Below are 58,364 nucleotides of genomic sequence, written 5' to 3' on the forward strand. Positions count from 1 at the left end.
TCGCTCCACTGCGCGCTGACGTCATCACATCAGCGCGCATGCGCATAAAACCTGGAAGAGGCGCACGCGCGCCCTAACAAACCGGCGCCTGCAGAGAAGTAGATTGGTGCGGCAGCGTCCCTGCCGTCCCCCCACTAGACTACTTCTCACAGAGAGTGGCAGTTGGGCCTCATATATGTGAAATGTCCTTGGCCCCCCAAACACACCCCAGACCAGAGCAACTTGTTTCAATAGAGCAGCAATTCCTCTCAATCACTTTCCCAGAGACTCTAAACTTCTTCCTTCCCCTCCAGCCCCTGTGACTGAGGGGGAGCCGCACTTGTCACAAACAATATGATTCCCCCACCCGGTGCCTTATTAGTAACAAATAACCTTTATTTAGAGTGACCCCAAGACTTCCCCAGTCAAAAGGAAGTCAATGTTCTGCCATTGGCAGCGACAACCAACGTAAATATATTGTTCCCAGAGGGTTAATTCTCTGCCTGTGATTGTAAGTGAGGAGATTCCGACTCTCAGGAATATTATCATCACACTAATCATCACTGACATATATTGGTGTTTGTTTACATATATAATACACTACAGTCATGAATATCCTGTAAATTATATCCTTATAAACGGTGAGTAGTGATGTCATCAGTTATAAATGGTGAGTAGTGATGTCATTTTTGTCACACGACTCCTAAAATGTGTTTATTATAATAAACAAAGTTCCCCTTGTTGGATATATGAGGATATTAGAAGTCACCTCGGAGTTCCATGACCTGTATAAAAACACAACCATATATTCAGTAGGGCAATATGGTGAAAGTAGGACAAGATGGAGACAGTAGGGCAAGATGGAGACAGTAGGACAAGATGGAGACAGTAGGGCAAGATGGAGACAGTATGACAAGATGGAGACAGTAGGACAATGATGGAGACAGTTAGGGGGCATCGCATCCCGGAACAGCGCCGCTAGACAAGATGGGGACAAGTAGAAAGATCGGACCAGTCACTCTAGGGGAACCAAAATAAAACAAGATGGAGAAATGTAGGCAGATGGATAGACGTAGGACCAAGAGATGAGACGGGGCAGATAGGTGACAAGATCGGAGACAGCCTAGCGGCAAAGATGGAGACCCAAGATAGTTAGGACAAGATGGCAGACTAGCAGGGCCAAGATCGGAGAGCCAGTAGCGAAAATGCGACGTAGGGCAAAGATCGGAGGACCAAGCCAGACACAGTGGAGACAGTAGACAGATGGGAGACAGTTGAGGACAAGATTGGAGACAGCTTAGGACAAGGATGAGACAGTAGGACCCAAGCATGGAACCAGTAGCAATGATGGAGACCCAGTAGCATATGATGGAGACAGTAGCATATGATGGAGACAGTAGCATCCATTGATGGAGACACGTCGCGCATATGATTGGAGACAGTCTAGCCATCGAATGATGAGACAGTAGCATATGAGAGACAGTAGATATGATAGGATGTGTAGACCAGTACACGTAATGCAAGTTTCAAGTATTCCACTGAACCTACGCACGTCAGGAGGTGGCAACAGGACCCAAAATAAGTTTTCTTATTATTAAGCCTAAAAAACTTAAACAGTGGTGAAACTATTTGCTGTAATTTAGAAATATTTTTAACTTGAATGAGATTAAAGAGTAGGAATACCAGAACACACAGTTGCTGCATTTAGGGGTCCAGTCCTGGACAGTGCTAACAGCCCTACCAAGCGTGCTATTCTATCGCGTCTGTCTCGCTAACTTTATCGCCATGACCACGCTTATTCTAATAGAGCAGGGACTCCAGTGTTGAACAGTTCCACGACATACACAGCGCCTGTCGATCCTCTAGATTGGCAACGCAAGCCCACGTTCAATAATCACAGCTCGCGCGTCGATATCCTTATATATCGTGAGACCTCTGGCCCTTGGACCCCCAATGCTCAGCTTTACCAGAGATCTCAGCTGATATCTCATCGTAGAGTCCTCAGTGATCTCTCAGACGCTCGTCTCACTAGTATAGCTCACACTATACATATATATGCGGAAATAACTCTAGTGTCCCGCGTATCATCGACCTACCACATCCCTCCTACTACCTGTCGTCTCATCGAACATCCTCGCCTCCGCTTTCTACCTCAATCGCTGCCATATGCATTGCTCCCCCACCACATGTACCCCCCCCCCCCGTTTACCAGAAATCGGAACATGAAAAGTGAACTGTAGTATCATTGTGCCTCTCACTTATACTTTGTACAGTTACAATTCAAGTTTAAAGTAAAAAAGAGGTTTCTCACACTCTAAGTCTGGCCTCACTGGAGCTGCTCACTTTTAATTCCAGCTCTCTCTGTCTCTCTCTCTCTCTCTTTCTCTGTCTGTGTGTGTCTCTCTCTCTCTCTCTCTTTCTGTCTCTGTCTGTCTCTCTCTCATATTCTCTCTCTCTGTCTTCTTCTTTCTGTCGCTCGGTCTCTCTTCTCTCGTCCTGTGTCTTCCTCTGCTCGCTCTCTGTCTCATGCTGTGTGTCTCTCTCTTAACTACCTCTCTCCCTCTCTCTTATCTCTCTCTCTCTCTCTCTTTGCTCTCTGCTCTGTTCTCTGACTGTTATTCTCTCTCTCAATCTCGTGCTCTTCTCATTCTCACTCTCTTTCTGAGTGTCTCTCTCTATCTCTCTCTATGTCTCTCTCTATCTCTTATTCTCTTTGTCTGTCTGTTTGTCTGTCTCTCTCTTACTCTCATTTTCTCTCTCTCTCTCTCTCTCTCTCATCTCTCCTGTTTGTTTTTTCCCCTTCGTCTCTCCTCTGCTCGTCCTCTCCTCTCATTCTTCTCTCTCTCTCTCTCTCTTCTCTCCTGCCTGGTCGCTCTGTCTCTTCTTCTGTCTCTCTCTCTGTCTATGTGTGTCCCTCTCTCTGTCTCTGAGAATGTGCCGGCGTTTGCCAGTTCATTTGCCCCAGAAGAAGCCCAATGTGACTCAGATCTAAACTGTAAGTTAAGAGAAGTCATCGGGAAAAGCACCGCCCCCATCTGTCTTACCCGCCCCAGCAAGAACGCAAGTGGGCCCCCAGCAGTTTTCAGCACAGAGAGAGAGATTTAGTGTGAGATCTCATTAGTGGATTTAGTGTGAGATCTCATTACAGAGGCGGCACAAGTTGCTTTGTCACAATCACAATCACAAAGAATAGATGAGATTTTATTTAAAGTGACAGCTGCAGAATAATGTCTGTATTGTGTGATTTGGCCAAAGGCTATGGAAGTGCAATGAGCTTTTCTCTTGGAAGGTCCATGGGACAGTGACACATAATGTGCCTCTATGTTCTGCACTGGGGAAGCTTTTAGTTACTGGGTACAAGGGCCTACCCCCAATTGGGAACCCATCCTCTGTCACACAAATACAGGATCAAGAGCTAGCGAATTTCGGCATCACAGGAACAGAACATGTTCCCCATGCGTCCCCTCAATCTATAATAACACGACGGATACCTATCATAACAGACTTACGCATACACCCGCCTCTCTCCACTCGCCCAATCACCCCTGCCCTACCCTCCTATCACTCTCGATATCGCCCCTGGAGTAGTCATTACGCCACACACGAAGTCACATCGCTATTCATCACGTGTGCCCCACCACTCCGTCATCAAACTCAGAAGCGTGTGAGTGAGATCTCGCCTCCTATCCCCTCCAGCTCTTCTCCATTCTCAAGTGTAACAGCCGATCCTACAGCAAGAGCTCAGTCCCACATCTACTGTCATTGGTCCCTATAGGGTCATGATTGGGGGACACCAGAGGCCCCTGAAAAATATAATGATTTATTCAAAAGCTGCAGGCGTTGGTTAGATTGGTTGGACATGTTGGGTAGGTTCGATAAGTTGGATAGGTTAGACAGGTTGGATAGTTTAGACAGGTTAGACAGGTTGGATAAGCTAAATAGGTTGGGCAGGTACAATAGGATGGATAGGTTAGATAGGTTAAATAAATTGTATTGCTAGGCGAATATGTCCTGTTTCACTTCACCTGAAAAATTTGCAAATTTCCTGTGAAATTTGCGAAACGCGGATTTTGGAATGCCCCCCACTGTCAATCTTGCATGTTGCGTTCCCCAATTGGCGATGCTAGAGTAAAAGTCAAGTAGATGGCAGTCAGCTCCGCAATATGTTGACCGTCGCAATGGTTTTTGACTCGCGTTCCAAAATTTATCGGGCATCAGGTGTAACTCTTAGCAGCAGTCCGATGAAATGAACAATCAGACAACGCATGAAGTGCGAGCGAATTCGCACGCCAAAATTGTGCCTGCCAAATTTGTTTACCCCATCTACTGTACTGCTTAGGTTGGACAGGTTGATATAAAAGCCCACAGGTGAAGATAAGATTGGATACGCAGTGAGGCAGTTAAGAATAGGTTAGATTATGTGCGAGCGTAGAGTCATAGGTTACATAGTTGGTCAGGAGAATCAGGCTTACATAGGGTTGCAGGTGAGTATAGGTAGGATAGCGCTTGGGCAGGTGATAAGAATACGGAGTTACAATTATAGAGTCTGGCGTTAGATAGTAGGTTACACCAGGTTGAGGCAGTGCTATAGGATTACTAGGTTGGACTCTTTGGATACTTAGGGGTCTTGCCCCACCTCTTTCCGTTTGCACATAAAAAAGTTAATTCTGTAACTGCCCGCCTCCCACACAAAATCACGGGTACCTTGTAACGCACACACCAGATTGCTGTACTGAATGACTACACGTCAATTCTGATGCTTGCGTCAATTGCGATGCTAGTAGTAAAGTAATGGGCGTCCGAATAATGTTGACGCGCAATGGTTTTGACTCGCGTCCAAAATTTATGGGCATCGGTGAATCTTAGCAGCAGTTCCATGAAATGAATTCGACAACGATGAAGTGCGGAAATTCGCCGCAAATTTGTGCCTGCCGAATTTGTTTACCCATCACTAGTACTGCTTAGGTTGGACAGGTTGTATAAACTGCACAGGTGAGATAAGATGGATAGGTGAGGCAGGTAGAATAGGTTAGATATGTGGGGTAGGTAGTATAGGTTACATAGGTTGGGCAGGTAGAATAGGTTACATAGGTTGGGCAGGTAGTATAGGTTAGATAGGTTGGGCAGGTAGAATAGGTTACATAGGTTGGGTAGGTAGTATAGGTTACATAGGTTGGGCAGGTAGTATAGGTTACATAGGTTGGATATTTTGGATACTTTAGGGTCTTGCCCCACTCTTTCTGTTGCCATAAAAAGTTAATTCTGTTGCCCTGCCCCCACACAAAATCACGGGTGACCTTGTAACGCACACACAATTGTGTCTGAATGATACAATGGATCTCATGTCAGACACAAAACACACTTACCAGTCAAGAGCAGCCCCAGTGCCGCTGCCATTATTAACCCCTGAGCTGCCTCTTTCTCATTTTACTTTCTAGGAAAGTCTATTGTAGTTACACAAGAAACACGACTTTTGTACAACAGCGACTTTCATGACTTGACACTTTTCGCAGGTTATTATATAAAGAACGTGTCAGAAATTCCAAAAATGTTCAGAGGCGTCACTTTTATTTATGGAACTTGCGGCTCACGTTGTTCCTGAAATGAACCAAACTCCCTGTACCTTTGTCTCGGTCATGTGACCACGGGTGTGATTTACGGTAAAGGTGTTCGCCAAATTCGGTTCCTTTACCTTCTTGATTTACTCAGTGGTGTAACCAGTTCTACTCACACCCCACACGGCTGTCGCTCACTCATTTGGTGCAGGAGGCAAAAATTAAAGGAGTTGTTCACCTTTAAATTAACTGTTAGTATAATATAGAGAGGGATATTCTGAGACAATTTGTACTTGGTTTTCATTTTTTATTATTTGTGGTTTTTCACTTATTTAGATTTTTATTCAGCAGCTCTCCAGTTATCTGGTTTCTAGGGTCCAAATTCCCCTAGCAACCATGTACTGATGTGAATAAGAGACTGGAATGTGAATAGGAGAGACCTGAATAGAAAGATGAGGAATAAAAAGTAGCAATAACAATACATTTGTATCCTTACAGAACATTTGTTTTTTAGATGGGGTCAGTGACCCCCATTTGAAAGCTGGAAAGAGTCAGAAGATAAAGGCAAATATCCCAAAAAGTATAACATAAATAACGAAGACCAACTGCAATGTTGTTAGGAATTAGACAGTCCCTCTCCCAACTGCCCACCCCCTGTTAGACTCCAGCAAGGAATGTGACCAATGAATACAGCTTGTTACTGTGAAGGAGCAAATTGCACCCAGATTATTGTGGGGGGCACACAGGGGACAAGTCTGCACAATTACACACATAATATCCAATAATAATGGGACTGGTTTCAGTCCCAGTCCTCCCAGTAACTGACACAGTCACCACATTTGTCCTTTCTGACCCCCAACTCCTATATCACTGATGATTCTCCTGCTTCTCTGTAGCTGCAACTTCTCCCTGACTTTCTATTCCTCCTGGTTCAGTTCAAAGTCTGAGATGTTCCTGATCCACAACTTGATAAAATTCCTTTGCCCAGAGGAACAGCCACTCACTGAACTGGTTCTAAACTCCCCGACCCACAGCCCCGCCCACAGCCACCGGAGCAGAACCTCCTTCACTTTCTCCCAAATCCAATTCAGACTCTGGTCCCTCGACCCCTAAAGTGTCACCCCCAGGCTCAGACTTTTCCCTTCTCTCCTTCTGTCTCTCATCCCCTCTCCTTTCCTTTTCTCCCTCAACTGTTTGGCCTTACTCTCCCCCATCCCCCCTCTTCTCTCCCCTTCTATATTTCTCCTCTCCCCCATTTGTCTCTCTACTCCCTAACCCCCTTTCCCTTCTCTCCTTCTGTCTCTCATCCCCTCTCCTTTCCTTTTCTCCCCCAACTGTTTGGCCTTACTCTCCCCCATCCTCCCTCTTCTCTCCCCTTCTATATTTCTCCTCTCCCCCATTTGTCTCTCTACTCCCTAACGCTCTTTCCCTTCTCTCCTTCTGTCTCTCATCCCCTCTCCTTTCCTTTTCTCCCCCAACTGTTTGGCCTTACTCTCCCCCATCCCCCCTCTTCTCTCCCCCTTCTATATTTCTCCTCTCCCCATTTGTCTCTCTACTCCCTAACCCCCGTTCCCTTCTCTCCTTCTGTCTCTCATCCCCTCTCCTTTCCTTTTCTCCCCCAACTGTTTGGCCTTACTCTCCCCCATCCCCCCTCTTCTCTCCCCTTCTATATTTCTCCTCTCCCCCATTTGTCTCTCTACTCCCTAACCCCCTTTCCCTTCTCTCCTTCTGTCTCTCATCCCCTCTCCTTTCCTTTCTCCCCCAACTGTTTGGCCTTACTCTCCCCCATCCTCCCTCTTCTCTCCCCTTCTATATTTCCCCTCTCCCCCATTTGTCTCTCTACTCACTAACCCCCTTTTCTTTCTCTCCTTCTGTCTCTCACCCCCTCTCCTTTTCTCCCCCAAACTGTTTGGCCTTACTCTCCCCCATCCTCCCTCTTCTCTCCCCTTCTATATTTCTCCTCTCCCAAATTTGTCTCTCTACTCCCTAACCCGCTTTCCCTTCTCTCCTTCTGTCTCTCATCCCCTTTCCTTTTCTCCCCCAACTGTTTGGCCTTACTCTCCCCCATCCTCCCTCTTCTCTCCCCTTCTATATTTCTCCTCTCCCCCATTTGTCTCTCTACTCACTAACCCCCTTTCCCTTCTCTCCTTCTGTCTCTCATCCCCTCTCCTTTCCTTTCCTCCCCCAACTGTTTGGCCTTACTCTCCCCCATCCTCCCTCTTCTCTCCCCTTCTATATTTCTCCTCTCCCCCATTTGTCTCTCTACTCCCTAACCCCCGTTCCCTTCTCTCCTTCTGTCTCTCATCCCCTCTCCTTTCCTTTTCTCCCCCAACTGTTTGGCCTTACTCTCCCCCATCCTCCCTCTTCTCTCCCCTTCTATATTTCTCCTCTCCCCCATTTGTCTCTCTACTCCCTAACCCCCGTTCCCTTCTCTCCTTCTGTCTCTCATCCCCTCTCCTTTCCTTTTCTCCCCCAACTGTTTGGCCTTACTCTCCCCATCCTCCCTCTTCTCTCCCCTTCTATATTTCTCCTCTCCCCCATTTGTCTCTCTACTCCCTAACCCCCGTTCCCTTCTCTCCTTCTGTCTCTCATCCCCTCTCCTTTCCTTTTCTCCCCCAACTGTTTGGCCTTACTCTCCCCCATCCTCCCTCTTCTCTCCCCTTCTATATTTCTCCTCTCCCCCATTTGTCTCTCTCTACTCCCTAACCCCCTTTCCCTTCTCTCCTTCTGTCTCTCATCCCCTCTCCTTTCCTTTTCTCCCCCAACTGTTTGGCCTTACTCTCCCCCATCCTCCCTCTTCTCTCCCCTTCTATATTTCTCCTCTCCCCCATTTGTCTCTCTACTCCCTAACCCCCTTTCCCTTCTCTCCTTCTGTCTCTCATCCCCTCTCCTTTCCTTTTCTCCCCCAACTGTTTGGCCTTACTCTCCCCCATCCCCCTCTTCTCTCCCCTTCTATATTTCTCCTCTCCCCCATTTGTCTCTCTACTCCCGAACCCCCTTTCCCTTCTCTCCTTCTGTCTCTCATCCCCTCTCCTTTCCTTTTCTCCCCCAACTGTTTGGCCTTACTCTCCCCCATCCTCCCTCTTCTCTCCCCTTCTATATTTCTCCTCTCCCCCATTTTGTCTCTCTACTCCCTAACCCCCTTTCCCTTCTCTCCTTCTGTCTCTCATCCCCTCTCCTTTCCTTTTCTCCCCCAACTGTTTGGCCTTACTCTCCCCCATCCTCCCTCTTCTCTCCCCTTCTATATTTCTCCTCTCCCCCATTTGTCTCTCTACTCCCTAACCCCCTTTCCCTTCTCTCCTTCTGTCTCTCATCCCCTCTCCTTTCCTTTCCTCTCCCAGAACTGTTTGGCCTTACTCTCTCCCATCCTCCCTCTTCTCTCCCCTTCTATATTTCTCCTCTCCCCCATTTGTCTCTCTACTCCCGAACCCCCTTTCCCTTCTCTCCTTCTGTCTCTCATCCCCTCTCCTTTCCTTTACAAATCAAATCAAATCAAATGAGCTTTATTGGCAGGAGCAAATACATATTAAGCATTGCCAAAGCAGGTAGAGGGGTGAAATGGGTGGGGTTAGGGGGGGGGGCAGTTTATGGGAATAGGGGAAAGTGGGGTCTCTCTCAGTCTATGACAGTCTCTTACATATTGTGCAGCTATTGTTACTGTCAGTGTCTCTTCTCCCAGTAGGAAGTGGAGTTTCCTCTCTTCTTTTATGGATGTGAAGTCTGGGATGTGACGGGGGAATCTCTGGAAGTGGGGGTCCCTCAGGGCTGAGTATTTGGGGCTCATCCTCCATGGCCTCCTGGTCACATCGCTGGCACAGTCTGTTCTCTCTGGGTCTGTAGGTCTGTCTGTCCCAGTTCTGTTTCCAAGTTGTGGCCACTCAGTCTGTACATACCCAGGATCTGTCTGTATTTGGGGTTCTGTAGCCTTTCCAGATATGGGGCCAGTCTGTTCTCTCTCCCCAGTGATTGGTAGATAGAAAGTTTCTGGGAATTTGATATTTCGTTCCTCCAGTCAGTTATTTTTTGTGTTATTTGGCCTTTTGTCAGTTGGTGGGAGTCTTGGGTGGGCAGGGTGCTGATCAGTTGTTTCAGGGCGCATGGTTTGCCCTGGGTCTGGTTGTTCAGCCAGGCTTTATGGTGGTAGCTGTTGTGTAAGTGTGCCCAATCACAATCACTATGGTGCCAGTATTATACCAGTATAGGTGCCAGTATTATACCAGTATAGGTGCCAGTATTATACCAGTATAGGTGCCAGTCCCATCATCACTATGGTGCCAGTATCATGCCAGTATAGGTGCCAGTCCCATCATCACGATGGTGCCAGTTTAGGTGCCAGTCCCAGTGTAGTGAGGGCAGCAGTAAATGAGATCAATGGGAATCTGAGCAGCTCAGAGTGAGGGAGGTGCAGTACTACAAGTGGCCAGTAGGTGGGGCGCATGAACCACAGTCCCATTTATTAGGAAATGAAAGAGGAACAATTGGGGGGAGTCAGGGCTGCTGGGGGTCGGTAAGGAGTGGGGATGTGTTGTACTGGGGGTCACTGGGGGTCACTGGGAGTCACTGGGAGTCGGGGGCAGAGCAGAACCAGAGGAGGTTTGGGCAGGACAGTGCCAGTGGGCGTGACCCTGGAGGCAAAGGGGCGTGTCTGGGTGAGTGAGAGCAGGAGAGAGTGACATGAGTGAGACAGAGCGATGTGAGCTCTACCCGAGTAACAACTGCAGCATCTACTACTCCTGTTACTCCCTGCTACTCCTGCTACTCCTGCTACTTTCTGCTACTCCCTGCTACTCCCTGCTACTTTCTGCAGGACCAACTACTTGCTACTCCCCGCAGGACTTGCTCAGTGACTGTACAACACACAAAAACAGGACTGGCACTGCAGGAAACTACTCTCTCCCCAGCAGATTGGATCCGTCTCCCGGCAGAGCTGGCACATGGCAGTCTGAGAACATTGAAATCACAACAACAAGAGGGCACTTTGTGACAGTCCAGGAGAGGAGCAGGTGAGTCACGGGGATCCCTCCCTCCGATCAGCTGATTGGTGCAGACTCACCTGAATGCTTTATGGGCTGCAGCCAGATGTAATGGGGGGCAGTGACTTTTGTACTGGGGTATTGGCAGGAGTCAGTGGGACAGTTGCTATCAGTGGGATACTATTGGGGTGTAGGTGGGATACTATTGGGGTGTAAGTGGGATATAGCTTTGTTAGGGTGGGTTAGTTTTGGGGTGTCAGTGTGATATACAAGTGATGCTATTGAGGTGCTGGTGAGTATAATTCCTTGGCATTGTGGATATTAGATGAGTATAAAGATACAAATAGATATGGATATGTTGGTTCTGTTGGATATAAGTACAGTATTGGGGTAGTGGCTGATATAGGGGTATTGCTGTTGGGGTTCAGTATTGGGTTACAGGTAGATATGAGTATGTGCTGGTGGATATAGACAGTTTTGGCTTGTTGGTATATGTGTATGTATATAAATATATAGAGTATTGGAATATGAGTATGGACAGCTGCTAGTGAATATTGGGGAGTCAGTAGAGGGGGTACAGTTAAATATGGGCTATCACTATGGGGTATTGATTGATATGGAGTTGATAATTGTTGAGCAGCAGAGTGATTCACTTAGTGAGCCCATGCGCTGGCCTATAGACTGAAGGAGCTGTCACTCACTTATTGTTCTTTATGGTTCCTGAGGTGCCTCACTTGATGCCCATGTGCTCAGGCTGTTTGTTTAGTGGCACAATGTGGGCAGTGACTGGCAGATTAATACCCTGTGTGCCCATTGCTTCAATACTGTGGAGATACTGAGGGGCCCCCACTATACACAGAAGGAAGACACTGGTGCAATTAACTTGCTCTGAAGGTGCAAATACTCCTCTGTGCAACACGGGACATTTCTACTCTTCCCAGTGCAGGGAGTTAGTGTGTTACAGTCATTGCAGGGAGTTAGTGCAGAGAATATTATAGTGTTGCTGTTGCCCCAAGTCAGTCTCTAATTTGGTCATTACATTGTCCATAGACACCCAGAGCCTCCTTTTAATTCACTGCATATCAGACTGCTGGGGGCTGTAGTTCACCCAAAACTGTCCTGAGGAATTTCTTTATGGAGAACACGTGGGTGATATTAGGGACAGTAGGACAAGATGGAGACAGTAGGACAAGTTGGAGACAGTAGGACAAGGTGGAGACAGTAGGAGGAGATGTAGACAGTTGAACAAGATGGAGACAGTAGGACAAGAAGGAGACAGTAGGGCAAGAAGGAGACAGTAGGGCAAGATGGAGACATTAGGGCAAGATGGAGACATTAGGGCAAGATGGAGACATTAGGGCAAGATGGAGACAGTAGGACAAGATGGAGACAGTAGGACAAGATGGAGACAGTAGGACAAGATGGAGACAGTAGGACAAGATGGAGACAGTAGGACAAGATGGAGACAGTAGGACAAGATGGAGACAGTAGGGCAAGATGGAGACAGTAGGGCAAGATGGAGACAGTAGGGCAAGATGGAGACAGTAGGGCAAGATGGAGACAGTAGGGCAAGATGGAGACAGTAGGACAAGATGGAGACAGTAGGGCAAGATGGAGACAGTAGGACAAAATGAGACATTAGGGCAAGATGGAGACCGTAGTGCAAAATGGGGACAGTAGGACAAGATGGAGACAGTAGGGCAAGATGGAGACAGTAGGACAAGATGGAGACAGTAGAGTAAGATGGAGACAGTAGGGCAAGATGGAAACAGTAGGGCAAGATCGAGACAGTAGGACAAGATGAAGACAGTAGAGTAAGATGGAGACAGTAGGGCAAGATGGAGACAGTAGGGCAAGTTGGACACAGTAGAGTAAGATGGGGACAGTAGGACAAGATGGAGACAGTAGGGCAAGTTGGACACAGTAGAGTACGATGGGGACAGTAGGGCAAGATGGAGACAGTTCAGGCAAGATGTAGACAGAAGGAAAAGATGGAGACAGTAGGACAAAATAGAGACAGTAGGGAAAGATAGTATAAAAGCCCAAATATAAATGCTGTGGCCCTCAGAGTTTGTTTGACTGTAAGACTGATATAAGCAGACATGACTGGGGGCAGTTGAACACCCCTCATGATGTACACTTAAAGGGGAAGTTCTCCTTCCAACACTTGTTTCAGTTTAGTTGGTGTCAGACAGTTCCTCAGAAATAAAGACCTTTTCCAATTGTTTTCTATTTTCTGTTTGTGACCTTTTTTTCTAATATTGAAGTCTAAAGTGTTATTTTTCACCTTCTAACCCTGCTTTGGGAGGGGGTCACCGACCCTGTAAACCAGGAGTGCCCATGTGAGATCTACTTTTAGTCACGATTTCCCATTATGATGTAAATCCATAAAAGCATTGTTAGAATTCTGTTCCATGGGAAATATTGATTGATGAGACAATGTATATTGTTATATTTAACAAACAACTCGTTCTTGTGTAACTTTAGCAGAATAAATATCTGATACAACAGGTGAGAGATATATTAACTCATTGTACAACTAAATGTAACAAATTGTAACAGTTCAGCTGCTCCGGGACAAACTCCAGAGACATTCAACTTTAAACTCGTATTTTGGAAAAACAGCAAAAAATAAAAAACAGATCATTTAAAAAAAGTCTTTATTTCTGGTGAACAACCTAAAAAAACACTTGAATTGAAGAAAGTTTTTGAAAGGTGAACTTTAACTCTTTCATGCCCAGGGCTGAGGGCAAATCCCTATGGTGGAATGAAGGGCAAGAGCCCAAGAAGCATTTCAGTCTCGTGGGCAGTTTAATTGATTATTTAAGGGGGGGGGGGACCCAGAATATTTCCCACCCAATAAAACATAAAAACCCTCATTAGATAAAAATGCAGCTCTACTGGTTTCCCCGGGAGACATCAGCTGGGCGGCCATTCCCTTGTGTTTGTGAAACGCTCCATTAATTTCTATCCATATTGTGGGACCCCAGTGGCCCCGGTGCAGAATGTACCCCATTAACCTGCACTAGAGAAGCAGCTTTAGGCCATTGATGTGGGGGAGGGACAGAAAGTGAAATAAAGACGCCCGTCCCTTACTGAAACTTGTCTGATGTATCTGCCACTGGAGGGGTTAAATGTCTCATGTCAGGGGGTGTCCTTGTGTCCTCTGGAAGGAGCCACTGGGGAATATAGAGGTTCCTTGTATATCAGATGTAGGGGTGCACCCAGTCCAGGATTTGGGCCGGGGTTTAACCTTTTCCAGCAGGATTCAGATTTGGCCTTTAAATCATGTGTCTTTTTTTAGGAAATTTCAGATTTATTTGCTGCAAAGTGATTCTCTTTCACTCCCTTGTTTGGATTCCAACATGAAAGATTCGGCCGATATCATTGATCTAACATATCACGCACCCCGGCCATGCTGAACCCTATCTGGTACCGGAGAGTCCAAAGTCCAATTGACTCCGGATCACTCACTTGTAGGTGCAGCTCTCCAGGCTGGAATTTAAATGTATATCTAGTTGCTATGGTTCTACTCTCCATAGTAATGGGGCAGTGCTGGACTAGAGCCCCCACATAGACTTTCAAGTTCCTAAGAGGTAAAACCAATTTGCTAAAATTTAAAAAACCTCAAAAGAAAAAGAGGGTGAACTGCAGCTTGCCCTGAACTTTAACATTTACGTCTTCCAAAAATGTAATGCTAGGGTTAACTTCCCCTTTTCCCATGTAATGTTATGTGATCCAGGGGCCTATTGCTCCTTGCGAGTCAGAAATGGCTTCTTCCTTGTTCTGAGGCAAAGGGGGGCAGTTTGTGTTGGGGTTCATGTGTGTGGGTCCTGGTGTTTAGGGGTCTTTATTCAACCTCAGCTGCTTCTCTGTTCAATTTCTTGTTATTGGACAAAAACTTGAAATTCTAAAATGGAAAATGATACATTTTGCAACAAGAATCCCCTTGCTGAACAGCGGCAATGGCAGATAGACTGGCCCATTTCAGGAAGGGACGGATGCCTTTTTAGCAAGGGACAAATGTTTCCCCGTGGGGCAGGTTGAGTTGGATTCAGCTGGACGTAGTGTAGGATTTACAGGGACTAAGGTTGGACTTGATTGACAAACCCTGGACTTTAGTGTCGGAATAAAGAATCACTGCTGCTGCGACTCTCTAACAGGAAATGAGCTCAATAGACAAATAAGCCCCGGCCCCTTATCTGCAGGGCCAGTTCTATTTCTGTAGGAATGATATTCGGGCCACAGGGGCCAGCGCTCAGCAAACTCTGTGTAATCTCTGCCCAATGGGTCGCGTATCTAACACAAACACGTCTCTGCTCTGTGCCACTGACCACACACACACCCTGATATTTACCATTCTGTGTATCCGACAGTGACACAGCAACCAAACTACAACTCCCTGCATGCCTAACCAGCTCACGCTTATTTGCTGACTCTCATTTCTTTGAACCAATTAAGACAGATTCCCCAAAACCTGCTGACCTTAAAACTGTTTGGTTGTGACAATAATAATTCTGCACCAACCACACAATTGTGCAACTCCCCGCAGCCTGTAACACTGATGAAATGATTAGTTTGTCAGAAAAACTTTGATTGTCACAATGTTTCCCCAGACAGGACTCACTTGCACAGAGCACCAAACCAGGGCCCCGCAACAAAGCAGGATCTGTGGGACCCCATTATGTATGTTACGTAGCACCCACCCGTCCCTGCCCTGCCCTTGTCTGTGGGTGATGGGAGTTATAGATCAGAAAAAAACTAAAGTTCTGCAGATTGGGCAAATCAGATTTAAAGTTTCTACTGTCTCCATCTTGTCCTACTGTCTCCATCTTCTCCTGCTGTCTCCATCGTGTCCTACTGTCTCCATCTTGTCCTACTGTCTCCATCGTGTCCTACTGTCTCCATCTTGTCCTACTGTCTCCATCTTGTCCTACTGTCTCCATCTTGTCCTACTGTCTCCATCTTGTCCTACTGTCTCCATCGTGTCCTACTGTCTCCATCTTGTCCTACTGTCTCCATCTTGTCCTACTGTCTCCATCTTGTCCTACTGTCTCCATCTTGTACTACTGTCTCCATCTTGTCCTACTGTCTCCATCTTGTACTACTGTCTCCATCTTGTCCTACTGTCTCCATCTTGTCCTACTGTCCCATCTTGCCCTACTGTCTCCATCTTGTCCTACTGTCTCCATCTTGTCCTACTGTCTCCATCTTGTCCTACTGTCTCCATCTTGTCCTACTGTCCCATCTTGCCCTACTGTCTCCATCTTGTCCTACTGTCTCCATCTTGTCCTACTGTCTCCATCTTGTCCTACTGTCCCATCTTGTCCTACTGTCCCATCTTGTCCTACTGTTTCCATCTTGTCCTACTGTCTCCATCTTGTCCTACTGTCTCCATCTTGTCCTACTGTCTCCATCTTGTCCTACTGTCTCCATCTTGTCCTACTGTCCCATCTTGTCCTACTGTCTCCATCTTGTCCTACTGTCTCCATCTTGTTCTACTGTCTCCATCTTGTCCTACTGTCTCCATCTTGTCCTACTGTTTCCATCTTGCCCTACTGTCTCTACAGAAGAACAAAATCCATTCATTCTTTGTTCTCATTGGGTTTATTGTGTGGATTTGTCATTGGTATTATCTGTCACTGTCTGTTGGAACATTTCTGCAATGCTGGTTCTGACTCTTGAAACAGTGTAGCAGATGTCAGGCATTTTAATCAGAAGCCCTCTGCTGCAGGAGCTAGAACCAGCAGTTCAGGGAATATAATCAGCCAGGGAATAATTAAAGGAATGAGGGAATTACATACAGGGAAGAGTAAGTGACATATTTTCATGTTCCTTGGCCATGTTGCAATTTGGGGTGTTCAATATCCCCCAGTTTTTCTACTGGCAAATATGCCCCTGCCCCAGTGGAGCTGACAATCTGTAGAGTATGAATCATATGATAATGAATGATAGGGTAAAGGTACATGTGGGGGCTCAATAGGTCACTGGGGGCACCAGGCAAGTCTCTGGAGTTACTGCCCCGGGTTGCAGAGTTTTGTCCCTTGGGAAATTCCCGTATCAGGTGATCAGCAGGAGATACAGCCCCATCTTATCAGGGCAGAAGATCAACTTCTCTCCATAAACTGGAGGGGGTGGAGCCTGGGAATTCAGTGGGGCAGTTGGGTGGAAGGGGTAGTGATGGGGAGGGGGAGGCCAGACACACGTTTAACTCGGCCTTGGAGAAAGGGCAATGTCAGTTTGAGAGGCTGTGCCACCCCCATGTGATCACCCGGCCCCCCATGCAGAGGGGAAATCATGTGTCGCCTGTAGATTCACAAATCCTACTTTCCCTTCAGTTACATAAGGACTGTCCTGGGGCAGGTAGTAACATGTGCCACTCCATGGGGAGTAACCAATGAGCTCGCAGCATTCACTCTTCTACTAATTAAAAGCATCTCATTGGTTGCTGTGTCTTGTCACACCTCGTGCTCTGATTCTTTTGGTTTTATACAGCTGTTTCCTACTTGCTGTTCCTGTTGGGCAGATATGAATGAGACCCCCCAAGTGACAATACGCGGGTACCACCAGATTGCTGAGCACCAGAGTGTTGGGCACTGGATTGTGTGGGCACTGGATTGCTGTCTTGTCTGTGGGATGATTCTCTGGTGAAATGAAGTTGTTAGTAACATGTTTCCCAACACGGCCAATCCCACTCACGCCTCACAAAACTAAGGCCTCCCAGGTCCATATAAATTGGGCGGGACCTCGGTTAATCTGTAACCCCATGAAATGATTCTAAATACAGAACGTGTGGCCCCGACTAACAGACACGTCCTGATAAACATTATCTCACCTCACTTTATGGCCGAGGGCTGTGATTAGAGGTGCGCCGAGGGCCACAGTAAAGTTCTAATGGGCCCCAGAGATCCGTATCTGTCCCAATATGTGTTTATACTCAGTCCTGCCCTTGGCAAACACATCAGCCTCACGCCTGGGAATTTACCCAACAGGGAGGGACGGGGGCCAATCACACATAGTGGGGTTTGGGCATTAATTCCTGATTGGGTAACCAGCAGCTCATTTATGTGGGGGGTGTTGAACTGTACCCCCAAAAAAAACCCATTATCAATTTGTTCAACACATTTCTACTAGAGGCCCAGTATTTCCCAATAGATACAGTAAGAAGGGTTTTCTGTACCCCTCCCCCCTATTCTTCTGCAGATGCCCCAGGAATTATATATACTGGCACCGAGAAAGAAATGGAACCCCACTGTACCCCCAGATCTGAAGCGCTGAATTAGTGACATTAAATACCCAACATGCACCTGGGGCTGCTGGGAGTTGTAGTCCAGTAAGAGCCAGAGAGCGGCTATATGCTGTACTATATGTGCTGTACCCCAGAATACAGATGCATTTTTAGGGTGCAGCAGAGTTTCTTGCCTTTAAAGTCTTTTCTGTCTGGTTTCATCCGTTTAAGGGAGCCGAGCGCTATCTCTTGTGTCCCATATATTTAGTCTTATTATTCGCTATCATTTTATTCCTCGGGGCAGAGGAAGTGAGGGGTCCCACGGGGACGATTTCCCAATCTAAGGGAAAGATTACCCCCTAATGAGCCTTCCCATGACTCTACCTTCAAACATGACCCAACAGCCCACTGATTCCTCATCCCCAGTCATTTCGGGAATTTTCTGATGTTTATGGAATGATGATTTCCCAAGAGAATCTGCAGAAACCTTAGTCCTGACTTCAGACATCAGATTTGGGGTTCATATTGTTCCTGTCTCCCTACAGGCTCCCCAATTATCAGCAAAACAGTGACATTTGTTTTATCCAACTGTAACAACCTGTAATTAATAGCGGAGTAGTGCTGGGGGGGACCATTGCAGGTACTGGCTAAACTGGTTAGAGGGAGGGAAGAGTTAAATTATGAGGGGAGACTGACAAGGTTGGGGTTGTTAACTCAGCCTGCAGCCTTGTGCCTTTATATGGTCACAGAACAACCCCTCAGTGACTTCTAATATCCTTATCATTTACAGTAGGGGGTACATTATCCCTTATAATACATGAGTGATACTCAGAGTTCCCTGTATAGCTCAGCCTGCAGCCTTGTGCCTTTATATGGTCACAGAACAACCCCTCAGTGACTTCTAATATCCTTATCATTTACAGTAGGGGGTACATTATCCCTTATAATACATGAGTGATACTCAGAGTTCCCTGTATAACTCAGCCTGCAGCCTTGTGTCTTTATATGGTCACAGAACAACCCCTCAGTGACTTCTAATATCCTTATCATTTACAGTAGGGGGTACATTATCCCTTATAATACATGAGTGATACTCAGAGTTCCCTGTATAACTCAGCCTGCAGCCTTGTGCCTTTATATGGTCACAGAACAACCCCTCAGTGACTTCTAATATCCTTATCATTTACAGTAGGGGGTACATTATCCCTTATAATACATGAGTGATACTCAGAGTTCCCTGTATAACTCAGCCTGCAGCCTTGTGCCTTTATATGGTCACAGACCCCTCAGTGACTTCTAATATCCTTATCATTTACAGTAGGGGTACAAAACAAATCAAACATGTTACACCCCAATATATTTTATATATTGTGTACCCATCAAACATATTCTGCCCTGTGCTACCCTCCAGCTGCTGTGGAACCCTCAGCAACCCCCCATCAGTTACACGCATGTTACATTTACCTGCTCTGGGATTGAGCTGGCCTATAGAGTGTAGCACGTGTGCAGGTAAGAGTGGGTATTGCAGCAGATGCTCCCTGGCACCGTCTGGAGGGGCACCGTATGCCCAGCAATGGCAGTAACAGTAAGTTAAAGTCATGATGTTATGAAATAAAGAAGGGAAATGCACAAGACGCAGTTTATCCGACTGACATCGAAGATTCACTTTGTCACTGGGGTTAAAAGTTTAGTAGTTTCATTTAACCCCACGCATCCTGTCTGGCTGCATTTCTTTCCTTCAAGATGTGTCTCTGCGCCTTTATTTACTGCAGAGCTTATAGAGGGAAACCGCAAGGAGGGAGCTGTCCTGCTGCTGCTGCAACTGCTCAGACAAATGGAAACTCACTCTGTACAAGTTCTGCCTGTGAATCAGCGGCAGGCAGGGGATGCTGGGAATTGTAGTCCTGCAACTGTTGCTGTTTCTGGTTTCTTTGGGTCTGAGTTACAGCACATTACAGGCTTTTGCTAGTGGAGACCAAAGGCTCTGTGTGGCATGCTGGGAATTGTAGTCCAATTTTCTCAGGATCATTAATTCCCAAAATTAATTCCCAAAATGTACGGCTGGAGTGGGGGAGGGGGAGGCCAGACTGAGGGGGAAAGACAATTAGATACACCAGGAGGTCAGTTCAGTTGCCTCATTAGCTAATTAGTCCTGGGATTTTTGCCTTCACTAAGGGAGAGGTCAGACACTATAGGAATTACACCAACAGTAAATGCTGTGGAGACAAGGGGTTAAACGCCGTCATGTGACTCATGTGGTCAGTGGCCATTTGGCTAAATTTAGATTTTGATTTTATTTCCAAGGGGGGCAGAGGTTGGGGAAACAAGAGAAGCCTCAAGTCACAGGATAAACTCCCGGAATCCTGATCTTCCTCACAACTCCCTGAACCCTCCTGGGACACTTCTCAAACAACTCCTGTCAATGAATGGATTGGCTCCTGGCAGCTGATTGGCTCATTTGTGGTGCATCTGTACTGGACAAAGCTGTAGAGAGGCTGCTGGGAGTTGTAGAACAATAAGAGCTGAATCATTAGGAAATGCACTGGGGGGGGGGATGAGCAGGAGTGAGGGGGTCACTGAGTTTCTCTCCGAATCTGCCCAGAGAGTGAATTTAGAGTCACAGAGATAAAGTCCAAGGATAAATCAAGTTCCAACACAGCAGCAACCGGTCCCACTCTCTCTCTCAGGAACGGCCTTTAGCCCTGCAAGTCAACTCCCCGCACCCTCACAGAGACAGGGGCCTCTTCGGCAGGAAAGATATTTAGTAGGCTCCTGGGAGTTACATGGGAGTTGCATCAGTCTCAGATCACGGCTCCTAAGGTCAATCCTTACGACAATATAAAATACAGATAAAATTTGTCTAACTACAACTCTCAACATGCCTTTGTCAGTCAGAAGATGTTGGGAATTATACTTTAAACACAACTTAAGGCTTATATATAATATAGTAACAATGATCTGAGAATGCATGACACCTACACCTAGTTTCCTATTGTCTCCATCTTGTCCTACTGTCTCCATATTGTCCTACTCTCTCCATCTTGTCCTACTGTCTCCATCTTGTTCTACTGTCTCCATATTGCCTACTGTCTCCATCTTGTCCTACTGTCTCTATCTTGCCCTACTCTCTCCATCTTGCCCTACTGTCTCCATCTTGTCCTACAGTCTCCATCTTGCACTACTGTCTCTATCTTGCCCTACTGTCTCCATCTTGTCCTACTGTCTCAACCTTGTACTACTGTCTCCATCTTGCCCTACTGTCTCCATCTTGTCCTACTGTCTCCATCTTGCCCTACTGTCTCCATCTTGTCCTACAGTCTCCATCTTGACCTACAGTCTCCATCTTGTCCTACTGTCTCCATCTTGCCCTACTGTCTCTATCTTGTACTACTGTCTCCATCTTGCCCTACTGTCTCCATCTTGTCCTACTGTCTCCATCTTGCCCTACTGTCTCCATCTTGTCCTACAGTCTCCATCTTGCACTACAGTCTCCATCTTGTCCTACTGTCTCCATCTTGCCCTACTGTCTCTATCTTGCCCTACTGTCTCTATCTTGTACTACTGTCTCCATCTTGCCCTACTGTCTCCATCTTGTCCTACTGTCTCCATCTTGCCCTACTGTCTCCATCTTGTCCTACAGTCTCCATCTTGCACTACAGTCTCCATCTTGTCCTACTGTCTCCATCTTGCCCTACTGTCTCCATCTTGCCCTACTGTCTCCATCTTGTCCTACTGTCTCTATCTTGTCCTACTGTCTCCATCATGTCCTACTGTCTCCATCTTGTCCTACTGTCGTCCTACTGTCTCCATCTTGTCCTACTGTCTCCATCTTGTCCTACTGTCTCCATCTTGCCCTACTGTCTCCATCTTGTCCTACTGTCTCCATCTTGTCCTACTGTCTCCATCTTGTCCTACTGTCTCCATCTTGTCCTACTGTCTCCATCTTGTCCTACTGTCTCTATCTTGTCTTGCTGTCTCCACCTTGAACTTCATCATCATCTTGGTTAATCATGATTGACTGGTGGATTTATAAAACAGTGTTGGTTTAGATTTTGCAGTTAGTTGGATAATATATCAGGTTATATAATATTATTGCCCAAAAGTCTCTCAGGTTTTGCATTGTAACTGACAAAGGAGAGCACAGATATGAGATGTGGGTTTTCTCGTTGTTTGGATCAGAATGATTTATATTGACTCTTTCGGCTTCTCTTTCAGGAACAGGCGCAATCATGGTGGACACTGAAATACCATTTTGGTCCAATATGAATTTCGGGATGAATTCCATGGACATGTCGGCTCTGGAGGACCATTGCCAGTCCTATGACATTAAGCCCTTTGCTACCGTAGACTTTTCCAGCCTCAATTCTCACTATGATGATATTCTGGATGAAAAGACTTTCCTCTGCAGGAACGACCAGTCGCCCATTGATTATAAATATGACCTGAAGCTACAGGAATGCCAAAGTACGCCGTCTCATTTCCTCTTCCAGGTGCACCCTATGAAATGACTCCTGAATTCTCTCTCTGCTCCCGACAGCCCCAGCATTCTCTATAATGAAGTCCATGTTATATCTGTGTACAACCTTGCTAGGTCCATAACAGTAACATTATTTCCACATAAGTACCAGGAAATACACTCCCCCATGCAAAGGAAGTAGAGACAGTCACACGAGTACCAGGAAATACACTCCCCCGTACAAAGGAAGTAGAGACAGTCACATGAGTACCAGGAAATACACTCCCCCATGCAAAGGAAGTAGAGACAGTCACATGAGTACCAGGAAATACACTCCCCCATGCAAAGGAAGTAGAGACAGTCACACGAGTACCAGGAAATACACTCCCCCATGCAAAGGAAGTAGAGAGAGTCACACGAGTACCAGGAAATACACTCCCCTGTGCAAAGGAAGTAGAGACAGTCACATGAGTACCAGGAAATACACTCTCCCGTGCAAAGGAAGTAGAGTTATTTACTCAAGTACCAGGAAATACACTCCTGTGTGCAAAGGAAATAGAGACAGTCACACGAGTACCAGGAAATACACTCCCCTGTGCAAAGGAAGTAGAGTTATTTACTCAAGTACCAGGAAATACACTCCTGTGTGCAAAGGAAATAGAGACAGTCACACGAGTACCAGGAAATACACTCCCCTGTGCAAAGGAAGTAGAGTTATTTACTCAAGTACCAGGAAATACACTCCCCTGTGCAAAGGAAGTAGAGACAGTCACATGAGTACCAGGAAATACACTCCCCCATGCAAAGGAAGTAGAGACAGTCACACGAGTACCAGGAAATACACTCCCCCGTACAAAGGAAGTAGAGACAGTCACATGAGTACCAGGAAATACACTCCCCCATGCAAAGGAAGTAGAGACAGTCACACGAGTACCAGGAAATACACTCCCCCGTGCAAAGGAAGTAGAGACAGTCACATGAGTACCAGGAAATACACTCCCCTGTGCAAAGGAAGTAGAGACAGTCACATGAGTACCAGGAAATACACTCTCCCGTGCAAAGGAAGTAGAGTTATTTACTCAAGTACCAGGAAATACACTCCTGTGTGCAAAGGAAATAGAGACAGTCACATGAGTACCAGGAAATACACTCCCCCGTGCAAAGGAAGTAGAGACAGTCACATGAGTACCAGGAAATACACTCTCTAGGCAAAGGAAGTAGAGACAGTCACACGAGTACCAGGAAATACATTCCCCCGTGCAAAGGAAGTAGAGACAGTCACATGAGTACCAGGAAATACACTCCCCTGTGCAAAGGAAGTAGAGACAGTCACATGAGTACCAGGAAATACACTCCCCCATGCAAAGGAAGTAGAGACAGTCACACGATTACCAGGAAATACACTACCCCATGCAAAGGAAGTAGAGACAGTCACATGAGTACCAGGAAATACACTCCCCTGTGCAAAGGAAGTAGAGACAGTCACATGAGTACCAGGAAATACACTCCCCCGTGCAAAGGAAGTAGAGACAGTCACTCAAGTACCAGGAAATACACTCCCCCATGCAAAGGAAGTAGAGACAGTCACATGAGTACCAGGAAATACACTCCCCCGTGCAAAGGAAGTAGAGACAGTCACACAAGTACCAGGAAATACACTCCCTCATGCAAAGGAAGTAGAGACAGTCACACGATTACCAGGAAATACACTACCCCATGCAAAGGAAGTAGAGACAGTCACATGAGTACCAGGAAATACACTCCCCCGTGCAAAGGAAGTAGAAACAGCCACACAAGTAGCAGGTAAGGTCAATGCCAGGCATCCTTACTTAATATTATATATCATTTTGCTTTTCAAGCCACGCGCATGTCATTTATCCCTATACATATTCCCTTTATTAAACTGCGCCACTTCCATTGGTGTAACATCAGTGAGGTTTCCTTGACATTCATTCCATTGGTCATGTTAAGTATTGAGATTACGTGGCAAGGAGCTGCTCAGGGTGGAATTATACATTGTAACACATGGGCTTTTGGTCAGGCTTCATTATACCAATAAATAATACATTGGGGGGCCACATCCGGTGGCACAAATTTAGGGGCGCATGCCACCCAGCTGCATCTGAAGTTTATTTACATCCGGAGGGAACATCCTTATTGGGAATTCTATGGCTCCATGCTCAGCGGCTCCATTGACCACTTTGATTACAGTTATGATTTTATTATAAGCTGCACCCACACTTGTAGTATAGAGAATTCCTGATCTGCTATTATAACACTGGTTGAAATCATGACCCTTTCTTCTTCTACCCCACAGGTTCCATAAAGCTGGAGCCCCCGTCCCCACCTTACTTTTCAGACAAACCACAGTGTAGTATAGGGTTGGAAGACACCCCAAATTCCTTCATATCCATTGAATGCAGAGTTTGTGGGGACAAGGCCTCAGGGTTCCACTACGGTGTCCATGCGTGTGAGGGTTGCAAGGTAATGATTATATCTTACTCCCTGCTTAGGGGAGCCCTATGTCCATCCCACTATTATTTCCCCTACTGGGTTTAGTGGTCACTTCCTGTCCAGGGGAGTCCTGTGTCCACCCCACACTTTCTTCCCCTACTGGGTTTCTCTGGTTACTTCCTGCTCGGGGGAGCCCTGTGTCTGGTGCCTGATTTCCTTCCTGTTTCCTGGCAGGGGTTCTTTAGAAGAACAATCCGGTTGAAGTTAATTTATGAGAGGTGCGACCTGAATTGTCGAATTCACAAAAAGAGCCGAAATAAATGTCAGTTCTGCCGGTTCCAGAAGTGCCTGTCGGTGGGCATGTCCCATAATGGTGAGTAGGTTCTGGGAGTTGTTTCCCCCCCGGGTCCCAGAACTTGGGCCGATCCGTCTCTCTTATTATTTATAATTATTTCTCAGAATTTGCTTTGGGCCAAATGTTGGGGTTTTGCTGAGTCCAATTCCTGCACAAAGTGTTCAGACTGGGCCAAGTTCTGAGCCAAATTCTGGGCTCTGTGGGTCACAAAGATAAAATGGCAGCCCTAAGTGTGACACCAGCACACACACACTCACACTCGCTCACTCACACACTCACACACTCACTCACACACTCACACACTCACACACTCACACACACTCACTCACACACACACTCACACTCGCTCACTCTCACTCACTCACACATTCACTCACACTCACTCACACTCACTCACACTCACTCACACACTCACACACTCACACACACTCACACACACTCACTACAAGGACAGGGGCAATTAAGTGCAAGAGGAGGTGCCACTGGGTGAGAGGAGTTTGTTTTATTCACAGGCTGAACCAAAGAAACTCCCGTGACCTCCGCTGGGGCTTCTGTCCTGATAGAAATCCCCAATGAGCAGATCACTTACCTGAACGTTCTGCTCTCTCTGCTGCACCAGGTTAAAGGGGAACTGAACCTAATAGTATTCCGGCACAGGAAGAGAACGGGTTTTATTTTGACAAGACTAAGACTTTAAATGAAGGGGATGTATTGAATGGTTCAGCACATATGGAATTTATACTGCCCCCCCAGGCATCAACCAGTGAGGCTCAGATACAGGGCAGGACCCCCCAAGGGCTCAGCCAATCAGCACATTCCCTGTGGCCCCACTGGCCCTGCTCTGCTCCTGCCCCAGGAGGGACATTTCGAACAGGACAGAAGCCCCAGTGAAGGTCACGGGAGTTTCTCTGGTTCAGCCTGTGAATAAAACTCCTCTCACCCCTGCGGCACCTGCTCTTGCACTTTATTGCCCCTCCCCTTGTACCATATTGCCCCTCCCCTTGTACCATATTTCCCCTCCCCCTGTACCATATTGCCCCTCCCCTTGTACCATATCGCCCCTCCCCTTGTACCATATTTCCCCTCAACCTATACCATATTGCCCCTCCCCTTGTACCATATTTTCCCCTCCCTGTACCATATTGCCCCTCCCCTTGTACCATATCGCCCCCTCCCCTCTGTACCATATCGCCCCTCCCCTTGTACCATATTTCCCCTCCCCGCCTGTATCCATATTGCCCTCCCCTTGTACCTATATTGGGCCCCGCCCCCTTGTACCATATCGCCCTCCCTTGTACCATATTTCCCCTCAAGCTATACCATATTGCCCCTCCCCTTGTACCATATTGCCCCTCCCCTTGTACCATATTTCCCCTCACCCTGTACCATATTTCCCCTCCCCCTGTACCATATTGCCCCTCCCCTTGTACCATATCGCCCTTCCCCTTGTACCATATCGCCCCTCCCCTTGTACCATATTGCCCCTCCCCTTGTACCATCAGGCACCTCATCTGCATAAAGCTCATTATTAGTAATTGAACATTTGTGAATTAACCAGGTAACCAGGGAGCAGTTTAAATGCCACACTGGGAGATGTAGTTGCACCACAATGAGGGGTATGAGGGGCACAAATGGCAAAGCTTTAATTCTAAGCCCTGACTTCAGTGGCAGGACCCCAATTGTCTCCCCAGTAGGGGGCGCTACTTTATTGTAGCACAAAGGTAAAATAAGTGTAAAAGCAACAGACACACAAGGTAAGAGACAGACAATGTGCAGGTGAGAGTGAAGCGAGTGCAAGAAGGAGTGTCAGGCTTCTGAGCATTTCAGGAATAATCTGTGCAAGGGATTTCCCTAACTCCCCGCACCCTCGGGTCCCAGCCTGTTGTTTTTTATGCGACTGGTTCTGCATTAGCAATAAGAATTTACAGGCTGGGGGAGTGTACGTGACAGGTCACTATTGGCACGACATGGACGAGTTCTGCGATTGAGCCGACAAACTGGAAGGGCCTCATTCCTCCTGCGCTCGCTCTCTCACTCACACGGGGCACGACCCGATTTTCTGGTTTAGTGGACAAAGCTCAGAAAACACAGATTCTTGGCATGTGAATTCCAAAGCAAACAAGTCCCGGGGCAACTCCAGCCCCCCCCCATCAACCCCACCTGTCAGTCTCCCCCACTGATTCTATATGGACCCACTTCTTGCCACTAAGGGCAACTAAATGCCAACTCTGGTTTGGGCCATAAATAAAAACTAAAAAAATAGCCATAAACTCCTGTTTGTTTTCCCTTCTCAGAAAAGGACAAATCTGCCAAACATTTTGTTTCATCAGCCAAAGTGGAGGGACAACTCTCTGCCCAGTGACCACAGTTTAGGCCAGAACTGTCCCTTCTCATTAATACAATAATCTCTGAGTCACTTCTGTCCAATCAGGGACAAGAACTCCTTCTGCCGAATATGGGCTCCACTTTCTGCAGATTTGTGATTTCAATGGATCCTGATGGATTTCATCTTATATTGAGCAAGGGGGGAGACAAGAGCAAAATGTATCTTATAATACCCTCTACATCTCACCCTATTCGTCCTACTGTTTCCATCTTGCTCTACTGTCTCCATCTTGTCCTACTGTCTCCATCTTGCTCTACTGTCTCCATCTTGTCCTACTGTCTCCATCTTGCCCTACTGTCTCCATCTTGTCCTACTGTTTCCATCTTCTCCTACTGTCTCCATCTTGCTCTACTGTCTCCATCTTGTCCTACTGTCTCCATCTTGTCTTACTGTCTCCATCTTGCCCTACTGTCTCCATCTTCTCCTACTGTCTCCATCTTGCTCTACTGTCTCCATCTTGTCCTACTGTCTCCATCTTGCCCTACTGTCTCCATCTTGTCCTACTGTTTCCATCTTCTCCTACTGTCTCCATCTTGCTCTACTGTCTCCATCTTGTCCTACTGTCTCCATCTTGTCTTACTGTCTCCATCTTGCCCTACTGTCTCCATCTTCTCCTACTGTTTCCATCTTCTCCTACTGTCTCCATCTTGCTCTACTGTCTCCATCTTGTCCTACTGTCTCCATCTTGTCCTACTGTCTCCATCTTGTCCTACTGTCTCCATCTTGTCATACTGTCTCCATCTTGCTCTACTGTCTCCATCTTGTCCTACTGTCTCCATATTGTCCTACTGTCTACATCTTGTCCTACTGTCTCCATCTTGCCCTACTGTCTCCATCTTGTCCTACTGTCTCCATCTTGTCCTACTGTCTCCATCTTGTCCTACTGTCTCCATCTTGCCCTACTGTCTCCATCTTCTCCTACTGTCTCCATCTTGCCCTACTGTCTCCATCTTCTCCTACTGTCTCCATCTTGCCCTACTGTCTCCATCTTCTCCTACTGTCTCCATCTTGCCCTACTGTCTCCATATTGTCCTACTGTCTCCATTTTTTCGTATTGTCTCCAGCAGTTACAGCAGAGGATTTAATGTACTTTATGTAAAGAAATAATAGTTTATTGTTGAGCAGATGAGCTTCTCTGGCCACAGGGGGGTACAGACCTGAATCTGATCCGGGGGGGGGGGCATGTTCCAGGGATATTTTGCACAATAAGTGGAATTTTCATGATTCAGTTTTGGGTCAGTTGTTTGGATTTGTTGTGGATATTTGGAAAGTGTTTAAGGAACATTTTAGTGTTGGGTTGGGGGGGGTAACAATCATGTCCCCTGGGGGCCCCTGACATTAATTCCTGACAGAGGCAGAAGGTCCAGCTGTAAAGAGTGTGGGGGGGGGGGGATTGCGACACCAGCAAAACACTGTGAAGAGATAAAATAAATCATAAGAAGTTATTGCCCCACAGGTCACATGTTGCACAGACGGGAACCCCCCAGGGCACAGCCCCCCCCCCCAGGGCACAGCCCCCCCCAGGGCATTGGCGCAATGTAAAGAGCTGACGTTGTTGTTAAAGACTCACATGGGGGCAACTTGTCTCTAATGCAGCGACTTCTCTTCCAGGAACCCAGGGGTGTTGCCCTTTAACTCTTTAACCCCCGAACCCCCAGCCTGGGATATAAATGAGACAATGACGACAGTTTGGATAGAGAGTCACAGATTTAGGGTTAAAAGGGGGGGTAGGGTAAACCAGACAGGGGGCTACAAGAGCTGCTGCTTTTCCAGGTAAGGGAAGGGTTTGATCAGGACTTCACCGGGGGGTGGGGGTTATGGGGCCCCAGTGTAATGTTTCTCTTTAGGAAGTGCCGAGACTTGGAGCTGATTTTGGTTAAATGCCCCCCCCCCGACTCAGAGCAGCTTCTAATTGGTTATTATGAGTCTCTGTCAGATATGGGGGGGCTTTTGTACTGCAGCTCAATGTGAGACACTCCCTCGTTTTATCAGTCTGTGCCCCCATTGACTTCTCACAGATAAGGGGGTGGCTCAGCTGAATCGATTTCTAACATTTTGCTTTATATTCTCCCCCCCCCAGTTTTGCCTGTGACTTGGGAGACTCAGTAGCCCTGTCTGTAACAGACGAATAGAGAGAAGAAGATTTAAACAATAAAGTCAGACCAATTGCAATGAATGACCCGACCTCATTGTAGAGAGAATATTTTGGGCAGAATTTTACTGATCCTGGGAAGTTACATTGGGGGGTTCAGAGGAGCTTCAGGTTAAAGGGGAGACCAAGCTGCCCCCCGGTGTCTCCGCAGGGAACAGACTGTTAGTGACTGGGGCTCAGGGGTCTCACATGGGGGCACAATTGGGTCTAATGGGAACGTGTCTGGGCTCAGCCATCAGGTTCGGTCGGATGCCGCAGGCAGAGAAGGAGAAATTATTGGCTGAAATCTCCAGCGACATCGACCAGTTGAACCCCGAGTCGGCCGATCAGCGAGTCCTGGCCAAACACTTGTACGACTCCTACGTCAAGTCCTTCCCACTGACCAAAGCCAAGGCCCGGGCCATCCTGATGGGCAGAGCCACCGACAAATCAGTAAGTAGCGAATATTCCTCTACACTGACCCCCCTATTACACTCTATCATCTCTCTATTGTTAGTGTAGAATTCAGGGGTGAACCTGCCTCCCTCCAACTGCTCTGCAACTCCCTGCACCCTACCAACTGCTCTCCAACTCCCTGCACCCCACCAACTACTCTTCAACTTTCTGCACCCCACCAACTACTTTGCAACTCCCTGCAGCCCACCGACTACTCTGCAACTCCCTGCAGCCCACCAACTACTCTGTGCTGAATCTCAGGGTGCCCTCCAGCTGTTATTCTTCTGCAACTCCCAGCAACCCTACCACTAGTCACTACTTCAGCAGCAGCTGGGGGTACACTTTAGCCAATTAGTCAGCTTGGGGTGATACTTCAGAAATTGAGGGTTTCCACCTTTTCTGGAAAAACAAAATACCGGCCTTCCTATATTTTTATGTTTTTTCCCTATAAATAACATTGGCATCAGGCTGGTAAAATACTGACCAGGTGGAACCCTATTTTTGGCCCGACCAGTCCAGAAATATAAATGTGATGGGTGTGCGGAGCCTGTGATTAGAGGGTTAATGGGGTTCAGCAGGTGGAACACTAGGGGCCCTGATTCACCAGTTCATAGCCCTGGCCAATGCGACCCGTGGGTGGCGCCTGTTAGAGAGATTATTTGACATCTGATTGGAGCATTTAGTTTCCCTTTGCACCCGGCACTTCCTGTGCAGCAGATCAGCAGCTCTTGTGCATTAAACCTGCAGCTTCTCTCTCCGTAATGGGGAACAAGCAGTGGGTGCTGGGAGTTGTGGCTCATAAAGAAATGCTGACGTTAGGGTGCACAAAAATCTTTTTAGACTCCCCCAGTTTCTAACTGCTCCCCCCATACCTCTGAGTCCCCCCCCCGGCAGTTCTGCTTCTTCTGAGCCTCTCGTGGGGCCCCTGAGTGAGGTGCTGGGAGTCCTAGTGGGAAGGGAGAGAACAATGTGCAAATAGTCAGCTCTTGTTCTCTCTGTTTGTTCTGCGCTGGACTTTAGCCCCAGTGTATATAGAGTCTGTCACAGGCTCCTGCGTCTCCTCCTTACTGCCCCCCCCCCCAGTGTCATGGAGCAATAGGGCCACAAATAACTCCGGGTACAGACAGTCCTTGTGCAAAGGCGCCACCCCCAGGTCATTACTGGGAACTGCAGAGCAATAACGCAAATGGGTCTCCCAGAAGCTGTTGTGGAACTACAACTCCCAGCAGCCTCAGCCCCATCACAATTTCATGTGCACAAAGTGGAGCAGGGGTGTAATGACTTAAAGACTTTATCCTAAACTAAAGGGATCGCAGGAGGCAATGGACTTGCAATATCCAGAATTTGTCCTGTTTTACCCATATATGTTGAAATTGCTTATTATTTAGGGCCTCATGGGGCCCCTATATCTCTTGGGGCCCCCTGCAGCCTGAGGGTCTGCTTCCTCTGTAGTTACACCCCTGAATTTTGGTTCTACCCGGCTCTTGGTTTTGGCTGAATCGGAATCATAAAACAGCTCAGATTTAGCCGAATCCTGAACCCAATCCAGGATATAGTGTGTCCCTAATATGGGCCCCTGGGAGACTAATCCAGTTTAGGGGCCCCATATACAGACATTCTCATTGGTCGGTGACCCCTTCCCTTTCAGCCCGTGGTTATACACGACATGAACTCGCTGATGATGGGGGAGGATCAGATCAAGGGGCAGTGCGTGACCCCCGAGCAGAACAAGGAGGTGGCGATTCGAATCTTCCAGCGCTGTCAGTCGCGCTCCGCGGAGGCGGTTCGGGAAATCACGGAATTTGCCAAGAACATCCCGGGATTCGTCAGCCTCGACCTGAACGACCAAGTGACGCTGCTGAAATACGGGGTGCACGAGATCATATTCACTATGCTGGCCTCGCTCATGAACAAAGACGGGGTGCTCATCGCCGATGGCCAAGGCTTCATGACCCGCGAGTTTCTCAAGAGTCTGCGCAAACCCTTCTCCGACTTCATGGAGCCCAAATTCGAATTCGCCATTCGCTTCAACTCCCTCGAACTCGACGACAGCGACTTGGCCATATTTGCAGCGGTCATTATACTGAGCGGAGGTGAGTCTGAGCCAGTCGCTAAATCATGTCCAGAACCTGCAGCCCCTGGGCCAGTACCTCAGGCAGAATGGCTAGTGAGTGGCTTGTCATTCACAAAGGCCACATTAACCCTAAAACAGGTCAATATAAAATCAGTTTCTGTGCAGCAAGTGCTCCCTCTATTTCTTCTGTTTCCCCCCACTCTTGTGTGTACCCCAATTCTGTGTCTTCAACTTCCTGTCTCTACTCCTGCCCCCCCCACTCCAGCATGTACCCCAACTCTTGTCTATATTCCTGATGATACCAAGTGTGTATGTCATCAAGTTGTATGTTAGTTATACAGTGTGTGAATATTTATACAGGCAGATTCCTATGTTGTGTTGTACAGTGAGTGTGTCAGTGGTACAGTGAGTGTGTCAGTTGTATAATGAGTGTGTCAGTTGTACAGTGAGGGTGTCAGTTGTACAGTGAGTGTGTCAGTGGTACAGCGAGTGTGTCAGTTGTACAGTGAGTGTGTCAGTGGTACAGTGAGTGTGTCAGTGGTACAGTGAGTGTGTCAGTTGTATATGAGTGTGTCAGTTGTACAGTGAGTGTGTCAGTGGTACAGCGAGTGTGTCAGTTGTATAATGAGTGTGTCAGTGGTACAGCGAGTGTGTCAGTTGTACAGTGAGTGTGTCAGTGGTACAGTGAGTGTGTCAGTTGTATAATGAGTGTGTCAGTTGTACAGTGAGTGTGTCAGTGGTAGCAGCGAGTGTGTCAGTTGTATAATGAGTGTGTCAGTGGTACAGCGAGTGTGTCAGTTATACAGTGAGTGTGTCAGTGGTACAGTGAGTGTGTCAGTTGTATAATGAGTGTGTCAGTTGTACAGTGAGTGTGTCAGTTGTACAGTGAGTGTGTCAGTTGTATAATGAGTGTGTCAGTTGTATAATGAGTGTGTCAGTTGTACAGTGAGTGTGTCAGTTGTACAGTGAGTATGTCAGTGGTACAGTGAGTGTGTCAGTGGTACAGCGAGTGTGTCAGTTGTACAGTGAGTGTGTCAGTGGTACAGTGAGTGTGTCAGTGGTACAGTGAGTGTGTCAGTTGTACAAGTGAGATGTGATTTGTCAGTTGTGTATATGATGATATAATAGAGAGATACAGTTGTACAAGTGAGTGTGTTCAGTGGTACAGCGAGTCTTGGTGTCAGTTGTATAATGAGTCTGTGTCAGTTGTTACAGCGAGGTCGTCAGTCGGCTACAGCGAGGTGTGTCAGTGTATAATGAGTCGTGTCAGTGGGACAGCGAGTGTGTCAGTCGTACAGTGAGGTGTGTCAGTGGTACAGTGAGTGTGTCAGTTGTTATAAATGAGTTGTGTCAGTTGTACACGTCGGAGGTAGTTCAGTGTACAGTGAGTGTGTCAGTGCTACAGCGAGTGTTGTCAGTTGTATAATGATGTGTCAGTTCTGTTTACAGTGAGTGGGTCCAGGGTTACAGCGAGTGGTGTCCAGTTGTATAATAGGTGTGTCAGTATGTTACAGGTGAGTGTGTCCAGTGTACAGCGAGTGTGTGTCAGTTGTATAAATGAGTGTGTCAGCTGTACAGCGAGTGTGCAGTTGTACAGTGATGTGTGTCAGTTGGTACAGTGAGTGTGTCAGTTGTATAATGGAGTGTGTCAGTTGTACAGTGAGTGTAGTCAGTTGTACAGTGCAGTGTGTCAGGTTTTGCTACAGGTGAGTGTGTCAGTGGTTACAGCAGAGTGCGTCAGTTGTATAATGAGGTGCTGTCAGTTTGTACATGAGTGTTGTCAGTTTGTACAGTGAGTGTGTCAGTTGTACCAGTGGAGTGGTGTCATTGTACAGTGAGTTGGTCAGTTGTACAGTGAGTGTGTCAGATTGTACAGTGAGAGTGTCAGTTGTACAGTGAGTGTGTCAGTGTACAGTGAGTGTGTCAGTGGTACAGTGAGTGGTCAGTGGTACAATGGCAGGTGTGTCAGTTTGTTTTACAGTGAGTGCGTCAGTGGTACAGTGAGTGTTGTCAGTGTGTACAGTGAGTGGGTGTCAGTTGTACAGTGAGGTGTGTCAGTTTACAGGAGTGTGTCAGTTGGTACAGTGAGTGTTTTCAGTTGTTATAATGAGTGTGTCCAGTTGTATAATGAGGATGTCATGTACATTTGAGTATGTGTCAGTTGATACGTGAGTGTGTCAGTGTACAGTGAGTGTATGTCAGTTGTACAGTGAGGTGTGTCAGTTGCTACAGTGAGTGTGTCAGTTGTACAGTAGTGTGTCAGTGATACAGCAAGTGTGTCAGTTTGTATAATGAGTGTTTGTCGTTATACAGTCAGTGAGTGTGTCAGTGTTACAGTGATGTGTGTCAGTTGTACAGTGAGTGTGTCAGTTGTACAGTGAGTGTCTGTCAGAGGATCAGCGAGGGATTGTCAGTGGTTACAGGAGTTGGATGCAGTGGTGACAGCGAGTGTGTCAGTTGTTATAATGAGTGTGTCAGTTTGTAACAGTGAGTGTGTCAGTGGTACAGTGCGACGTAGTGTTGTCAGTGTATAATGAGTGTGTCAGTTGTACAGTGAGTGTGTCCAGTGGTACAGCGAGTGTGTCAGTTGTTATAATGAGTGTGCAGTTGGTACAGCGAGTGTCGTTCAGTTGTACAGTGAGTGTTGTCAGTGGGCTACAGTGAGTGTGTCAGTTGTATAATGAGTGTTCAGTTGTACAGTGAGTGTGGCTCAGTTGTACAGTGAGTGTTCATGGTACAGCGAGGTGTTGTCAGTTGTAAATGAGTGGTCAGGTTTGTACAGCAAGTTGTGCAGTGTTACAGCGAGTGTTATGTCAGTTGTATAATGAGTGCCTGTCAGTTTGGTACAGTGAGTGTGTCAGTGTACAGCAGAGTGTGTCAGTTGTATAATAGTGTGTCAGTGGTACAGCGAGTGTGTCAGTTGTACAGTGAGTGGTCAGTGGTAACAGTGAGTGTTGCCCATTGTATAATGAGTGTGTCAGTGGTTACAGTGAGTGGTCAGTGGTACAGCGAGTGTGTCAGTTGTATAATGAGTGTGTCAGTTGTACAGTGAGTGTTGTCAGTTGTACAGTGAGTTTGGTGTCAGTTGTACAGTGATGGTGTCAGTGGTACAGCGAGTGTGTCAGTTGTACAGGGAGTGTGTAAGTTGCTACAGGAGTGCTGTCGTTTTTAACAGTGAGTGTGTCATGGTACAGTGAGTGTGTCAGTTGTACAGTGAGTGGTGTCAGTTGTTACAGTGACGTGTGTCAGTGGTACAGCAAGTGTGTCAGTTGTATAATGAGTGTGTCAGTTATACAGTGAAGTGTGTCAGTTGTACAGTGAGTGTTCAGTTGTACCAGTGAGTGTTGTCAGTTGTACAGTGAGTGTGTCAGTGGTGCCAGTGAGGTGTGTCAGTGGCTACAGTGAGTGTGTCAGTTGTTACAGTGAGGTGCCAGTTGTACAGTGAGTTGTGTCAGTTGTTATAGTGAGTGGTGTCAGTTGTACAGTGAGTGTGTTTCAGTTGTACATGAGTGTGTCAGTTGTTTACAGGAGTGTGATGGTTAGTTGTTACAGTGAGTGTGTCAGTTGTACATGAGTGTGTCAGTTTACAGTGAGTGTGTCAGTTGACAGTGAGTGTGTCAGTTGTACAGTAGTGTGTCAGTTGTACAATGAGTTGTGTCAGTTGTACAGTAGGTGTGACAGTGGTACAGCGAGTGTGTCAGTGTATTAATGAGTGTTGTCAGTTGATATAATGAGGTGTGTCAGTTGGTACAGGCGAGGTGTGTCAGTATGTATTAATGAGTTGTTGTCAGTATGTACAGTGAGTGTGTCAGTTGGTTACAGCGAGCTGGTGTTCAGTGATAATGAGTTGATGTCAGTGTACGGAGTGTGTCAGTTGTACAGTGATGTGTTCAGTGGTACAGTGAGTGTGTCAGTTGTATAATGAGATGTAGTCAGTTGTTACAGTGAGTTATCAGTTGACAGTAGTGTGTCAGTTGTACACGTGAGTTGTTGTCAGTGGTACAGCGAGTGTGGTCAGTTGTATAATGAGTGTGTCAGTTGTACAGTGAGTGTGTCAGTGTCAGCAAGTGTGTCAGTTGTATAATGAGTGTGCAGTTGTACAGTGAGGACTGTGTCGTGGTACAGCGAGTGTGTCAGTTGTACATGGAGTGTGCAGTTGCTACAGCGAGGTGGTCAGTTGCTACAGTGAGGTGTGTCACGTGGTACAGTGAGCATGTGTCAGATGTATAAATGAGTGTGCAGTTGTACAGTGAGTGTGTCAGTTGTACAGGATGTGTCAGTTGTACCAGTGGAGTGTGTCAGTGGTACAGCGAGGTGTGTCAGTTGGTATAATGAGTGTGTGTGTCAGTTGTACAAGTGAGTGTGTCATTGGTACAGCGAGTGTGTCAGTTGTATATAGTTGTGTCAGTGGTTACAGCGAGTTGTGTCAGTTGTACAGTAGTGTGTCAGTGGCTATACAAGTGAGTGTGTCAGTGTGTATAATGAGGGTGTCAGTTGTTACAGTGAGTGTGTCAGTTGTACAGTGAGAAAGTGTCAGTTGTACAGTGAGTGTGTCAGCTGGTACAGCGAGTGGTGTCAGTGTATAATGAGAGGTCAGTTGTACAGTGAGTGTGTCAGTTGTAACAGCGAGGTGTGTCAGTTGTATAATGAGTGTTGTCCAGTTGTACAGTGCAGTGTGGTCAGTGTACAGCGAGTGTGGTCAGTTGTATAATGAGCTGTGTCAGTGGTACAGTGAGTGTGTCAGTGGTACAGTGCAGTGTGTCAGTTGTACCAGTGAGTGTTCAGTTGTAACAGTGACGGTGTGTCAGTTGTACAGTGAGTGTGCTCAGTGGTACAGCGAGTGTGTCAGTTGTATAATGAGTGTGTCAGTTGTACATTAAAGTGTCGTCAGTTGGGTACATGCGAGTGTGTCAGTGTATAATGAGTGTGTCAGTTGTACAGTGATGTTGTGTCAGTGGTAACAAGCTGAAGGCGTCAGTTGTATGAATGAGTGTTGTCAGTGTACAGCGGATGTGTCATGACAGTGATGTGCAGTGGTTTACAGTGAGTGTGTCAGTTGTATAATGAGTTGTGTCAGTTGTACAGTGAGTGTGTCAGTTGTACATTGAGTGTGTCAGTTGTTACAGTGAGTGTGTCAGTGGCTACAAAGCGAGTGTGCTCATGTTGTATAATGGAGTTGTGTTCAGTTGTACAGTGAGTGTGTCAGTTTGTACAGTGAGGTTCAGTGGTACATGCGAGTAGCTGTCAGTTTGTTACAGTGATAGCTGTGTCAGTTACAGTGAGTGTGTCAGTTTGTACAGTGAGGTGTGTCCAGTGGTACAGCGAGTTGTGTCAGTTGGTATAATGAGTGTGTCAGTGGTTACAGCGAGGTGTGTCAGTTGTACAAGGAGTGTGTCGTGCGTACAGTGAGTGTGGTCAGTTGTATAATGAGTGTTGTCCAGTTGTACAGTGAGTGTGTCAGTTTACAGTGAGTGTGTCAGTAGTACAGTGAGATGTTGCAGTGGTACAGCGAGTGGTTGTCCCAGTTTTAGTTTACAGTGAGTGTGTCAGTTGCTACAGTGAGTGTGTCAGTTTACAGTAGTGTGTCAGTGTACAGTGAGTGTTGTCAGTTGTTACAGTGAGGTGTCAGTAGTACAGTGAGTTGTTGTCAGTAGTACAGTGAGTGGTCAGTGTACAGTGAGTGTGTCAGTTGTACAGTTGAGTGTGTCATTTGCTACAGTGAGTTGTGCAGTTGTACAGTGAGTGTGGTCAGTTGTACAGTGAGTGTGTCCAGTTGCTACAGTGAGTGTGTCAGTTGTACAGTGAGTGTGTCAGTTGTACAGTGAGTGTGTCCAGTAGACAGTGAGTGGTGTCAGTAGTACAGTGAGTGTGTCAGTTGTACAGTGAGTGTGTCAGTGTACAGTGGAGTGTGTCAGTTGTACCAGTGCAGTGTGTCAGTTGTACAGTTGAGTGTGTCAGTTGTACAGTGAGTGTGTCGTGCTACAGTGAGTGTTTGTCAGTTTTGTACAGTGAGTGTGTCAGTGCTACAGTGACGTGTGTCAGTGGTACAATGAGGTTGTAGTTGTACAGTGAGTGTGTCAGTTGTACAGCGAGGCTGTGCAGTTGTACAGCGATGTGTCAGTTTACAGCGAGTGTGCGTTGCTACAAGTGAGTGTGTCAGTTGTATAATGAGTGTGTCATTTGTATAAATGAGTGTGTCAGTTGTATATGAATGAGTGTGTCAGTTGTACAATGAGTGTGTCAGTTGTACAGTGAGTGTGGTCAGTTGTACAGTGAGTGTTGTTCAGTTGTACCAGTGAGTGTGTCAGTTTGTACAGTGAGTGTGTCATTGTACAATGAGTGTGTCAGTTTTGTACAAGTGGGAGTGTGTCAGTTGTTACAGTGAGTGTTGTCAGTTGTTACAGTGAGTGTGTCAGTTGTACAGTGAGTGTGTCAGTAGTACAGGAGTGTGTCAGTAGTACAGTGAGTGTCTGTCAGTTGTACAAGTGAGTGATGTCAGTTGTACAGTGACTGTGTCAGTTGTTACAGTTGCAGTGTGTCAGTTGTACATGAGTGTGGCAGTTTGACAGTGAGTGTGTCAGTTGCTACAGTGAGTGTGTCAGTTGTACAGTGAGTGGTGTCAGTTGTACATGAGTGTGTCAGTTTGTACATTTGAGTGTTGTGTCAGTTGTAACAAGGAGTTGTCAGTTGCTACAGTGAGTGTGTCAGGTTGTACAGTGCAGGTGTGTCAGTTGTTATAATGAGTGATTCAGTTTAGTACAGTGGTGGTGGTCAGTTGTACAGTGAGTGTGTCAGTGGTACATATGAGTGTGCAGGGTACAGCGAGTGTGTCAGTTTGTATAATGAGGTGTGTCAGTTGTACAGTGAGTGTGTCCAGTGGTACAGCGCAGTGGTCAGTTGTATAATGAGTGTGTCAGTTGTACAGTGAGATGTGTCAGTTGTACAGTGAGTGTGTCAGTTTACAGTGAGTGTGTCAGTGGTTACAGCGAGTTGTCAGTGTATAATGAGTGTGTCAGTTGTACAGTTGAGTGTGTCAGTGGTTTTACAGCGAGTGTGTCAGTTGTATAATGAGTGTGTTCAGTTGTACAAGTGAGTGTGTCAGTGGATACAGCGAGTGGTCAGTTGTATAATGAGGTGCAGTGGCGTACAGTGAGTGTGTCAGTGGCGTACAGTGAGTGTGTCAGTTAGTACAGCTGAGTGTGTCAGTTGTACAGTTGAGTACTAGCATTACTCGTCAGTTGTACAGTGAGTGATGTCAGTGGTACAGCGATGTGTCAGTTGTATAATGAGTGTGTCAGTTGACAGTTAAGTGTGTCAGTGTACAGCGAGTGGTGTCAGTTGTATAATGAGGTGTCAGTTGTACAGTGAGGTGTGTCAGTGGTTACAGCGAGTGTGTCAGTTGTATATGAGTGTGTCAGTGGTACACGCAGTGTTGTCAGTTTGTACAGTGAGTGTGTCAGTGGTTGACAGTAGTGCTGTTCAGTTGTATAAATGAGTTGTCGTCAGTTGTACAGTGAGTGATTGTGTCAGTTGTTACAGTGGAGTGTGTCAGTGGTTACATGGAGTGTGTCATGGTACAGCGAGTGTGTCAGTTGTTATAATGAGTGTGTCAGTTGCTACAGTGAGTTGTGTTCAGTTGTTACAGGTGAGTGGTCAGTGACAGCGAGTGTGTCAGTTGTACAGGAGTGTGTCCAGTTGTACAGGGAAGTCTTGTGTCAGTGGTACAGTGAGTGTGTCAGTGCGCTTACAGCGAGTGTGTCAGTTTGTATAATGAGTGTCAGTGGCTACAGCGAGTGTGTCAGTTGTACAGTTGAGTGTGTGTCAGTGGTACAGTGAGTGTTGTCAGTTGTATAATGAGTGTGTCAGTTGTACAGTGAGTTGTGTCAGTTGTTACAGGAGTGTGTCAGTGCTACAGTGAGTGTCATGTCCAAGTGGTAAGCGAGTGTTCAGTGTATAATGGAGTGTGTCAGTGTACAGCTGAGTGTGTCAGTGTACAGCGAAGTGTGTCAGTTTGATAATGAGTGTGTCAGTGTTACAGTGAAGTGTGTCCAAGTGGCTACAGCGAGTGTGTCAGGTTGTATTAAATGAGTGTGTCAGTGGTTACAGCGACGTGTGTCAGTTTGTACAGTGAGTGTGTCAGTGGTACAGTGAGTGTTGCTCGTTCAGTTTGTATAATGAGTGTGTCCAGTTGTACATGAGTGTGTCAGTTTGTGACAGTGAGGTGTCAGTTGTACAGTGAGTGTGTCAGTGGTACAGCGAGTGTAGTCAGTTGTATAATGAGTGTGTCAGTGTACAGTTGAGTGTTGTCAGTGGTACAGCCGAGGTGTTGTCAGTTGTATAATGAGTGTGTCAGTTGTACAGTGAGTGTTCAGTGGTACAGCGGAGTGTTGTCAGTTATATAATGAGTGTGTCAGTTGTACAGTGGAGTGTCGTCAGTTGATACAGTGCAGTGCTGTCCAGGGTACAGTGAGGTTGTCAGTGTACAGCGAGTTGCGTCAGTTGTTTATAATGAGTGTGTCAGTTGCTACAGTGAGTGTGTCAGTTGTACAGTGAGTGTGTCAGTTGTACAGTGAGTGTGTCAGTTGTACAGTGAGTGTGTCAGTTGTACAGTGAGTGTGTCAGTGGTACAGTGAGTGTGTCAGTGGTACAGTGAGTGTGTCAGTTGTACAATGAGTGTGTCAGTTGTACAGTGAGTGTGTCAGTGGTACAGTGAGTGTGTCAGTGGTACAGTGAGTGTGTCAGTTGTATAATGAGTGTGTCAGTTGTATAATGAGTGTGTCAGTTGTATAATGAGTGTGTCAGTTGTACAATGAGTGTGTCAGTTGTACAGTGAGTGTGTCAGTTGTACAGTGAGTGTGTCAGTTGTACAGTGAGTGTGTCAGTTGTACAGTGAGTGTGTCAGTTGTACAGTGAGTGTGTCAGTTGTACAGTGAGTGTGTCAGTTGTACAGTGAGTGTGTCAGTTGTACAGTGAGTTGTGTCAGTTGTACAGTAGTGTGATCAAGTAGTCACAGTGAGGTGTCAGTAGTACAGTGCAGTGTGTCAGTTCTACAGTGAGTGTGTCAGTTTGTACAGTGAGTGTGTCAGTTGCTACAGTGCAGTGTGTCAGGTTGTACAGTGAGTGTGTGCAGTAGTACAGTGAGTGTGTCAGTAAGTTACAGTGAGTGTGTCAGTTGCTAACAGTGCAGTGTGTCAGTGTACAGTGAGTGCTGTCAGTTGGCTTACAGTGAGTGTGTCAGTTGTACAGTGAGTGTGTCAGTTTGTACAGTGAGTGTGTCAGTTGTACAGTGAGTGTGTCATTGTACAGTGAGGTGTGTTCAGTTTTAGTACAGTGAGTGTGTCAGTAGTACAGTGAGTGGTCAGTTGTACAGTGAGGTTGTGTCAGTTGTACAGTGAGTTGTGTCAGTTGTACCAGTGAGTGTGTGCAGTTGTACAGTTGAGTGTGATCAGTTGTACAGTGAGGGTGTCAGTTTGTACAGTGAGTGTGTCAGTTGTAACAGTTGAGTGTGCAGGGTACAGTGACGTGTGTCAGTGCGTACAATGCAGTGTGTCAGTTGTTCACAGATGAGTGTGTCAGTTGTTACAGCGAGGTGTCAGTTGTACAGCGAGTGTGTCAGTTGTTACAGCGAGTGTGTCAGTGTTACAGTGAGTGTGTCAGTTGTATAATGAGTGTGTCAGTTGTATAATGAGTGTGTCAGTTGTATAAGTGAGTGTGTCAGTTGTTACAATGAGTGTGTCAAGTTGTTACAGGTGAGTGTGTCAGTTGTACAGTGAGTGTGTCAGTTGTACAGTGAGTGTGTCAGTTGTACAGTGAGTGTGTCAGTTGTACAATGAGTGTGTCAGTTGTACAGTGAGTGTGTCAGTTGTACAGTGAGTGTGTCAGTTGTACAGTGAGTGTGTCAGTTGTACAGTGAGTGTGTCAGTAGTACAGTGAGTGTGTCAGTAGTACAGTGAGTGTCTTAGCATGTTGTACAGTGAGTGTGTCAGTTTTGACAGTGAGTGTGTGCAGTGCTACAGTGGAGTGTGTCAGTTGTACAGATGAGTGTCGTCAGCTTTGTATACAGTGAGTGTGGTCAGTTGTACATGTGAGTGTGTCAGTTGTACAGTGAGTAGTGTCAGTCTACATTGAGTGTGTTCAGTTGTACAATAGAGTGTGCAGTTGTACAGTGATGTGTCAGTTGTACAGTGAGTGTGTCAGTTTGATAATGAGTGTTTCAGTTGTACAGTGAGTGTGTCAGTTGCTACAGTGGAGTGTGCAGTTGTACAGTGAGTGTGTCAGTGGTACAGGAGTGTGTCAGTTGTATAATTGAGTGTGTCAGTTGTACAGTGAGTGTGTCCAGTGGTTTACAGCGATGTGTCCAGTTTGTATAATGAGTGTGTCAGTGGTACCCCAGTGAGTGCTGTCAGTTGACAGTGAGTGTGTCAGTTGGTTACAGTGAGTGTGTCAGTGTACAGCGAGTTGGTGTCAGTTGTATAATGAGGTGTGTCAGTTGTACAGTGAGTGTGTCAGTGTACAGCGAGTCTGTTCAGTTGTATAATGGAGTGTGTCAGTTGCTACAGTGAGTTGTGTCAGTGGTACAGCGAGCTCGTTGCAGTTGTATTAATGAAGTTGTGTCAGTTGGTACCAGTGGAGTGTGTCAGTGGTACAGTGAGTGTTCTTGTCAGTTGTACAGTGAGGTGTGTCAGTTGTACAGTGAGTGTGTCAGTTGTACAGCTGTAGTGTTGTCAGTGGTTACAGCGAGTGTGTCAGTTGTATAAATGAGTGTTGTCAGTTGTACAGTAAGTGTGTCAGTGGTACAGCGAGTGTGTCAGTTGTATAATTGAGTGTGTCAGTTGTACAGTGAGTGCTGTCAGTTGGTACAGCGAGTTGTGTCAGTTGTATAATGAGTGTTGTCAGTGTACAGCGAGTGTGTCAGTTGTACAGTGAGTGTGGTCAGTGCGTACAGTGAGTGTGGTCAAGTTGTATAATGGAGTGTGTCAGTTGTACAGTGAGTGTGTCAGTTGTACAGTTGAGTGTGTCAGCTGTACAGGTGAGGTAGTGTCAGTGGTACAGCGAGTGTGTCAGTTGTATAATGAGTGTGTCAGTTGTACAGTGAGTGTGTCAGTTGTACAGTGAGTGTGTCAGTGGTACAGCGAGTGTGTCAGTTGTACAGTGAGTGTGTCAGTTGTACAGTGAGTGTGTCAGTTGTACAGTGAGTGTGTCAGTGGTACAGCGAGTGTGTCAGTTGTATAATGAGTGTGTCAGTTGTACAGCGAGTGTGTCAGTTGTACAGTGAGTGTGTCAGTGGTACAGTGAGTGTGTCAGTTTGTATAATGAGTGTGTCAGTTGTACAGTGCAGTGTGTCAGTTGTTTACAGTGAGTGTGTCAGTTGACAGTGAGTTGTGTCAGTGGTACAGCGAGGTGTTGTCAGTTGTATAATTGAGTGTGTCAGATTGCTACAGTGAGTGTGTCAGCTCACAGCGAGTGTGTCAGCTGTGTATTAATGAGTGTGTCAGTTGTACAGTGAGCTGGTGTCAGTGCGACAGCGAGTGTGTCAGTTGTACTAATGAGTGTGCAGTGGCTACAGCGAGTGTGTCAGTTGTACAGTGAGCTGTGTCAGTGTACAGTGAGTGTGTCAGTTGTATAATGAGGTGTCAGATTGTAACAGTGAGGGTGTCAGTTGTACAGTGAGTGGTGTCCAGTCTGTACAGTGAGCTGTGTCCAGTGTGTAACAGCGATGTGTCTGTCAGTTGTTATAATGCAGTGTGTCAGTTGTGCAGTGAGTGTGTCAGTGGTTACAGCGCGTTGCTGTCAGTTTGTATAACATGAGTGTGTCCAGTTGTACAGTGAGTGTGTGTCAGTGATACAGCGAGTGTGTACGTTATATAATGAGCTTGTGTCGATTGTACATGAGTGTGCAGTTGTACAGTGAGACTGGTGTTCAAGGTGGGGGTACAGTGAGTGTGTCAGTATGTACAGGCGAGTGCGTCAGTTGTATAATGAGTGTGTCAGTGTGACAGTGAGTGTGTCCAGTGTTACAGGAGTGTGTCAGTTGTACAGGAGTGTGTCAGTTGTACAGTGAGTGTGTCAGTTGGTACCAGTGAGTGTGTCCAGTGGTAACAGTGAGTGTGTTCAGTTGTTACAATAGTGTTGTCAGTTTGTACAGTGAGGTTGTGTCAGTGGTACAGTGAGTGTTGTCAGTCGGTACAGTGACGTGTGTCAGCTTGTATAGATGAGTGTGTCAGTTGTATTAATGAGTGTGTCAGTGGTTATAATGAGCTGTGTCAGTTGTTACAATGAGTGTGTCAGTTGCTACAGTGAGGTGTCAGTTGTACAGTGAGTGTCAGTTGTACATGAAGGTGTCAGTTGTACAGTGAGTGTGTCCAGTTGCTACAGCATGAGTGTGTCAGTGTACAGTGAGCTGTGTCAGTTTGTACAGTGAGTGTGTCAGGTTGTACATGTGAGTGATGTCGTAGTACAGTGAGTGTGTCAGTAGATCACAGCTGAGCTGATTGTCAGTTGTACAGTGAGTGTGGTCAGTTGTTACAAGTGGAGTGTGCAGTTTGTACAGTGGAGTGTGTCATGTACAGTGAGTGGTCAGGTAGTACAGTGAGTAGTGTCAGTAGTACAGTGAAGTGTGTGTCACAGTTGTAACGTGAATGTCTTTAATGTGTCAGTTGTACAGTGAGTGTTGTCAGTGTACATGAGTTGTGTCAAGTTTGACAGTGAGTGTGTCAGTTGTACACGTGAGTGTGTCAGTTGTACAGTGAGTGTGTCAGTTGCTACATGAGTGTGCTCAGTTGTACAGGTGAGGGTGTCAGTAGTACAGTGGAGTATGTGTCAGTTAGTACAGTGAGTGTGTCAGTTGTTACAGTGAGTGTGTCAAGTTGTACAGTTGAGTGCTGTCCAGCTTGTTACAGTGATGTGTCAGTTGTACAGTGCAGTGTGTCAGTTGTACAGTGAGTGTGTCAGTTGTACAGTGAGTGTGTCACGTTGTAACAGTGAGTGTTGTACAGTGGCTACAGTGAGTGTGTCACTGGTACAATGAGTGTGTTTCAGTTGTACAGCGAGTTGTGTCAGTTGTCACAGCGAGTGTTGTTCAGTTGTTACAGCGAGGTGTGTCAGTTTGTACAGCGAGTGTGTCAGTTGTAACAGCGAGTGTGTCAGTTGTATAATGAGTTGTGTCAGTTTGTTATTTTAATTTGGGTGTGTCAGTTGCTATAATGAGCTGTTTGTCAGTTGTACAATGAGTGCTGTCAGTTGTACAGTGAGTGTGTCAGTTAGTACAGTGAGTGTGTCAGTTGTACAGTGAGAATGTATGTCAGTTTGCTACAGTGAGTGTTGAGTATGTACAATGAGTTGAGTTTCAGCTGAGTGTGTCAGTTGTACAGTGAGTGTCGTCAGTTGTACAGTGAGTGTGTCAGTTGTACAGTTGAGTGTGTCAGTACAGATACAGTGAGTTGTGTCAAGTAGCTACAGTGAGGTGTCGTCAGTTGTACAGTGAGTGGTTCAGTTGTACAGTGAGTGGTGTCAGTTGTACAGTTGAGTGTGTCAGTTGTACAGTGAGTGTGTCAAGTTGTACAGTGAGTGTGCTCAGTTGTACCAGTGAGTGTGTCAGTTGTACAGTGACGTGTGTCAGTTTACAGTGAGTGTGTCCAGTTGTACATTGAGTGTGTCAGTTGTACAATGAGTGTGTCAGTTGTTTACAGTGAGGTGGTGTTCAGTTGTACAAGTGCAGTGTGTCAAGTGGTAACAGTGAGTGCTGTCAGTTGTATTAATTGAGGTGTTGTCAGTGGTACAGTGCAGTGTGTTCAGTTGTGACAGTGAAGTGCTGTAGGTGTACAGCGAGTGTGTCAGTGGTACAGTGAGTGTGTCAGTTGTACAGTGAGTGTGTCAGTTGTATAATGAGTGTGTCAGTTGTACAGTGAGTGTGTCAGTTGTACAGTGAGTGTGTCAGTTGTACAGTGAGTGTGTCATTGAGCAGCACATGGGAAAGCAGAATGTGGCAGAACATGAGAGTTTGTGGTTAAAGAGTAACTAAGTCAATAAAGTTCATATAAAGGGGAAGTCACCCGGGGATAAGGGCAAGTTTATAAGGGGGGGGTAAAACTGGAACAGGCTCTGACCAGAAACCCTGAATTGGGGCCAGTTGGGGCCCAGAGCTGCTCAGCACAAATGTTAAAGTGGCAGAAACACTGATTGGCTCCAGTTATTTGTCATTGTACAAACTCCACCCACGGCTGCTGTTTATAGAGAATCATGGGAAAGTCCTGCCAGACGAAGAGCTGACACTCACCCTAATTGTACCCACAATGCAATATTCAATGTGCCACTCACAGACACAACTTGTGGTCATTAGGCCTGAGTGGGTGCCAGTCATTGAGTGATGGGGTTAATTCCAGGCTCTTGTGTCTATTGTGGCCGCACTTTGCACCAGTACGAGAGGGGGGGGCATAGACTTTGCACCGAGGTACAGAAACTAATGCACAAATATATTTATATAGTGACAAGTCTCAGTGATTTATACAGTTTCTTTGTTGTTATGGCAACAGAATGATCTGAACATTTAGTTCTTGTTCCCTGTACCCCCCCCCTCCCCAGGGGCCAAATAAGTGGTTCTTATGTTTCTGTAGCGACCCCCCTCTCCTATATTCTGAATTCTAATTGTTACTAACGTTAAAGGAATCTAAAGTTACAGAACATAAAAAAAGAAGACCAACTGCAAATAGTCTTTGAATCCCATTGTCTGACCCACGCTACCAATTTATATTCAGGTGAACTTGCCCTTTAATGAAACACAGATTGACATAAGCACACACTCCCCTGAGTGCAAACTCATCTCCTGCGCTGGGTCCCACTCTGTGACTGAGGCTACAGATTTGGGGGGTACATTTAAAGCTACAGATTTTGGGGGTACATTTAAAGCTACAGATTTGGGGGTACATTTAAAGCTACAGATTTGGGGGGTGCATTTAAAGCTACAGATTTGGGGCTACATTTAAAGCTACAGATTTGGGGGTACATTTAAAGCTACAGATTTGGGGGTACATTTAAAGCTACAGATTAGGGGGGTACATTTAAAGCTACAGATTTGGGGGATACATTTAAAGTTACAGATTTGGGGGCTACATTTAAAGCTACAGATTTGGGGGCTACATTTAAAGCTACAGATTTTGGGGCTACATTTAAAGCTACAGATTTTAGGGGTACATTTAAAGCTACAGATTTGGGGCTACATTTAAAGCTACAGATTTGGGGGGTACATTTAAAGCTACAGATTTGGGGGATACATTTAAAGTTACAGATTTGGGGGCTACATTTAAAGCTACAGATTTGGGGGCTACATTTAAAGCTACAGATTTTGGGGCTACATTTAAAGCTACCGATTTTAGGGTTACATTTAAAGCTACAGATTTGGGGCTACATTTAAAGCTACAGATTTTGGGGGTACATTTAAAGCTACAGATTTGGGGGTACATTTAAAGCTGTGGGTATCACAGTGACTGGAGACAGAAGGTTTGGGTCGTTGTTCATTAATAGGCAGTTAGAGTTTCCGGACCATTAAGCGGCAGTTGGAAAGATCCAGTTTCTCTAATCTGCAGCCACTTGTCCTTGGAAACCGCTCCAGTTATAAAACCTGACCAACTGCAAAGAGGAATTGTAATGTTTTTTCTATACAGAACAGGGGGTTACAGAGAGGGGGTACATTGTACCCCAATAGTGTCAGAGGGGCCGCACTTCCCTGGGAATGAGATTTGGACATTGGCAGCCGTGGCGGAGGGGGGGTCTCTGCAACACACAAGGAATTATGGGTAACCCAGTCTGTCCCATTATATCCCAGTATAGAGCTGCTGGGGGGTAATGGGGGGGGGCAGGGAATAAAGTCACAGACCTCAGACCCCTCTATGTGGGGGGGGGGGGATTCCTGGTGTCACTGTGTTTCTGTGTCACAAAGAGGAAATCAACAAATCACGGAAATAGACGATTTTATTCATTTTATTTTTGCGTTTTTGTAGAACGGAAAATGTTTAAACTTGGCTTCCTCTGTCCTTATTAGTAATATCCAGTCATGTGACCCTGAGTCACCCCCGGAGTCTGCCTGTACCTTCCCTCATACTGTTCCTCGCCACACAGCTTGCACTCTTCCCTCATACTGTTCCTCGCCACACAGCTTGCACTCTTCCCTCATACTGTTCCTCGCTCACACAGCTTGCACTCTTCCCTCATACTGTTCCTCGCTCACACAGCTTGCACTCTTCCCTCATACTGTTCCTCGCTCACACAGCAGCTTGCACTCTTCCCTTCATACTGTTCCTCGCTACACGCTTGCACTCTTCCCTCATACTGTTCCTCGCTCACACAGCTTGCACTCTTCCCTCATACTGTTCCTCGCTCACACAGCTTGCACTCTTCCCTCATACTGTTCCTCGCTCACACAGCTTGCACTCTTCCCTCATACTGTTCCTCGCTCACACAGCTTGCACTCTTCCCTCATATTGTTCCTCGCTCACACAGCTTGCACTCTTCCCTCATACTGTTCCTCGCTCACACAGCTTGCACTCTTCCCTCATACTGTTCCTCGCTCACACAGCTTGCACTCTTCCCTCATACTGTTCCTCGCTCACACAGCTTGCACTCTTCCTCATACTGTTCCTCGCTCACTCTTCCTCATACTGTTCTTCGCTCACACAGCTTGCACTCTTCCCTCATATTGTTCCTCGCTCACACAGCTTGCACTCTTCCCTCATACTGTTCTTCGCTCACACAGCTTGCACTCTTCCCTTATATTGTTCCTCGCTCACACAGCTTGCACTCTTCCCTCATATTGTTCCTCGCTCACACAGCTTGCACTCTTCCCTCATACTGTTCTTCGCTCACACAGCTTGCACTCTTCTAGCCCCATTGTCCAGACCTGAGTGCACTCACACTCCCATGGGCATTCACTCACACTCCCCTGCACTCACACTCACATGGGCATTCACTCACACTCCCAGGAGTATACACTGACAGAGTTGAATGGATTGGGGGCGAGTGACTAACACCCCGTTATTGTTTCAGACCGGCCGGGGCTGCTGAACGTGAAACCCATAGAAGACATTCAGGACAGTCTGTTACAGGCGCTGGAGCTGCAGCTGAAGCTCAATCATCCAGACTCCGCCCAGCTCTTTGCTAAACTGCTGCAGAAGATGACGGACCTGCGGCAGGTGGTGACTGAGCACGTGCAGTTACTGCAGCTCATTAAGAAGACGGAGGCCGACATGTGCCTGCACCCCCTCTTACAGGAGATCTACAAAGACTTGTACTGAGCCCCCCATTATCCACAGACACACTCACCCCCATTTGCACTATTTCTACGTGGGACCCACACCCCAAGCCCCTCACCGGCAGCTCAGGATTCTGACTCTCGCACATTGGATCCGCCTCCCGGGGGCAACAACATCCAAACGTTCTACTTGTTTATACAAGCGACGTGCAATTAAATGTCTCCTTATTAATCACTTGCTTCTGGTTATTCACCTGCACCCCCAAACTACTACTTCTTACACTCTCCCCCACTTACTCAATGCAGCTGCCATATTGCTTGTTATATATAGAAACATTGGGGTGTCACCCTGCTATAGTTCCAGGGGTACCCAGGGTACAAATAAGTACTCACCCCAAATCTCCCCCTAACTGACCTTCAGACTGGGCCCCCTTAGCTCATAACAAGGTTACAGATATATAGAAACATTGGGGTGTCACCATGCTATAGTTCCAGGGGTACCCAGGGTACAAATAAGCACTCACCCCAAATCTCCCCCTAACTGACCTTCAGACTGGGCCCCCTTAGCCCATAACAAGGTTACAGATATATAGAAACATTGGGGTAACAGTCACCCTGCTATAGTTCCAGGGGTACCCAGGGTACAAATAAGCACTCACCCCAATCTCCCCCTAACTGACCTTCAGACTGGGCCCCCTTAGCTCATAACAAGGTTACAGATATATAGAAACATTGGGGTGTCACCCTGCTATAGTTCCAGGGGTACCCCAGGGCACAAATAAACACTCACCCCAAATCTCCCCCTAACTGACCTTCAGACTGGGCCCCCTTAGCTCATAACAAGGTTACAGATATATAGAAACATTGGGGTGTCACCCTGCTATAGTTCCAGGGGTACCCCAGGGTACAAATAAGCACTCACCCCAAATCTCCCCCTAACTGACCTTCAGACTGGGCCCCCTTAGCTCATAACAAGGTTAACAGACATATAGAAACATTGGGGTGTCACCCTGATATAGTTCCAGGGGTACCCAGGGTACAAATAAGCACTCACCCCAAATCTCCCCCTAACTGACCTTCAGACTGGGCCCCCTTAGCTCATAACAAGGTTACAGATATATAGAAACATTGGGGTAAACAGTCACCCTGCTATAGTTCCAGGGGTACCCAGGGTACAAATAAACACTCACCCCCAAATCTCCCCCTAACTGACCTTCAGACTGGGCCCCTTAGCTCATAACAAGGTTACAGATATATAGAAACATTGGGGTAACAGTCACCCTGCATAGTTCCAGGGGTACCCAGGGCACAATAAGCACTCACACCCAAATCTCCCCCTACTGCCCTTCAGACTGGGCCCCCTTAGCTCATAACAAGGTTACAGATATATAGAACATTGGGGTACAGTCACCCTGCTATAGTTCCAGGGTACCCAGGGTCAAATAAACCTCACCACCAAATCTCCCCTAACTGACCTTCAGACTGGGCCCCCTTAGCTCATAACAAGGTTACAGATATATAGAAAACATTGGGGTAACAGTCACCCTGCTATAGTTCCAGGGGTACCCAGGGTACAAATAAACACTCACCCCAAATCTCCCCCTAACTGACCTTCAGACTGGGCCCCTTAGCTCATAACAAGGTTAAAGCTATATAGAAACATTGGGGTGTCACCCTGCTATAGTTCCAGGGGTACCCAGGGTACAAATAAACACTCACCCCAAATCTCCCCCTAACTGGCCTTCAGACTGGGCCCCCTTAGCTCATAACAAGGTTACAGATATATAGAAACATTGGGGTCACCCTGCTATAGTTCCAGGGGTACCCAGGGTAACAAATAATCACTCACCCCAAATCTCCCCCCTAACTGACCTTCAGACTGGGCCCCCTTAGCTCATAACAAGGTTACAGATATATAGAAACATTGGGGTGTCACCCTGCTATAGTTCCAGGGGTACCAGGGTACAAATAAGCACTCACCCCAAATCTCCCCCTAACTGACCTTCAGACTGGGCCCCCTTAGCTCATAACAAGGTTACAGATATATAGAAACATTGGGGTAACAGTCACCCTGCTATAGTTCCAGGGGTACCCAGGGTACAAATAAGCACTCACCCCAAATCTCCCCCTAACTTACCTTCAGACTGGGCCCCCTTAGCTCATAACAAGGTTACAGATATATAGAAACATTGGGGTAACAGTCATCCTGCTATAGTTCCAGGGGTACCAGGGTACAAATAAGCACTCACCCCAAATCTCCCCCTAACTGACCTTCAGACTGGGCCCCCTTAGCTCATAACAAGGTTACAGATATATAGAAACATTGGGGTGTCACGCTGCTATAGTTCCAGGGGTACCCAGGGCACAAATAAGCACTCACCCCAAATCTCCCCTAACTGACCTTCAGACTGGGCCCCCTTAGCTCATAACAAGGTTACAGATATATAGAAACATTGGGGTGTCACCCCTGCTATAGTTCCAGGGTACCCAGGGTAAAAAATAACACTCACCCCAAATCTCCCCCTAACTGACCTCAGACTGGGCCCCCCTTAGCTCATAACAAGGTTACAGATATATAGAAACATTGGGGTGTCACCCTGCTATAGTTCCAGGGGTACCCAGGTACAAATAAATACTCACCTCAATCTCCCCCTAACTGGCCTTCAGACTGGGCCCCCTTAGCCCATAACAAGGTTTACAGATATATAGAAACATTGGGGTAACAGTCACCCTGCTATAGTTCCAGGGGTACCCAGGGTACAAATAAGCACTCACCCCCAAATCTCCCCCTAACTGACCTTCAGACTGGGCCCCCTTAGCTCATAACAAGGTTACAGATATATAGAAACATTGGGGTGTCACCCTGCTATAGTTCCAGGGGTACCCAGGGTACAAATAAGCACTCACCCCAAATCTCCCCCTAACTGACCTTCAGACTGGGGCCCCCTTAGCTCATAACAAGGTTACAGACATATAGAAACATTGGGGTGTCACCCTGCTATAGTTCCAGGGTTACCCAGGGTACAAATAAGCACTCACCCCAAATCTCCCCCTAACTGACCTTCAGACTGGGCCCCCTTAGCTCATAACAAGGTTAAAGCTATATAGAAACATTGGGGTGTCACCCTGCTATAGTTCCAGGGGTACCCAGGGTACAAAATAAACACTCACCCCAAATCTCCCCCTAACTGGCCTTCAGACTGGGCCCCCTTAGCTCATAACAAGGTTACAGATATATAGAAACATTGGGTCACCCTGCTATAGTTCCAGGGGTACCCAGGGTACAAATAATCACTCACCCCAATCTCCCCTAACTGACCTTCAGACTGGGCCCCCTTAGCTCATAACAAGGTTACAGATATATAGAACATTGGGGTGTCACCCTGCTATAGTTCCAGGGGTACCCAGGGTACAAATAATCACTCACCCCAAAATCTCCCCTAACTGACCTTCAGACTGGGCCCCCTTAGCTCATAACAAGGTTACAGATATATAGAAACATTGGGGTGTCACCCTGCTATAGTTCCAGGGGTACCCAGGGTACAAATAAGCACTCACCCCAAATCTCCCCTAACTGACCTTCAGACTGGGGCCCCTTAGCTCATAACAGGTTACAGATATATAGAAACATTGGGGTAACAGTCACCCTGCTATAGTTCCAGGGGTACCCAGGGTACAAATAAGCACTCACCCCAAATCTCCCCCCTAACTGACCTTCAGACTGGGCCCCCTTAGCTCATAACAAGGTTACAGATATATAGAAACATTGGGGTAACAGTCATCCTGCTATAGTTCCAGGGGTACCCAGGGTACAAATAAGCACTCACCCCAAATCTCCCCCTAACTGACCTTCAGACTGGGCCCCCTTAGCTCATAACAAGGTTACAGATATATAGAAACATTGGGGTGTCACCCTGCTATAGTTCCAGGGGTACCCAGGGCACAAATAAGCACTCACCCCAAATCTCCCCCTAACTGACCTTCAGACTGGGCCCCCTTAGCTCATAACAAGGTTACAGATATATAGAAACATTGGGGTGTCACCCTGCTATAGTTCCAGGGGTACCCAGGGTACAAATAAACACTCACCCCAAATCTCCCCCTAACTGACCTTCAGACTGGGCCCCCTTAGCTCATAACAAGGTTACAGATATATAGAAACATTGGGGTGTCACCCTGCTATAGTTCCAGGGGTACCCAGGGTACAAATAAATACTCACCTCAAATCTCCCCCTAACTGGCCTTCAGACTGGGCCCCCTTAGCCCATAACAAGGTTACAGATATATAGAAACATTGGGGTAACAGTCACCCTGCTATAGTTCCAGGGGTACCCAGGGTACAAATAAGCACTCACCCCAAAATCTCCCCTAACTGACCTTCAGACTGGGCCCCCTTAGCTCATAACAAGGTTACAGATATATAGAAACATTGGGGTGTCACCCCTGCTATAGTTCCAGGGGTACCCAGGGTACAAATAAGCACTCACCCCAATCTCCCCTAACTGACCTTCAAGAACTGGGCCCCCCTTAGCTCATAACAAGGTTACAGACATATAGAAACATTGGGGTGTCACCCTGATATAGTTCCAGGGGTACCCAGGGTACAAATAAGCACTCACCCCAAATCTCCCCCTAACTGACCTTCAGACTGGGCCCCCTTAGCTCATAACAAGGTTACAGATATATAGAAACATTGGGGTAACAGTCATCCTGCTATAGTTCCAGGGGTACCCAGGGTACAAATAAGCACTCACCCCAAATCTCCCCCTAACTGACCTTCAGACTGGGCCCCCTTAGCTCATAACAAGGTTACAGATATATAGAAACATTGGGGTAACAGTCATCCTGCTATAGTTCCAGGGGTACCCAGGGTACAAATAAGCACTCACCCCAAATCTCCCCCTAACTGACCTTCAGACTGGGCCCCCTTAGCTCATAACAAGGTTACAGATATATAGAAACATTGGGTGTCACCCTGCTATAGTTCCAGGGGTACCCAGGGTACAAATAAACACTCACCCCAAATCTCCCCCTAACTGACCTTCAGACTGGGCCCCCTTAGCTCATAACAAGGTTACAGATATATAGAAACATTGGGGTGTCACCCTGCCTTATAGTTTCCAGGGGTACCCAGGGTACAAATAAGCACTCACCCCAAATCTCCCCCTAACTGACCTTCAGACTGGGCCCCCTTAGCTCATAACAAGGTTACAGACATATAGAACATTGGGGTGTCACCCTGATATAGTTCCAGGGGTACCCAGGGTACAAATAAGCACTCACCCCAAATCTCCCCCCTAACTGACCTTCAGACTGGGCCCCCTTAGCTCATAACAAGGTTACAGATATATAGAAACATTGGGGTAACAGTCATCCTGCTATAGTTCCAGGGGTACCCAGGGTACAAAATAAGCACTCACCCCAAATCTCCCCCTAACTGACCTTCAGACTGGGCCCCCTTAGCTCATAACAAGGTTACAGATATATAGAAACATTGGGGTAACAGTCATCCTGCTATAGTTCCAGGGGTACCCAGGGGTACAAATAAGCACTCACCCCAAATCTCCCCCTAACTGACCTTCAGACTGGGCCCCTTAGCTCATAACAAGGTTACAGATATATAGAAACATGGGTGTCACCTCTGCTATAGTTCCAGGGGTACCAGGGTACAAATAAACACTCACCCCAAATTCCCCCTAACTGACCTTCAGACTGGGCCCCCCTTAGCTCATAACAAGGTTACAGATATATAGAAACATTGGGGTGTCACCCTGCTATAGTTCCAGGGGTAACCCAGGGTACAAATAAGCCTCACCCAAATCTCCCCCTAACTGACCTTCAGACTGGGTCCCCTTAGCTCATAACAAGGTTACAGACATATAGAAACATTGGGGTGTCACCCTGATATTAGTTCCAGGGGTACCGCCAGGGTACAAATAAGCACTCACCCCCAAATCTCCCCCTAACTGACCTTCAGACTGGCCCCTTAGCTCATAACAAGGTTTACAGATATATAGAAACATTGGGTAACAGTCACCCTGCCTATAGTTCCAGGGGTACCCAGGGTACAAATAAGCACTCCCCCAAAATCTCCCCCTAACTGACCTTCAGACTGGGCCCCCTTAGCTCATAACAAGGTTACAGATATATAGAAACATTGGGGTAACAGTCATCCTGCTATAGTTCCAGGGGTACCCAGGGTACAAATAACACTCACCCCCAAAATCTCGCCCCTAACTGACCTTAGACTGGGCCCCCTTAGCTCATAACAAGGTTACAGATATATAGAAACATTGGGTGTCACCCTGTATAGTTCCAGGGGTACCCAGGGTACAAATAAACCTCACCCCAAATCTCCCCCTAACTGACCTTCAGACTGGGCCCCTTAGCTCATAACAAGGTTAAAGCTATATAGAAAACATTGGGGTGTCACCCTGCTATAGTTCCAGGGGTACCCAGGGTACAAATAAACATTCACCCCAAATCTCCCCCTAACTGGCCTTCAGACTGGGCCCCCCTTAAGCTCATAACAAGGTTACAGATATATAGAAACATTGGGGTCACCCTGCTATAGTTCCAGGGGTACCCAGGGTACAAATAATCACTCACCCCAAATCTCCCCTAACTGACCTTCAGACTGGGCCCCCTTAGCTCATAACAAGGTTACAGATATATAGAAACATTGGGGTGTCACCCTGCTATAGTTCCAGGGGTACCCAGGGTACAAATAAGCACTCACCCCAAATCTCCCCCTAACTGACCTTCAGACTGGGCCCCCTTAGCTCATAACAAGGTTACAGATATATAGAAACATTGGGGTAACAGTCACCCTGCTATAGTTCCAGGGGTACCCAGGGTACAAATAAGCACTCACCCCAAATCTCCCCTAACTTACCTTCAGACTGGGCCCCTTAGCTCATAACAAGGTTACAGATATATAGAAACATTGGGGTAACAGTCACCCTGCTATAGTTCCAGGGGTACCCAGGGTACAAATAAGCACTCACCCCAAATCTCCCCAAAATCTTCCCCTAACGTGACCTTACAGACCTGGGCCCCCTTAGCCTCATAACAAGGTTTACAGATATATAGAAAAACATTGGGAGTGCACCACCTGCTATATGTTCCAGGGTACCCAGGGCACCAAATAAGCCCTCTCTCGTTTCACACCAAATCTCTCCCCTAACTGACCACTTCAAGACTGGGCCCCCTTTAGCTCATAACAAGTTAAGATTATAATAGACATTGGGTGTCACCCCGTCTGGGCTCATAGTTCCAGGGGTACCCAGGGTTACCAAATAAAACACTCACCCAAATCCTCCCCTAAACTGACCTTGGCAGCTACTGGGCCCCCTCTATAGCTCAATAACAAGGAGTTACAGGAATAGAAAACATTGGGGTAGTCAACCTGCTATAGTTCCAGGGGTACCCAGGGTAACAAAATAAATACTCACCTCAAATTCTCCCCCTAACTGGCCTTTCAAACAGACTGGGCCCCCTTGAGCCCATAACAACGGGTTACAAGATATATAGAAACATTGGGGTAACAGTCACCCGACCTGCTATATAGTCCAGGGGTACCAGGGTACAAAAATAAAGCGACTCACTCCAAATCTTCTCCCCCTAAAACTGAGACCTTCAGACTGGGCCCCTAGCATCATAACAAGGTTACAGATATATAAGAAACATTGGGGTGTCCACTAACTGATAGTTTCCAGGGGTACCCAGGGAGCGCAAATAAAGCCGCCACTCACGCCCAATCTTCCCCCTAACTGACGCCTTTCAAGGACTGGCCCCTTCAGCTCATAACAAGGTTACAGACATATACGAAACATTGGGGTGTCACCCTGGATTATAAGTTCCACAGGGGGTAACCCCAGAGGGTACAAAAGCACTCACCCGCAAAATCTCTCACCCTAACTGACCTTCCAGACTGGGCCCCCTTAGCTCAATAAAACAAGGTTACAGATATAAAAGAAACCAATTGGGGTAACAGTCACACCTGGCTATAGTTTCCAGGGGTTACCCCAGGGTAAAATAAACCACTCACCGAGACCCAATCTCCCCCTAACTGACCTTACAGACTGGGGGCCCCTTCAAGATCATAAACAAGGTAAAGCTATAATAGAAACATATTGGGGTGTCAACCTGCTATAAGTTCCAGGGGTCCCAGGGTACAAATAAACACTCCACCAAAAATCTCCCCTAACTGGCCTTCAGACTGGGTCGCCCCACTTAAGCTGCATAACAAGGTTACAGAATATAGAAACATTGGGGTCACCCTGCTATAGTTTTTCCAGGGGACTCCAGGGTCAATTAAAATCAACGCACTCACCCAAAATCTCCCCCTAAACTGACCTTACAGACTGGCCCCTCTTTAAGCTCATAAAACAAGGTTACAGATATATAGAAACATTGGGGTGTCACCCCTGCTATAGTTCCAGGGGGTACCCCAGGGTACAATATCACCTCACCGCCCAAGTATCTCCCCTACAACTGACCTTCAACTGGGCCCCCTTAGCTCGAATAAACAAGGTTACAGATATAATAGAAACATTTGGGGGTGTCACCCTGCTTATAGTTTTCCAGGGTTACCCAGGGTACAAAATAAAAGCCTCACCCCAAATCTCGGACCCCCTAACTGACGCTTCAGACTGGGCCCCTAGCTTCATTAACACAGTTACAGATATATTTATAGAACATTGGGGTAAAAACAGTACACGCTCTATAGTTCCAGGGGTACCCCCAGGGGGTAAAATAAGCAACTCAACCAAAATCTCCCCTAACTGACCCTTCAGGAACTGGGCCCCCTTAAGCTCATAACAAGGTTACAGGATATATAGAAACATTGGGGTACAGTGCATACCTGCTTATAGAGTTCCACAGGGTAACCAGGGGTATACAAATAAGCCTTCACTTCCCCAAAATCTCCCCCTAAGAACTGACCTTCAAGACTGGGCCCCCTTAGCTCATAACAAAGTTACAGATATATAGACTTGGGGTGTCCACCCCCCTGCTAATAGTTCCAGGGGTTAACCCAGGCCAAATAAAGCACTTACCGGAATTCGTCACCAT

General features: G+C 46.8%; 1 protein-coding gene across 1 annotated transcript; it reads left to right on the forward strand.

Moving 5' to 3' along the window:
* The first annotated feature begins 10,044 nt into the window (after window positions 1-10,044).
* Window positions 10,045-49,521, forward strand: pparg.S (peroxisome proliferator activated receptor gamma S homeolog). Its single transcript, XM_041561887.1, has 7 exons — window positions 10,045-10,537; window positions 21,951-22,199; window positions 24,509-24,675; window positions 24,880-25,018; window positions 29,771-29,970; window positions 31,622-32,066; window positions 49,085-49,521. Exons 2-7 carry the CDS (start codon window positions 21,965-21,967, stop codon window positions 49,330-49,332), a joined length of 1,434 nt encoding a protein of 477 aa, XP_041417821.1. The 5' UTR covers window positions 10,045-10,537; window positions 21,951-21,964; the 3' UTR covers window positions 49,333-49,521.
* Window positions 49,522-58,364: the final 8,843 nt, after the last annotated feature.

The sequence above is a fragment of the Xenopus laevis genome, chromosome 4S (assembly GCF_017654675.1).
Source record: "Xenopus laevis strain J_2021 chromosome 4S, Xenopus_laevis_v10.1, whole genome shotgun sequence".
In the NCBI taxonomy this organism is placed as follows: Eukaryota; Metazoa; Chordata; class Amphibia; order Anura; family Pipidae; genus Xenopus; species Xenopus laevis.

Excerpts from the sequence above, each read along its gene's own strand:
- pparg.S (XM_041561887.1), top strand. The coding sequence starts at position 21,965 with ATGGTGGACACTGAAATACCATTTTGGTCCAATATGAATTTCGGGATG. Across the intron at positions 24,676-24,879 it reads ATGCGTGTGAGGGTTGCAAG|GGGTTCTTTAGAAGAACAAT; the intron begins GTAATGATTATA and ends GTTTCCTGGCAG. Across the intron at positions 32,067-49,084 it reads GGTCATTATACTGAGCGGAG|ACCGGCCGGGGCTGCTGAAC; the intron begins GTGAGTCTGAGC and ends TTATTGTTTCAG.